We start from the raw sequence: 72,089 nt of genomic DNA on the forward strand, positions 1-72,089 counted from the left end.
GTGCCTCCCGAGGAGGGATTTATGATTCCGGCCATGCAGACTTTGAGGGCTTTGCAAGATGGGCGGCCTCTTTCCTTATGGGCGTTTATGTCGCGAGGACGAAGCAGACAATTAGGTAAATCCTAATTTTTAATAAATAATTTTAATCTATTTGTGTGTATGCGTTTCGCTCTTCTTCCTTTTTTTACTGTGTAATTTACGCTTGAATTTTTTTCTATTATTGTATACGGTCCTGCCCATAATGCGTCTAATTTCTTGGATCGTCCGCGTCGGAGTGTCTCGTCGTATACGAGTACTTTGTCGCCTATTTTAAATTCGGTTTCTTTCGCGGATTTATCTAAGTATTCTTTCGATTTTATTTTTTCCTCTTTAATATTTTCTTTTGCAAGTTGATTTGAGGCACGTATTCTTTCCCTTAGTTCCTGTAGATAGTCATCGTAATTATACGTCAGTTTAGGCGGTTTTGTTAGTGCCGTCGGTAGTTCGACTTGTCGTCCATATATTAGTTCAAAGGGGGTATATCCCGTAGCTGAATGAGGAGTGGTATTATATGTAAACATTGCGTATGGCACCCATTCATCCCAGTCGGTTTGGTCAGCATTTATATATTGTCGCAAATATTCGGCTAATGTGCGATGCGATCTTTCTAATGCTCCATTACTCTCGGGGTGATACGCGGTTGTTTGTATCTTTTTTATTCTTAATAATTTGCATATATTTTTAAATACTTCGCTCATAAAATTTGTGCCTTGGTCTGTTAAAATTTTTTCGGGAATGCCGTGTTCGAAAATTATTTTCGTAACGAACTCTTTCGCGACGGTATTTGCTTCCTGATTCGCGATCGGTATCGCTTTACTGAGTTTCGTCAGGCTATCCTGAAATGTTAGTAAATATTTGTTTCCGTTAGTGGTAACTGTTAACGGTCCGACGATATCTAATGCACATTTTTCAAATGGTTTATTCGGAGTATCTGTGATTACGAGGGGTGCTTTTATTCGGCGCGATAATTTATTTTTTTGGCAGGATTTGCATTTTGCGATATATTGTTCGACATCTTTTGTCAATCCTGGCCAGTTATAGTTTAATCGAATTCTTTTGATTGTTCGTTCGATTCCTTGATGCCCTCCTGTGGGTGCATCGTGATATTCATAGAGTATTTGTTTCTTTTCCTCTTCAGAATATTTCCTTGTATTATCTGCGAATTCTTCCTCTTCTTTTTCTTCTTCGTCTTCTTCTAACGTGAAGATTCTATTTTTTGTCTCCTCGTTGATATCTCGGTTTACTTGTCGGCTTAGCGCGTCGGCATTCGCGTTTGCTCGTCCGACCTTGTGTATGATTTCATAATCATATTCCTCGAGTTTCAGTCTCCAACGGATTAATCTAGACCCGGGGTCAGTTACATTGAATAGCTATATCAAGGGTTTATGATCGGTAATTATTTTAAACTTTGTGCCATAAATGTATGGTCGAAAATGTTTAACAGCCCATACAATTGCCAATAGTTCCTTCTCCGTAGTATTATAATTTTGTTCCGCGCGAGATAATACTCGGCTGGCGTATGCGATAGGTCTATCCTTGCCTACCGTTCCTTGTGATAGTACGGCTCCGATTGCATAGTCCGAGGCATCGGTAGTCACGTTGAATTCTTCATTGAAATCCGGATACTTTAGCACTGGCGCTGTCGTTAATTTTTCCTTCAATTTTTCAAACGCGATTTGTTGTTCGTTTTTCCATTCGAACGTTTCCGTTTTCTTCGTTAATTTTGTTAACGGTTTTGCGATTCGCGAAAAATTTTCTATAAATTTCCGGTAATAACCCGCTAGTCCGATAAACGATTGTACGTCTTTTACTTTCCGTGGTGTCGGAAAATTTTTTACCGCCTCTAATTTCGACGGATCTGGCAGTATACCGTTTTCGGAAATAATATGTCCAAGGTATATTACCTCTTTTCGTAAAAATTCGCATTTGTCAGACTGTAGTTTGAGACTATGTTTCCGTAGGCGTTGTAATACTTCCGCGAGTCTTCTGTTGTGATCCTCTAAACTGGATCCGTATATAACGATGTCGTCGAGATAAACGAGACATCGGAGTCCTTGTATCCCGGTTAGCACTGAGTTCATAAGTCGTTGGAAAGTCGCAGGCGCGTTTTTAAGTCCAAACGGCATTCTATTAAACTCGTAGTGTCCGTAGGGAGTCGAGAAGGCTGTTTTATTTTTGTCGCGCTCGGCCATCGGTATCTGGTGATATCCAGATGCAAGGTCGAGCGTCGTAAAATACTTCGCGTTTCCCAGCTGATCCAAAATATCGGTAATATTCGGCAGTGGGAATAAATCGCCTATAGTCAATTCATTTAACTTCCGGAAATCGACTACTACTCTTAATCGCGGTTTGCCTGTTGCGTCAGTCTTTTTTGGCACTACTAATAACGGTGCATTCCACTGGCTAATGCTTGTACTAATAATTCCGTCTTTTAGCATTTCCTGTACTTGCTTGTTCACTTCTGATTTGTGTTTTTCGGGAAGGCGATACGGTCTCACATTGACGGGTGAGGTATCGGCGCGCGTGCTTATCTCGTGTTTTAACGTTGCTGTGCATGACAGTGGTTCTCCGCTTAAATAAAACACGTCGCTATATTCTTCGCATATTTTTTGTATCGCTTTCCTTTCTTCCTCGTTTAAATGCTTTGTGTGTAACAATTGTCAAATTCGTTCGCCACGCGTTAATTGATTCGGAGTCTCGTCTATATGTATCGTGTACAATTCGTGCGCGTTATCTTCGCAAGCGTCTTCTACGGTTACGAGGGGTGTGTGTATCTCGACCGGCTCATCAGTTGTATTAATTACACTGATGGGACATTGGTAATTCTTCGGTTCTACCAAACATCGTCCGATATAGATTCCTGGGGCGGTTTCTTTGGCTCGAATGATCCCTGTCTTATTATCATTTGTTATCGCGTGTATAATTGTTTCACTACGCGGCTTTAAGATAATTTTGTTGTACGGTTGCAATTTTAGGACGGCGTTTCCGATTTGTAATTCGCGTTTTTTGTAATCGCACGTGACTTGCTGCTTCTGAAGGAAGTCGATTCCTATGATCCCGTCATATTCCATTGGGAAATCATCTTTCACGACGTAAATCGCGTGTTTTATCTTGTTTCCGTTTAGCTCAATTGTCGCGTATATTTTTCCGATCGTCTTTGCTTTATGACCGGTTATTCCAACGAGGGTTATTTTATTATTGTAAATTTCGGTCTCGCCCTTCAAGTGTTTCACTTTTATCAATGAAATCGTAGCTCCCGAATCGTAAAGCATATTTACTCTTCCGCGTTTTGCTTCTCGCATAGGCAGAGTAATTATATTTAAACTCGCTCTTTCTCTCGGCGTTCGGCGCACGTGTGTCACCTGATATTCGAGCGCGCGAGTCTTCTTAATCTTATCTCCGCGCTCTCCGTCTTCATCGCTGCTACGTTCGGACTCGGAATTTCTCTCCTGCCGGATTCTTTGATTATCTATTTTATTAATACTTCGCGGTTTTTTTCGATCCTCTGGCTTGTTCCGTGGGGGCGTATTATTTTTTGGTCGTCCGTTTAATTCCCAACATTCTTCGCGGTTATGTCCACGCTTTTTGCAATGATTGCAAAATTTTTCGATGGCGGATACGCGCGAGGATTTTTCCGGTTTCGGTAGAACGTTGACTTTGCTACGACAGTCTCGTCCGTAATGTCCGGGTTTTCCGCATCTATAACATTGTCCCGTCGTTCGCTGTCCTGACCGCGTTGATTCAGGCTTATTTAGCGAGGAATTTGTTGCCCGTGACGTGCTAGGTCCGATAAATCTCTCTTCCGCGCTCGCGCCGGCTATCGCTTTTTGAAGCGTCGTATATCGTTGTGAGCGTACGAGTACCTTTAAGTCGCTTCGTAGCCCTAATTGAAAATTTAATAATGCTTGGGTTTGGATCGTTTGTAAGATAGTGCGTTTCTCTGAGCTCGTTTGGTTTTCTCCCTCTATCATTGAATCGTATAAATTCATAGCGAGCTGGTCGACGCGTTGCCCGAAATTTTGTGCTGTCTCATTATATTTCTGCTTTAGCGAATTAAATTCTAATTGCAAGTGGGCAGTACTTTGCTTGCATTGGTATGCGGTCTCTAGTTGTTGCTTTAATTCTTCAAACGTTTGTATGTCTCGCGTTTCGAAGACTTGCATGGCTTTACCTTTTAATTTAGTAAATAGTATGCCCTGTATCAGAGACTCTTCGTCTCCGGGATGTATGTTTTGCATTGTATATGTGCATGCGTTTAGAAATTCCTGAAGGCGGTTGTCGCGATGTACCGTCGAATTCGGGTATCATCATTCGCGCTTCTTTTAGAGACATATATTGTCGTGCAGTACTCCGTCGATTTCGTACGTCGCGCTCAGTCCGTCCGTAAGTCATACGAGGCTCGTAATCGGACTCTCGCTGTTCGTCTGTGTGTGTGTATGCCTGTGCGGCTTCTATCCTATTCATACGTGTGTTTAGTGTATGTAGCTCTGCATGTATAGCTTGTATTATATTAAGCATTTGTGAAGTTTCTCCGGGCGCTACGACGGAGGGTTGTTGTGACGTGACGTCTAAATTCTGTCCCATTTGTGCAAGGGTTTGTCGGAGTATGCTTATTTCGGCATCTATCGCGGTTGGCGGAATAGTTGCGTTCGCGTTTGTATTTTCTGCCATATTTATTTCGCTATAAATTTCTTCGGGATCGAATATTTCGCTGTCGTATGACGTTAATGAAAATTCTCTTCGCGAAGATACTCTACTCGGAGTTCGGCTGATATACGGTCGCAATCGACGCGGTTCGTTTTGAGTTACTTGAACGGAGTCGCTTGGATTATTTGCGAATATACTCGCGTCAAAACTAGTAAACGGAAATTCTCGTTCGTTTATTACGTTCGGAGGTAACTCGGTATTATTTTCGTTTGTCAAGTCGCTGTCTAAATTTCTACGAACGCTTTCAAAATTTGGCGCAGTTAAAGGCAATACTCGCGTCGTTAACCGTACAGGTGTACTATGCAACCACGATTGGTTTTTAATCGCTTGTCGGGGTGTTTCGTCACCTTCCGACATTCACGCAATCAAATAAATTCGGACTTACAGTATTACGGCTCGCATCGTTACGCTCTATACGGGTCGGCTGCTGCTGCTGCAACTCGATCGCTCGTGGGCTGATAACGGCGGCTCCGTGTTGGTGATAGATACGGCGGGTCGTCGCTCGTGTTGATGCGCTGCCCGTGAGGTTGTCGTAGGTCGGCGTTGTCCTTGGACGTCGGCGATCCTTTTCGATTCTCTGCTGCTTATCACTCGTTGCACTGTTTATGTTGTCCGCTCTCTCGTTCTCTCCTAGTCGTGGCTTCTGCTTGTTTCCGTCAGAGTTACTGACGTGCCCGTCTAACACTTGTTATAATTGTATGTGTTTCTACAGGTCTTCGCCGCTGTGAAAATTTTAGAGACGACGTCGGCCCTGCGGCTGAGATCCCACCGCTGCCACCAAATTGTTGTGCCTCCGGGAAGGCACGGAAAATTTTGGGGTCTCAGTCGACTGAAGGATGAGGATCCTAGGATCGGCGGGCGTCTCCACTTTCACTAACTTTGCTTGTTTATATGAATAAATCTTTTATTTCGCTTATTTCTTGAGTTGGATTAATTATGTATAATCCCACCTGGGTGATTAGTTAGGTGTGCTCGCTCTCGATAATCAGATTACAGGCGATAGTTATATTCTGCGGCTTGTCTTCGACTCCTAGTTAGGTTCTAATTAGCGACTCGACCTTTTGGATTTTCGTTAGCGACTGCCTTCGTTGCCTCGCTTTCCGTTCGCGGTGGTCTCCTGCCCTTTTCTACATCTTTCGGGGGAAGATGTAGAGAAGCTCTTTCATTGGCTAATTTTTATTCACACGCTTTTTATCTAGGTGCAAGCGAAGCAGGTTGATTCTTCGCTTGCGGTCCGCGGGTTTCGGCGTAACGCTTATGTTTCATCGCGTTTGCGTCTTTTCGCGATAAGCGCTTCGCGAGAGCGTGAGAACGTTTCTCAAATGATTATATAATAGCTGACTTACTAATTTATTATTAAAACTATGTTAATATAATATAATATAATATAGTTATAGTCATTCGGACTATAACACCCCCCTGAGATGTCAAAACGCGATCACGCCGATTATATCTATTTTAGTGTTTAAAAAATGAAAAGGTGGAAGGGAAAGTTACAAACAGAGAAGCAATATAATCGACGTCTAAAACAAGTAGAAAATGGAAAAAAGCGGTTAAAAAAAGCGAGAGATGAAACAGAAACAGAATGCGTGATCGATGGGCGACGTATAATAGATCTAAAAGTTATGTCGCAACATATGTGCTGTAATTTTTGTCACGACAATTTATTGTTGAAAAATATTAAAAAAGAAGAAAAACACGGTTTAGCCTCAATATTTTCTGTACTCTGCCAAAAGTGCCTACTAATGAATAAGGTACCGACTGGAACTAAGCATCTTGGACCAACAAATAAGTCGCTATTCGCTTTGTGCATGAATGTGGAGGGGATTCGCGAAACGATTTAAGCGTTCATAGTGGCTATTTTGGAAAGTTAGCCTGAATAAGCTGTCAAAACACACTAATCTTTTAATAAATTAGAAAAATGGAAAATAAACAATGAAAAAAAAAGCAAAATTATATTGTTGTGTATTAAATTGCAAAAATAATTCTTGTGATACTCCAGATAAATCATTTTATTGTTTTCCAACATCTAATGTACATTATCCACATAAAGTACAAAGACGTGAAATATGGTTAAGAGCTATAAAAATTAAGGTAAATATAATTAATTAGTAGTAGGAATACTAGGGGGGTTCTAACCCGGGTCCTCTGAGGAGGGTGCGGGGCGGGGGGGTTTTCGGGGGCGAGGGGGTATAACGTCACGCGGGCGGGGGGGTCTTATCAGCAGATAAGCTTATCTATGTTTATAAACAAAAGATAAACAATATCTATTACAAAGAGCTGCCGACAATCGGGGGAGGGGGGGTTGCGTTTCTTCTCTTCATACGTTTATGTTTATAAACAAAAGATAAACAATATCTATTACAAAAGGGCTGCCGACAATCGGGGGAAAGGGGGGGGGTTGCGTTTCTTCTCCTCATACGTTATCTGTATATTTCTAAGAAATATAATCAAATTCTAAGAAGGGCCACCGCTTGGCATGCGCCGACAATCAAGGGGGTTGCGTTTCTTCCCCCATACGTTATCTGTATATTTCTAAGAAATATAATTAAATTCTAAGAAGGGCCGCTTGGATCCGAGTGCCGACAATCAGTTCTCTGAAAATCTAAGATAATCAAATTTTAAGAAGGGCCACCGCTTGGCATACGCCGACAATCAAGGGAGTTGATACATGATCTATACGTATATTCCTAAGAAATACCAGCGCCGATAACCAGCGGCTGCAGGAATTTATAAACAAAACAAGCGCCGAAAATTTACGTCATCTAAATTTTTCTCGTTCGTACGTTGACGAACAAAGGGTTGATTGGGATATATAACAAAGACCGATGCCGCTGCCGGGCTATAGTACCACTGGCGAGCGCACGCTTTCCTCAAGGAAAAATAGCTGTGAGAAAAAAAGTTTAGTGTGCAATTAAAGTAGTTTTTTCTGTGCAGTACAAGTGAATTTTTACAAAAATGGAGAACGCGGTAAAAAAGATCATTCGAGGTGTTTTGAGAATGTTGAGAGATGGTATAGACATCTCGATGAATGCTATTATGATGAAAAAAAAGATGACCCGTTTCATTTTAAACGTGAAGCGGTGACTTCGGTTGTGCAATTCGTAAGAAATCGCGAACTTGGTGTGCAAAAACCGCATACAAGAGATGTTGCCGATTTCCTAGAAATTCACGAAGACATTTTAAGAGTGACTGGTGGGTTATCCAAATGCACCAGATCGTCTAAACGACACAAGCGAGTCGCATGCTATCAGCGTCGCTACAAAAATTGCGCAGAATATTTTACTGTGGACAACCTTTATTTTGCCGACATGGATATGCCTTCACCATCGGTATCATGCAAAACACAATCATCTGATTATGATTCGGACCAAGAAATAGAGGAGTCAGATAGGAGAGAACCGTCATCATCATCATCATCGCCAGATTTCTTGTCGGCAGCCTATTTATCTTTTCTGTGATTAAATAGGTGTACAATATATGCGAAGAGTATAGCAGTGTTTATGAGATAAGTTTTATCACGCGTGAAAGAGAGGATTGTAGTAAATGTGTCAAGACATATTTTCACGAGGTGTAAACAAAACAATAATCAACTGCTGCAGCGGCTGCTCTTTTATGACCGATCATCTTTCTTTCTGAGATAAGTTCGATCGCATGTGAAGCACAAAGGGCTGAACGAAATTTATATTGAGGACCTATGCGCTCTCAAAAATCATTCAGTCCAGGATTTGACAGCACCCTGACCAGTCCGTGAAAAAAAGTCTAGTGGCTATACTTATTTACGGAAATGCGGAAAAAATTCATTGACTTATATCATAATTGTGCAAACGCGTGTTGAAAAAAAAATGGAAAAAGATATTGTGATCAACGTTTCTGATGACGAGATGGAGGTCATCACGATCTCCGACAGCGACAGCGAGAGCGACGCCGAGATGTACGACCCTGTGTACGACAGGGAGGTGAATATCATCTTAGATGATATAGAAGAAATGGAGGGTGATGTCATACCCATTGTTGAGCAAGAAGAAGCAGAAGAAGAAGAGAAGGAAGAAGATTTGCATGACGATGGGTACGAAAGCGAAAACGCTGTTCGGGAGTCGTGCCACTCGCGTACGTTAGATGTACGAGCAGTTGCATCCCTCGACGAAGATACATGGGTATGCGTTATAACAGCATACGTCTCACCAGGAGGGTCAGTGAAAATCTGCATTCCCTGTTTCATGAGAAACAGGGAAAGATTCGCAGCAACTACACTAACGCACAGGCACGTGACGATGCGGTACAGGGATGTACCGCATCTTTATTGCATCGATTGTTTAGAAAGAGTGTTCGTACTCTTCCTGGCCAACTTGTGCCCAATCTGTCAAGGCTGTAAGTATATATATATTAAAATACCAAAAAAATCTATAAAATAGTATAATAATTTATTATATTTCTATGTGCAGATGCCGAGACACAGTCTGACAGCGATGGTTAACGCGACCCCTCTCTCGCAGTCGCAGCAGGCCCGCTGGCTCTCTCTCGCCGCTACCTCGAGCCGCCGGCTCTCTCTCGCCGCAGGCCCGAGCCGAATTTCTCTCGCCTCCGACGGCCCTTTTTTTTATATATATATTTTATATAATTTATATAATTTTATATATTATTTATATGTTTATTTTATATAATTTTGATTTCATATATCTTTTTTATATTTGTATCTTTTTATAATTTTATAAATTTTATATTATAAATAATTACACACACACACACACACACAAATTTTGTAAATTTACACATATTTTATAGATTAAAAAAAATATTATTATCAAATAAGTGTATTTATTTTAGATTAAAATGTCCTTACCTCTTGTTCCCTTTTAAATATTAGGAAAATATAAAGAAATTATTAAAAATTATCTTTAAAAGCTCTCTCTCCTTCGCGTCTCTCTCGCATCTTATTTCGCCGTCTCTCTCAAAACTCGTATGTCTCTTTTTCTCTCTCTCGCGTCTTATTTGCGTCTCTCTCTCGCGCTGTCGCCACTGCGGTTCGTTTTCTCTCTCGCATATGCATGGAAGAGCGCGCGCCTCTCCACGTGTCCCTCGCATGGATGCGACCCCGCCGGCTCTCTCGAACGTGAGATGTAAACATTCGACACTTGGAATGTTTTTTGAAATAGATATAGTTCTTTGTGAAGATTTTTTAAGTGGGGTACAGCCTGTGGAGAGCAGGGCTGTCTCTGCAATCATAAAGTTTCGAACGGTCCTCAACGAAGTGTCGGGACATTGCAACGAAAATGGTAGTGCTTTTTAAGTGCAAAAATATTAATTAATAGTGGAGGAAAAAATATATTAATATTAATATTTTTTTTTGTAGTTTGCCCTCTGTATTATTTGTTGTTGTTGGGTGATCAAGGACCTCGTTTATGATATATTAAGGGATGCAGAATGGGAAAATTATTCAGATGACGACTTTGAAGAATGGATAGGGGATGACGAATGGGACGGTAAGAATAAAATTTATAATATTGTATTATATTTTTAAATGAATAATGTTATGTTTACATTTCAATAATGGTTCCAGATATGTGTGATTGGGATTGGGATCCCATATATAAGAGACGATGACGGCGATTTCTATGATTGGGATCTGGTGTGGCTGTTCGAGCCGGAACCTGTACCTGTGTATGAAAATTGGGACGGTAAGAATAAAATTTATAATATTGTATTATATATTTAAATTAATAATTGTTATATTTTTAAATTAATAATTGTTATGTTTACAGATGAACCATACGTTCCAATAATGGTTCCAGAGATGTCTGGATTGGGACGCATATTTAAGAGGCGACGACGAAAGCTGATTGGGGTCTGGTGCAGCTTTTCACTCTACCAGACCCGTAACGATGTTAGGCCTCAGCCTACACCACCGTCACGCCGTCGCCGTCACCGCCGCCGTCACCGCCGCAATCACCGCCAGCCGTCACCGGCGGCCACCACTAATCGTCCATAATGTAACTATTTTATTTTTTATTTTTCATTTAATACCTTATTTTATATATTTTATATTTTATAATTTTTCTATTTTCTTTTGTCTATTGTTTAATTTTTAATTTTTTTATATTTGTTCATTTTAAATTTTAACACACACACACCACACACACACAATTTTGTAAATTTACACATATTTTTATAGATTACAAAAAAATATTATTATCAAATGAGTGTATTTATTTTATGATTAAAATGTCTCTCCTGACCTCTTGTTCCCTTTTAAATATAGGAAATATAAGAAATTATTAACATTATCTTTACAGCCTCTCCTCCTTCGCGCCTCTCTCGCATCTTAATTTCGCCGTCTCTCTCAAAACTCGTATGTCTCTTTTTTCCTCCTCTCGCGTTCTACGTTCTCGCTGCAGCCCGTCTTCTTTTCTCTTCTCTCTCAAGTACGTCTCTCCTCTCGCTGCCAAGCCCGTCTTCTTTTCTCTTCTCTCGACGTCACTTATTTTGCCCTCCGTCTCTCTCCAAATCTCGTTATGTACTCTTTTCTCTCTTCTCGGGTCTCTCGCTGCGCAAGTCTCTTTTCTCTCTCTCGCGTCTGATTTTGCCGTCTCTCTCAAAACTCGTATGTCTCTTTTTCTCTCTCGCGTACGTCTCTCGCGGCAGCCCGTCTTCTTTCTCTCTCTCGCGTCTTAATTCGCCGTCTCTTCTCTCCGCCGCGAGCCGCCGAATCTCTCTCTCTCGCCGCCACATCCGATTTCTCTCTCGCGCGCTGTCTCTTTCTTTTCTAGTGGTTGCTCTCTCGCAATAGTATGTAAACGGGTGGCGCGCAACATAAAGTACACCATGATATACATATAAGTATTTATTTGTCTTATATTTAATACATAATTATATAAAGTTTTATTACATATTAAAAACTAAAGCCACCAGCTCGCAATCGACAAGTTGGTGCATGTCGAAGGCGTTGCTAGCGCGTATCGCATTCGGCCAATTCTCTCTCGCATTCGTTACAGTGAATGCAATATTGGAGAATTGCGTATGTTTGATATCGACCGTTGCGATGAGCCTCGTCAATCGATCGAACATTATTTCGATGCATGAATCGAGCTCGAACATACGACGTAACGTCGATTCGACCATCATCATGCGCACGTCCGCCGATTCGAGACTTATGAGCTTGGTGTCGTTTATCTTGTGAAAACGTACTGTTAGCGGCCCCGACACTTATGAAGTTATACACATCGTTGTTGGGAGAGTCATTGTTCAAATAATTTTGAATAGCTGTGACGTTGGCTCGTAGAGTCCTTTCCACGTTTTCGAGAGATAGTATTAGCTGTTTTCCCCGATGATCTCCTATGGCGATCTCCACGTAACTCGGCGGATCCACTCTGATGCCGATTTTCGAGGAATTTGAATTCCGTGGTCGTCAATGCGTATCGTCTTCCAAGTATACGAACCGCACGAAACTCCAGCGAAACGCTGTAAAAAAATTAGGAAAAAAAATTAAAACTAAATAAAAAAAAAGAAATTATAACTCATAAAAAAATATAAAAATAGAAAAAATATAAAATATATAAAATAGAAAAAGTTATACTTACTCGTCGCATTTCTTCTCGCACGTTTCATCGCGTCTCGGCATGTAGTAATTCATGCTGCTGCTTTTTGGTGCAGAATATTTTTCTCGAGGGTCTTAAAAAGTGAACCATCAGTCAGAACAGTCGACGAGAGACTGATCGTATAAAATACTAATAATCGAGTAACACTCATTTTTAAAATATTAGGAGAAGGGGATTCCTAGAAATATATATCTGGAGGGGGAATAAAGAGAAATTATTTAAAAGTAGTGGGGATAAAAAAATTAAATATTAGGAGAAAGGAATTCTTAGAATTATATATCTGGAGGGGAACAAAGAGAAATATTTAAAAATATTAGGAGAAGGGTAAAACAAATTCTTAGAAAATAGTATGTAAACAATATGTTTATTCAAAAAAACGGATGATCGTCGGATCCAAGCCTGGATTTTGCGGCCGACCACCAATTGAATAATTTAAATACATTTTTGTAACGCGCAATTTTTTTACATGTTTATTACATCGTAGAGTATATGTGGGATCTAACTTATTTAATGCAGGTACATCTTCATATATGGCATCCAAGGTCTCAATGGTGAAACCGCTGCTCGCATCGTCCATTATTTCGGCCAACCATTCTCGCTTTTCGAGTCCTTTTACATACACGAGAGAGGACTCTTCATCGTCTTCTTGCTCATTTATGCCAACGATAGCTGCCGTAATCAAGCGCTGAGCCATGCCGTATGGAACATTTCCATCCTCCCATTGTAAGCTGTGATGATGTTGATTAGCCACGAGGCCTGACGCCTTTTCCGACTTTATAAGCACGCTCCATGGCACAGGGCATGCGAAGAAATAGTGCGACAGGATATATCCTCTTCTCAGGATTGCCGCTTCCTTTACGATAAATCGTTTGTTTAGTATAAATCCTTGCAGGTTTGACAAACGTTAGTGCGGACATGACCTCTTCGATGCGAGTCAGTCGAGAGGTATTACTTCACTAACATCAAATCTCACATCATCTTATGTATCCTCCTCCTCCCCCTCTTTTCACACGCGTATTTGTGTAAACATTTTTTAGGTGATTTTGCGCACAACGTTGGTTAACGGGTTGTACTGGATCACACGATCGTGTATAATGAGGCAGTACGCAGTGGTATTATTAGGCACGTTTTCTTACACTCAAATTCCAATCTCACATCCACCGTTGCGCTCTTGATCGATTCGTTTTTTTTCGAGAACAATCGATAATCACAAACGGACCGTTTTGTAAAAACCGTGTGATGGTGAGATTGGGCTCGAGGTATTGTATCCGTAATAGTTCTGCAGAAAAAGTGTGTAGGTGTCGTACAGAATTGACCATCTTTTTTTACAAAAATCCAGATTCATGTCGTCGTAAAGGATAACTTTCCAAGTTCAGAAAGAGTTTCACGTTGGTTAATTACAGTCGTCGAATCGACTGATATCCTCGGACATGACATTTTACGCCCCTGTCTGCAGAGCAAAAATTACATATCGCGGCTTCTCCAGTTGAGTTACGGTCTTAAGGCCACGAATGTTTGGTGTACGCGGGAAATAGGGGGGAAATTTCGTTAGACCCACGAGCGGAAACCCATGCTGAGGAAACTTTCCGTTTTCCCAGAGCGCCCCGCATCGACCCCCTTTTTTAATTCGCTCAAAAACCCTGGGGCTTTCGCCTTTGGTATTTTAAATTTTGACCCAAGGGGCCCCGTGAGAATCTCCTACAGGCAATTATTGTCGTGCGCGATGTTTTAAAGATCAACTCAGCCGCCGCATTAATCACTATCGTTTTTTAGTCACCCAAAAAAACCCCAGAAACATGTAGAGCGGTACGCAAAAATTGAAGGGGCCCACTCCCCGGAAAATCGGTTTCACTCCACCCCAGCTTTACTCAAAAAACATGCTTCTATGAATGATATCGTTACAATTTTTTGACCCAAACTTGTTTTTCCTACTTTTCTGTGCGATCAATTCCACACCATCAAAGCTCATAGCAAATTTTCGTAAAAAATAAATGCGACACAATTTTTTCCCCAGTGTACAGGGGCCCTAAATTTGGAGGGGTTTATTTTTAGTTTTCCTCGAATAAAAAAAAAATATCATACGGCAATGAAATTTTAAACCCTGTTGTTTATGGGTATTTTTTATCTCGTCGCGAATAAAAATTTTGTTTTGGGGCAAACGGGTTGTATGTGTGAGTTAATTTCTTGCCGAGGGCCGATTTTTTCAAAAAAGGGGTTTTCCTCGATGTTGAGAATCTCAGTCTTTGGGTTCAGGGGGCGCCCCAAAAAACCCCAAAGATTTTTAAAAACGCAAAGTTTAAAGAGGGAGTCTTTTCTTGGATTTGATTTTATTAGGAATGGGTTGCTGCTGGTCTGATTGTTTCTTCGTGTCTTATTCAACACGGCACCCCGTCGCACGAGGGGGGCCCCGGGCCGTCGTACGTGCAATCTAATTGTTATCTCTTCACCGCGAAAATGAGAAATTTGGCCCCCTGGTAAATTTAACCCGCGTAAATTTAAATCTAAGACCCGTACAAAGGGTGGGGAAGGTAAATGATCTGGGGCCGGGGGTTTCCGATACTTTACCGGGTGGTCCCTGGGTTTAAAAATTCGGTATTTGTGAACGAGTTTGGGGGTTGCTGTATGCACCCCGGTCCGTTAAAACCTATGCGGATAATGTTCACTTTGAAATTTTAATCGCCATGTTCGATTTGTGCCTTTTTCGGGGTTTTGCAGTATACGATTCGAGAATCCCAGCAGCGACCAATTTTGGTTGGGGGGCATGCTAAAGTTTATTCGGTGGGCCCCCATTTGTTTCTGTTTCATTTTTTAATTTAGCGCGGAGCACGTTTGGGAAATCTTCTGTCGACCTTTATCGTAAAAGCATTATGTTTTGGGAAATTTGCACTTTTTCAAAAATTTGGTACCCGCTTGCAGTCTTTACAAACCCCTGGGGGGAAATCTTTAATTTCCGGTCGTCTGTGCCGTAAGAAAAAATTTTTTATTCGGGGAATTCACATTCAAATATAGGTGAAAATTTTTCCCAAAACCCGTAAAAACCGAGCTCGTATTTCCGGTCGCTCAAATTTATGGGGGAAAGTAGGTCCCCCCGCGGGGCCCGTTACTTTTCTATTTCAAGTTAGGGGTTAGGGGGACATTTTGAAAAAAAATGATTTAAAATAAGGGCAATGTCAGTTTTTAAATTTGCGGCGAGAAATCTCGGAGAAACTGCAAGCACAACTGTCCCCAGTTTCCCTCTGATCATACGTTGATAAGGGGTGAAATTTGGTTTTCCCAATTTGGCATTTTTAAAATATCGCCCCAATTCCTGGGGTTTGGTCAAAGTTTCCCAAAACTGTCGAAAAAATTGCGCGTTTTCCTTTCTTTTTGCATACGCCACCCAAGGGGGCCCCGTCTGTCTGCCCGGGTTTTTACTACCACTCTCTTTTTTCTGGGCGCCCCTTTATGGGGTAAATTATTGCGCATAAAAAAACCCCTTTAAAAGTATGGAAGGGTGGCATAAGTTTTGAAAAGGTGAAATTGCCCCATTTGTAGTTACCCCTTGGGTTTTTTAATTTTTTTTGGACTTTTTTTTTTCTTCGCTCCTGGGCCCAATTTGAAAGGGGGCGGATACATCCGCAAACCTTTTTTTTTCCAGGGCCCGGGATTGTGGGGGTAGTTTTTCTCCCAACTAAAGTTGCGCGGTTTTCTTTTGTTTACCGTTTTGCTACGCCAGCTGCTCCGCCAACAGGGTCCGAGCGCCCCCAAGCATTGGTAAAACCCGGCAAAAATCCGCCTCTTTCGCTCCCGAAAGTTTCCTCTTTTCCCGTCCTTTTTTTCCTTTTTCAAGCCCAGCCGAGCGTCTTGGGGTTAATGGTGCCCCAGACAACTGGGGCCCGCGGTCTCTCACCGAGCCCGAGGTTTTCCCCGAGATGCGATTTTTCCTTCCCGGCGAGTACCTTTCCGCCGCGTGTCTTCTTTGGTTTGGGCCCCTCCGAGATTACGCATATCTTTGTTCACGGCAGCCGCCCCAAGGGGTTTGGACACCTTGATCACCTCTAGCCAATCGTTTTTCCCAAACGATTTCCCCGGGCCCCCCAAAAATTAAAAGGGGGGGGGGATATAAAGCTCGCCCGGAAAAGTGCTTTTATCGCCCGTTTTAAATAGACCTGTGCCTTTTTTCTTGCATCCGTTGAAATTTCTCAGACTTTACTGAGAAAAGGGCGCGAGGTCCGCGCGGGTTTTAAATAGGGATTGGGAGGTCAAATCGGGGGGAGTGGGGAAAAAAAATTTTGTGCAAAAACCCTCTGAGTTTTCCGGCGGAAAATTTAGAGGGGAAAGGGGAGCTGCAGCGGGAACAAAGGTGTGCGAAAAACACGGACGATGCTCCCGACAACTATACGGCGTCTTTTCGGCCCTCAAAACTGGGGGTTTTAAAAACCAAAGTGTTTTTAACCCGGGAAGGGAAAAAGTCCGCCGGTGTGCGTTTCGAAAAACGTGAAGTGTACCAAAAATCGTTTGAAACAGCCGAAATATGTTTTTGGAAGATTTTTTACCCCGATTGACGAAATCGGCTACTTTACATTCTCCTTTTAACAGGCCCGCTTTTCCCCCGACGAGGTTTACCCAAAATTTAAATTTTGTTTTTGAAAAGGTGGCATGCGCCAAGAAGATTTACGATAAGAGAGATTTTCCCCCAATGGGGCCCCACTGGGAACATCGACGGCTTCTACCTCTGTCGGGACATACGCGGGGAATACACAATTTATACGCGACAACGCGAACCTGCAAAACTTTTTTTAAAACAGGGCCCCCAAATTTAAAAGACGTGAAAAAAGTTTCCGTGAATCCCGGACTGTGTATGGGGGTTTTCGGGATTTTAGGTGTACTTTGGGAAACAAAAAGTAGGATTTCTAGTGTTTGAAAAGGACAGTTCGCTTTCGAAGGGGCGATACAGAAAAGGTTTTTAAGATTTCGCGTTTCGCAGAGCCATTAGTGGGGCCCCAAAAATCCCCCCCGGGAAAAAAACTTAGAGAGAGTGTCCCGGGGACATGGTTGATAATTTGCAAAGGTTTAAAAAAGGTTGCCAAGGGTTTGGAAAGGGAGGGGCCGAACCAAATTTCCCCGCAAGAAACACCGCGCCAAAAGACCAGAAAGACGATGGGGGGGAATATCGCGTAAGACTCATTTTAAAACCTATTATGGGAGCCGCTAAAAAAGTTGTGGGACAACGCGCGATTTCTTTTAAAAAACGAAGCCAACACCAACGACGGAGGGTTTTTGTGAAGATCGAGACAGGGATGAGGGGGAAACACCGAAAAAGAGAAAAAAAAAACCCCCATAAAGCGATAAAAAAAGAGGGGAGGAGGAGACATTGAAAAAAAAAAAAATGATTTTTCGAAGCCTTTGGGCGCTTCTTTGCCGACAAATTTTACCCCAAAAAACGAAAAACCTGTGATCCCAAAAAAACACCGTAGACGAAAATTTTTTCAAAAAACCAGGAGAAAACCCCCCCAAAATTTACCCCTTCGACACGGGTTAAGACTTTGGGAAAGGGTCGAAAAAATGTTTGCAAAAAGGTTGGGGGCCATTAGGACAAAAAATTATATGGAGGGCTCCCCTCGATGCTGATGAAAAGGGAAAAGAAATTGTTTAAGGTATCGGATTTCTTTCGACGGGGAATAAAATTTGGCATCGGAAACAGCGATTCGCGTTTGACAAAGATGAAATATAATCATGGGGCAAAACCGGGGGTACTTTGGGAAACCCCGGTTTGGTACGAGTTGATTTTTAAAGAAAAGCCCTGATTACCAGGAGGAGTTTGAAAAAAATAAAAAACATAATTTTTGGCGACAAATGCGCAAAAACCGAAATTTTGATGTGAAAAGGGCCGGGGAAGATTTAAAAGGGGGGGACAAGTAAAAATATATAATCCCCAACCTTTGGACGGGGGGGGTTTTGGGGTTTAGGTTAGGTGGACGCCCCCCAAAATTTCTGGCAGGGGAATCCCTCGCGCTAGGGACGTTTAACCCAAAAAATAAGATTGTTTTACGTGCCCTGGGACGACCCCAACGAGCTAGTGTCCCCTACGATTGCTCGATGCCCCCAAAAGCTGGCAACAACGGCATGACAACGGGGATCTTGTCGATTATCGAAAAATGGGGAAAAGGGGGGCTTTATTATAAATTAAAAAAAGGTTTCCCGGGAAAAATCATTCATTTATGGGTGACATTTTAAAAAACTTTAAAAAAAAAATTTTTAATCAAAAAATTTGGGGTTATCGAGGGGGGAAAGATGGAACCCCTGGCCCAAAACCGATAAAGGGTATGATTGATTAGAAAAGGGGTGCAAAAAAAAAAGTCGGCTTTGCGTCTAAGTTAGGGAACGCGGGGATGCGCAAGTTTTCGCCTTTGTAGCGAAAACCTGAGGGGGAAACCGATGTGTCAAAAAATTTACCTGGGAAGGTGTTTTAAAAATTGATGTTTCCAAAAAAAGGAGTCGGGATGAAAAGGGCCGGCGGGAGAAAAGGGTTTGTACAGCGGGAAACTGTTTTTAAAAAAAAGCTTCTGCGGGCGCCAAACACCCCTTCAGACCCCGGGCAATGAGGGGTTTGGGCCTCAGAAAGGTTTCTTTTCTAAAAGTTGTGAAACGTCTGGGAAAGGATTTCGAGTGGTTGCAAAAAAGGGTTAAACAGTAAAAGGAAAATTTCAGCGTGCTACCAAAAAACAATGAGTGGCATCAGTGACCGACCTGGAAAAACAGCAGTGAACACCCCGGGAAGCAGCAGTGAACGACCTGGAAAAAAGGTGGGGGAACGTGAACCCCTAAGATCGAGGGGGACGAACCTGTCAAGGGAGGGCTGCGGGGAAAGAGGCTAAGAAAAAAGTCCTTAAAAGGGGAAAAACAAAAGGTATCAACAACCCGTAAGGGTTTCGAACAGGTCAGGGACGGTGCGAACGGGCCAAGGGGGGGGTACGAACGGGGTCAGGAAACGGGTTTGGGGCGAGGGTCTGTGATCGAGTCAGGAAAAGATTTTTTGAAGGGCCAAGGACGTGAAATGAAAAGAAAGCGAAAGAACCCGAAAGAAAAACCCCAAACAACGAGGAAATTTTAAACCCCAAAGAAAAATGAAAAAACAAGGCAAAAAACCAACAACAAGGGGACGAAACCCGGAAAAAAACGAGAATTTAATCCCAAAGAACCCCAAAAAACGGGCACAAACCCCAAACAAAAAAGGGACGAACGTAAAAAGAACCCCGAAACAACGAGGAAATTTTAAACCCCAAAAAACCCCAAAGAACCCAAAGGAAACGAGAATTTTAAACCCAAAAAAAACCCGGGACCCAAAACCCGAAACAACCCAGAATTTTAAAACCCCAAAGAAACCCCAAAAAACGGGCACGAACCCGAAAAAACCCCAAAAACGAGGGGGCGGGAAAGCAAAAAAACCCGAAAAAAACGGGACGAAACCCAAAAAAATGAAAAAAAAACGAGGGGGACGAACCCCAAAGAAAAACCCCAAGAACCCAGAATGAAAGTGGGGAAAAAAAAACGAGGGAACATAGTTTGGAGAGGGCGGCAGTTTGGGGAAAAGGTTGCCCCGGTCAGCGAGAAAAAATTTCCCCCCGAAGGACATTTCCTAGTGCGAGGATACGATGATGTGTGGCCCGCGACATTGTGAGGCGTCCAAAACTCCCCTTTCAACAGAGGTTTCCACACCCTACTCACATAAACGATTTTTGGGTTTAGCAAGTTTTTGGTGGGGGTGTACCATTTAAAGTAAAAGGGGAAGCGAGGGCAGGGGACGCAATCGCCAAAATTTATTTAAACGGATAGAAGAGAGGGCCCCAAAAAAACAAACAAACCCTAAAGGAAAAGGGAAATTTTTCAACGCCCATGTTTCAAAGGGCCTTTTGGAAGACAGACATTAAACACTATTCTAATATTCGGGTATTTAAGGCGTCGGGGGTTTGAGCGATTCCCAAGCACATAAAGAAGATATGTGGAAAATTTTTTTACCCCTGACGGTACTTAAGTGGTTCGCATGTGCCCCGTCTCGTATCAATTACAAAAGGAAGCCAAAACATCGAAGATTTGGATGCGACCCCCCGAAAGTTACCCCCCCGACGCCGAAAGGAAATCTTTGGGAACCCGGACAATCCTTGTAAAAAACGCGGGTCCGGGGGAAAAATTTCAAAGTAAAGGGGAAACCGGGTTTCGCCCTCAGCAAGTTTCAAAAAAATTTTCGAGAAGGGATTCAGCCAAATTGGACAACCGAGGTTTTTTAGATGGTTTAAATGCAGCATTCCCAATTCCGGAAAAATATCCCTCGGGATTAACGCCCAAAACTATGTGGAGGGTTTTACGAGCATGAGCTGCATCGTGCAAAATTACCGGATGTGACCCCGGGAGAAAAAACTGCGCAGGAGGGGGGTGCCCCAGGGGATGTGAAAAAGGTGGGGGTTTGGGCAGTTCGGGGGCAACCCTTTGGGTACATTAAAAAAAAATGTTAATTTTAAAGTTTTTTTATTTAATTTAAATTTTATAAAAATATATAAAATTGGTTTTTAACATTTTGAAAATATGAAATATAACAAAAAAAAATAATTTCAATACTCATTTAATATAATTATTTACAACGGTATTCGATAATGTCCCCCGGAAAAGGGGTCGGTCGAAAGGGACGACAACCGCTTTTTCGTCGTAGGGGAATTAGAGGGAATTTTTGTCTGCTGATGGTAACACTTTTTGCAATTTTGATTTTTATACGGGTGTTTACGCGTCATTTCAATTTTCGTCATTTAAAACAGCGTGTAAATGTCGAATGTTAAAACCGGGGCTACGACGTTTACTTTTGAACCCCCTTTCCCCTTTTTAGTTTTCTTTTTTACCCCCACCCGCCCAAAAAAACATTTTTTTAAGCCGCGAAAATTTGGTATTTTTTCGCGCCGGTTTTTTCTCATCTTTTATCAGGGCCCGGCACTTTTTATCGCGACGGTATACCGAGCATTATTCGCGGCCGTAATGCTTTTGGGATCGAATCGAGCGATGTCGCGTTTCAAATTTATAGACATCCCGAATTTTAATTTTTTATAAAAAACTATCGTGTCGGGGTACATTACTTACCCAATTTTCACCGATTTTGGGGAGGGGGGTGACAGTATTGTGGTGAAATTAAAAAAGACATACTTTTATACGTCGAGTTTTCACATCTGCGGTAGATTGGTTTTGTAGAATTTAACTTTTGAGTTTGCGTTTAATTTATGGCAAAAATTTTTTCCCAAAAATTTCTTTTATATGAAAATTTTTAGCGATCATTGGGCCCCCGGCCCCCGTACCGTTTCCCTCCCCCTTTGTTTAAAAATTTTACTCCCAAAGATTGCGCCCCATTTTCCAGTCTTGCCGAATACCGCGTTATTCACAATTTATATAAATTTTTTTAAAAATTTTTCGCTCGTGTTTTTTAAACTGTGTTTGAGTTCGATGATTTTTTAAGCCACGGCCCCGGAATTTTAGTATGCGATTATTTTGGGTTTTGGTTAAACCCCTGTCGCGTGCACTGCTGCGATTAAAGATAGTGTTTACGTAGCGCTTCTTATCGTAAAGCGTTGCTAGGAGTTTTTTCTTCCCCCTTGGCCCGGGGGGCTTTTCGCGCGTCGGGCAAACGGGGGGTCCCTGTGGCGTCATGAAAAATTTCTGCGGATTTTCTTTTAAATCGTTTCGAGGGCCTTTGCCTATAAGTGAAACGAACCGATAGAGATACGTCAAAATTCCCATATATGTGACCCACCCAAAAACGGCATCGGCAATGGTTACACATTTTGGGCCCCCCCGTACAAAAATTTTAATCGAAAAAATGAGGTACGATGAGGGTTTCGATGGGTGTACGATTGCAATTTTTACTGGGTTTTTTGGGCCGTGCGTATCGGCCGGGAAAATTGACTAAGGCCGCCGCGTTTTACCCCGTTTGACAAAAATAACCTGTCAATGTTGTTTTAAAAATTCAAATTTTTTTTTGTATGTTTTAACATGGGCCCCTTTATCCGGGGGGAGTATAGTAAACGCGGGGGGAGGGGGGAAAATTTTTTTTACAAAAATATCCGAAAAAAACTCAAAAAAATTTTTCGGCCCCAAAAAACAAAACATTCCCAATTTTTTAAAAATAAAAAGCCAATTTGCCTAGCTTCGAAGGGGGAATCGGGCCCGACGGGCTCGGCGTGCGCGTAATCACCTTGGATAATTGTCGCTTTGGTTTTTAAAGGAATGTAAAATGAGTCGCGCGGGGTTTAAAAGTGTGTCTTGTTAAAACTGTCCACGGTCATGTATTTGGTTTGGGAAAACACCCTTTCGGGGTCAAAAAATGAATTTTTCACTGTTAAAAATTTTTATTTTTCCCAAAGGAAAATTTTGTTTTTCTTTTATCAAAAATGGACGCTAATTTTTCGAGGGCAGCACTGAGAAACTTTTACGAATCGAAAAGCGAATTTGATAAATTTTTTTATTTTTTTTTTTGTGTCCAAAACTAACAGTTTTCGAGAATGATATATATTTTTTCCTTTTTTATCGGCGTAATCGATTTTTCCCCCTTGAAAGGGGGCTATGTCCTCGAAAACAAAAGGCGGGCGTTGCCGGAAAGATTGTTTAAAGTATAGGGTACCCAAAAGATTCTTGAATTAAGTTTAAAAGTAATGCGCGGGCCCCCCGTTTCCCCCCGGTTTAGGTGGCAAAGTGCGGACCCGGGTAGTCTTCGTTAAACGGGGTTTTTAAAAAAGTGACAATGCGTCGCGGGGTTTCGAAAAATTTTTAAACCCCTCGTTTGGGGTTTTTAAATTTTCCAGGGGGGCTTGGTCGTTAAAAATTTTTTACGAGGTTGTAAATTTTTTAAGGGGTGGCGAACCATGCGGGCGGAATCGGGCCCCTACGGCGGGGGGAAAGGGACGCGGGGCAACGAAAAGTCATACGAACGTCATTGTAAGGATGGGTGAAAAACTTTATGGGGTTGGAATTTTTTGGGATCTTGGGGCTTTGCCAAAACCCCATCGAGATCGGCCCTTTCACTAAAAGGCCCGCCGCTCCTTTCCGTGTAGTTGTCGAAACGGCACTTGTCCTTGTGTCGGCAACCGGGAAAAGCACCCGGTTAATTCCGCAATCTTCCGTTATCTTTCAATTTTTCCACCGCCCCCGAAATAATGTAGGCATCTGGAAAAAATAAAAAATTTTTTTGAAAAATTTAATAAATTAATTACGGGAATAGAAATTTTAATACTTACCCCATCGCATAAATTTTTTTTCCCTTTTTTTTTTATCAGTTTTGAGCCCACGATACGAGGGGCAGATTTTATCAAAACAAAATGTCGACGCTGTTTTGTCTTCCCCCGTACAGGATTGACAGTCTGTCCTTTTTTTTTTCCGAAAGAACCCTAGGGGACGATGTTTCGTTTGTCGATTTAGGACACGGGTTTCGGAGATTCGTTTGAAAGTTTGAATTTTTTAATTTTTTTTCCAGTACTGGGGAAAATCAAAAGTTTGGAAAATTTTTAGCAATGTGGTTTTTAATGCGGGTAGGAGGGGTTCTGTTCCATATGTTTTAAGCGGGGTACGAGGGCTACCACCCGGCCATTTCAAAAAACGCATTGGGGGCCCCTGATAGCACCAGAAACAACCGCTTCTTTTTCCAAATTTTTTTCCGGGGGTTTAAATTTTTCATGGGCCCTCCCGCGCGCCCTAGGATTTTAATTTTTGATATTTCGTAAAAACTAATCCGCGGGCAAAAGCCAAACCCCTATCCGTTCCCGGAAAATCTTCTAGCGGTAAAGGGGGTTTGATTACGGGCCGGGGGACCACTCGCGTAATCGGCCCGGGGGAAAGAGTTTTAAAGTTTTTTCGGATTTAAAACTTTTTTTGGCAGTTTGTCCCCGGGCACAAATTCGCCTTTTTTAAAACAGGGGTTAAATTTAACCCGTGTGTCTCTGCAGCACATTTCCCTGTTTTTCGACTAAAATTGGGTTTCTGCATTTTTTAAAAATGGGAAGGGGTTTGATTTAGTCGGGCGTTAATACCGCACCGGTAAGGGATACGGTTCGAACCCCCCGTATCGAATTTTCGCGCCAAACGAGTCTTTGGGCGTTATTGCCGCCCCCCGCTGCCATAGGTATGGGTCCCCATAAACATGGATTCACCGGGCTACGTCTTGCAAGGCACCTTGCACCCTCGAGTCGCGCTATTTCGCCCGAGAGATTGCCCATGTCCAAAACGAGAGGGACGCGGAGCTTGGACGGGTTTCGTTCTTCCAGCTCTTTGATTAAAATTCTTTCGCAATTTGGGGCCATCCGAAAAATTGCCCCCAAAGGGGCGACTTGGCGGGAACGTCCAACAGGTTTGGGGTCCAAAGTTTTCCATTTTTTTATGTCTGGCACTTTTTTAATTTTAACCCCGCCTACTTTCGCGACTTCGCTGCCCAAACCCCGATAAACGGGCTGACCGAAATTGGGGGTTTGGGATCCCCGGGCCGATTTTTTTAAAGTTTGAGGGGAGCGGGGATATGTCTGAACCCCCCGGACCGTCTTGATATTTTCGGAAGCTTGGCCCCCAAAAAACCCCTACGAAATATCCGCACTTTTGGTAAAACAATTTCGGAATATATTGAATTTTTCGGCAATTAAACTGGGAAGTCGGAAACACTTGTAAACTGACAAAACATCTGAAGAAGAGAGCGTGCGCTCGCCCCTGGGGGCTATGGGGCCCCGGAGCGGCATCGGTTCTCGTTTAATAATCCCCAATCAAAAACCCCCCGTTCGTCAACCCCTACGAAACGGAAAAATTTTTGATGACGTTTAAAATTTTTGGCGCTTTTTTTTGGTTTTAAAATTCCCGCAAACCGTTGGGGGTTTTCGGCGCGGTATTTTTTTAGGGAAAAATTTCGTATAAAAAGGGATCCCAAACCCCCCTTTATTGTCGGGGGTATCCAAGCGGTGGCCCCTTTTTAAAATTTGATTTTCTTTGATTTTCAGGAACGATTGTCGGCCCCTGGATCCCAAAGGGGGCCCTTTTTAGAAATTTAATTATTTCTTAGAAAAATTAAAAGATAAAAAGATGGGGGGAAGGAAAACGGGAACCCCTTTATTGCGGCGCATGCCCAAGGGGTGGCCCTTTTAGAATTTTATTATATTTTTAGGGAAAAAACAGAAAAAGTATGAGGAGAAGAAAAGAAAAAAACCCCCCCTTCCCCCCCATTGGGGGCCCGCCCTTTTGGGAATAGATATTGTTTATCTTTTGTTTAAAACTAAACTATGAAAGAAAAAACGCACTCCCCCCCCCCGATTTTGGCCCGCCCTTTTTTAAAAGATATTGTTATCTTTTTTTTATAAACATAGTAAACTTATCTGCTGATAAGACCCCCCCCCCGGTGACGGGGCATACCCCACTCGCCCCGAAAAAAAAACCCCCCCCCCCCGCACCCCCCCCAGAGGACCCGGGTTTGAACCCCCCCAAATATTTCCATATTTGGGATAAAAAAATTTAAAAACATTTCCCCAAAAAAAGCTTTTTTATTTTTTTTATAATTCCTTTTTAGGGCCCCAAAGGATAAAAATTGGAAGCCAAAAGAATAGGTTTGGCATATGCAGTGACCATTTTTTGGAAATTTAAAAAATCCCGAAAACCCCGTTTGTTTCCCCGTCAATCCACATTTTCCCCAAAGGGATTTATAAAAAAAAAATATTTTAGACAAGGTTTTCCCTTGGGGGATAAAAAAGTTTTTTTTAAAAATTCTAAAGGTTGGGTAAAGAAGATTGGGTTTAAAAAAAGAAGAAAAAATTTAATTTAAAAAAGAGAAAATTGTAAATTTTTTAAATTTAGCAAGATTTTTTAGAAAAAAATTTAAAAAAATATTTGGATCCGGAAATTGATCAAAAAGGCAAAATACAAATTATGTTGAAAAAATTTGACTCTGAAAGGGAAAACAGGGCGTTGGATTTTTTATGCCAAACGATATTTTATTAATGTTTGTACAAAGGGTTTTGTAGAAACACAAAAATGTCCCCAAAAAAGAGCCAAAATAATAACAATAGAAAAAAAATGGGGTAAAAAAAGGGGGTTTTGGAAAACAAGTTTTTAGTGATAAATGTGTTTTTGGGAAAATTTTGGTTTATTAAAAGGGGAAAATGGGTTTTTAAAGGTTAAAAAGATAAAAACTGATAGAGAAAACTTTATTTTGGGGAGGTTTTACGTTAGCAAATTTCATTTGTTTTAAAAAATTAAATTTTTGCAAAAGGGGAAAATTAATTTTTTAAAAAAATTAAGGGAAAAAAATAGTTGCTTTTAATTTTGTTTTTTTAAAAAAAAAGGGATTAAGTTTTTTTAGCCCCTTTTTTTGGGGTTCTTTTAAGGGGGTAAAAATAGAAAAACAGTAAAAAGAATATTTTTTTTCTGGGCTTCGCATTTGAGCAGGGCTTTTTCAAAAAAATTTTTACATGGCCTAGCGAACATCGTTTTATGAAAAAATATGCCCAAATGTTTCAAAAGGAAAAAAAAATTTTAAAGGGAGGGGTTTTATTTACGGCCGAGTTTTGGGGGAGCCCCCTTTTCTATGAAAAATCGAGTTTCTTTTACTCTAAAATAAAAAAAGGTACCCGATTAAAAATTTTTGTTGGTTTTTACCCCTCCCGGGTTTATTTTTTTTAGATCAAAAAAGTTTTGGTTGGGAAGGGGCCAAAAGATTTCCCAAAAAACAATGAAACTGGAAATTTTAAAATTTTCTTGAAGGAAAAAAGATCAAAATTTTTGTGACAAAGGATTTTCCTCAAGTTAAAAACAAATTTGGTGCCCAAGGAAAAAATTTTACAGTTTTATGCCTCCTTTTTTGAAGAATGGAAATTTCTCAGAAAAGGGAAAGAAGAAACCCCCCAAAAAGTACTAGTATAAGTTTTTTACCTAGAGCGGATAAAGCAAAATTTCGGGAAACCATCAATTTTAAAAAAATTCCCCCCTAAATATGCTACCAATTGTTACGGGGATTTATTACCATTGGGTTTTGGGTGTTTGGGGAAAACCCGCAACCGCCCCTCAAGGACAGGGTAGGAAACATTAAATCTCATTTAAAAAATAAAAATAGTAAATTTATTAAAATTTTTTTATATTAATTTTTTTTTGTGTTGATTATCTTTTTGCATTATATTTTAAAAATTTTTAAAAAATGAACAAAATTTTAAATTTTTAAAAATTTTTCTCTTACCAAAATTAAAAAAATTTTTAAAAATTTAAAAAATTTTTTATTTTTTTAAAAAATTTTTTTTAGTTTAAAAAAAAAAAATTTAACCCCTTTTAAAATTTTTTAAAAATTTTTAAAAAAATTTTTTAAAAAAATTTAAAAAAAAAAAATTTTTATAAAATTGGGATGAAAAATTTTATAAAATTTTAAAAAATTTAAAAAAAAAAAAATTTTTGGGGGGTTTTGGAAACCCCTTGTTCCAAAAAAATTTTTCTCTTAAAAAATTTCCCCCAAAAAGCTTCCTTTCTAGGGGGATTTTAAAAAATACCCATTGCAGTCCTGTTTCCTACATTTTAAAATTTTATTGGGTATAATCGGGGAAAAAAAAAGCTTTTAGTTTTATCTCATTTTTTCATTTAAAAAAAAAAATAAAAACCTTAAAGGGGGTTTTTTTGGGTTCAAAAAATTTGGGGTTTTTAAAAACAAGAGGAAAAACATTTTTTTTTTAAAAATTTTTTTTAACATTTTGGCCAAAAAAAAAAGGCCACCCCAAAACGGGGGAAACCAAAAATTTTAAAATGGATTTTTTCCCAAAAAACCTAATATTTGAAAATTTTTTTTTTTTTTTATTAAAATAATCAACCCCCAAAAGCCTTTTTTTTTTATTTTTTTTTTTTCCCTTTTTAAAGACGGGGGTTTTTTAAATTTTTTGGGTTTTTAAAAGCTAATTTCTAGTTCCCTTTTTTTTTTTTTTTATTACTTTTTTTTACTATGGGCTTTAGGCGCCCCCTTTTTTTTTTCCCCCTCTTTGGGTAAACCATTCTTTTCATTTACTTTTTTATCTTTTGGGTTTTTTTGCCCAAATGTAAAAAAATTTATAATTTTTTTAAAAACCCCTTTAAAATTATAAAGTTCTTTTTAAAAAATCCCTCACCCCAAGGGGTTTTTTTAAACCCAAAAATTATATTATTTTTTTAAAATAAATTTAAATTTTTAAAAATTTTTTTTTTATTTTTAAAATTTAAAATTTTTTTAACATTGTCTAAAAACTATTATAAAATTTTTTTTTTCAAAATTTTTTCATTTTTGTTTTTTTTCTTTCCTGTAAAAAAATTTTAATAACGCCCAAACCCCTTTTTACATCGTATCTAAAGAAAAAAGGAAAATTTTTCTTTTTTTGTAAAATAGCTTTTTCCTTTTTTTTTCTCTGGAAAAATATTAGTGGGTTTGGGGGAAAATTTCTTTTCCAAATTTATTTAAAAATTTTTGGCTTTTCCCCCCCCTTTTTTGTTAAGTTTTTGGGGTTTCCCCTCCATCCAAAATTTTTACCTTTTTTAAAAATAAAAAAATTTTTTTTTTTCTTTCCCCGCAATTTTACACAAAAAAAAAAAACAAGAAGAAAATTTTTGATTTTTACCAACAAAAAAAAATTTAAAAAATTTTTAAAAAAAAAAATTTTAAAAATTAAAAATCAATCCCCCTTTTTTAAAATTTCCTCCCAAAAAACTTTGGGGGGGTTTTTTAAAATGGGGGGAAGTTTGGGGGGGGGGGCACACCTGTTATCCCCAAAAAACCATCCCCCATTTGTTTTTTTCTTTTTTCCTTTGAACCAAAATTTAAAAATTTTTTTCCCCCTTTTCGTGTTTGGGATGAAAAATTTTTTTGAAGAGTAAATTTTCCTTTTAAAAAGTTCTCAAAATTAAAATTTTTTTTTAAACCCCAAATTTTTATTTTAAAAGAAAAATAAAAAAATTTTTTGGTTTTAAAATTTTAAAATTTTTTTTCAGGGGTTTCCGAGGTTAAATTTAAATTTTTTTTTGAAAAAAAAAATCCTTTTTGGATTAAAAATTTGAATTTTTTTGTAGTTTAAAAAAATTTAAAGTAAATTTGTAAAATTTTAAAAAACCCCAATTTTTGGGGGGGTTTTTTGTAATTATTTTGGGATATTGAAAAATTTTATTTTTAAAATTTCCCTTTTTTTTCATAAAATTTTTTTTAGTCTAAAAATTATATTTTTTCCGGGTTTGCGGCGCCCCCAAAAAAATTTTTCACAAACGAAAAAAGACCCTCAAAACCCCAAAACCGGGGGTTTGGTAAGTTTTTTATATTAAATTTTTTAAAAATAAAAGCCCTATTTGTGGTTAAATTTAAAAAAAAAAAATTAAAAAAAAGCACCTTTTTAACCCCCGCCTTTCTTTTGGAATTTCCCGGATTTGGGTATCATCTTTAAAGGGGGCCGTTTAATTAAAACATTTTCAAACCTTAAAATTTAAAGGGGGCGCCCTTTAAAAAATTTTGCAAAAAAAAGCGCGGGCCCTTAAAATTGGGAAATTTTTAACAATAAAATTTGGGGGAATTTTTTTTAAAAATTTGGGGGGTTTGGGTGGGGGTTTAATTTTGGGGGTTGGGGGTTTCAAGGGTTTTAAAATTCCCCAAAATTTTTGGGGTATGGAAAGTGTTCCGACTTGGGGCAAATGCTCTTTGGGGGTTTTTTGGGGGGGGGGCAATTTTAATGTTATTTTTCTTTTAAAAATTTTTAAGTTTTAAAATTTTTAAAACTCTTGGGAAAAATTTAGAATTTTTTTAAAGGGGATGGGGGGGGTTTTATGTAATAATGTAAAAAGGGGACCAGGGGGGGGGCACCCTTAAAAAAACCCCTTTGGAAACCCCTGTACCTGTTTATGAAAAAGGTTTGGGTTTTAAACCCTGTCAAACGCGTTTAAAAAAGGGGGGAAAAAAAAGGCCCAAATGGTAAAATTGGCCCCCAAAAATTAAAATTTAGACATTTTATAGGCCTTTAAAACCCCAAAAAAAAAGCAAATGTAAATGTTTTAAAAAAACAAAAAAAAAAATAAAAAAGATGAACCATGCCCATGTAAAAAATTTTTAAAAAAAAAAATTTTTTGTAAAAAAATTTTCAATTGCAAAAAATTTAAAAGTTCTAAAATTTAAAATCCCACCCAAAAAAATTCCCAATTTTTGGGGCCCCCAAAAAACCTTTTTAAAAAAAATTTAAAAATTTTTAAAATTTCAAATTTTAAAAATTAAAATTTTTAAAAAAAAGAAAAAAAAATTTTTGTTAAAAAAAAAGGGGGTTAATGGTTTTTAAAAAAAAAAATTTAATTTTAATATCATTAGAATATTTTTAGGCCCGCGCCCAGTTTTTTTACTAAATTTTTTTATTTCTTTTTATTTTTATATTAATTTAAATGTGCCATAAGTTGTTAAATTTTAATTTTTTATAAAAATGTTTATTTATTCCGCGCAATAATTGGACATTACTTTTTGTAGAGATATTAATGTAGAACCATACAAGTTTTTGTCAATTGATAGATTTTTGTTTACTAAAAATACTTTTTTGTTTAACACTTTTTCACATGGCGCCTGACGTGGCCTCTTGTTTATCTTTTTTTAAAGGTGATTTTTAGAATTTATCATTCTTTTTGTATTGATAAGCTTTTTTTAAAAATTAAATAAGCCATTAAATTGGCATTTCTTATTACGCATATATATCCAATTAAAAATATACAAAATTAAATATTATTTACACTAATTTTTCAAATAACTTTTTTTTTAAAAAAATTTTTTAAATTTATTTAATCATTTTTATCATTGTGTTGTTTTGGGCAGGATGTATTCTCGTTCTTTCTCTCCTGTATATCCCATATTATTGTTAATAAAATGGCTAAAATGAAAAAAAATGGATTTTGATAGATTTCCCATTGAATTTGGAATTTTGCGGACTTGCAGTCTCCACCATTTGCAGCCTACAATTAAAGAACGCATTTTTTTTCCATATATTTCTCCGTTTTTGGCATAGTGCCCCTTTTTTATTTTCTAAATGCTGTAGAGAAAAACATTTGAAACTCTATTTTCTATGTATTCCTTTTTTTGAAAATTTTGGGCAAAAATTTTTTTTTGGCCCATATGCCTTGTCCTCCTCAGTTAAAGAGGCTTGGGTACTTTATATAATCTTTTTCTTTTGTAACATTTCCTTTTTCTCTGAGATTACAGCAAAAGCTTTGTCATATTGTCTTGATCCCCCCCAAAAGACAAATTACTTTCAAACGCACCATTCAGCATGAACCTGATATTTATTTTTCTTTAAAAAATGAGAGATAAACTATACAATATGCAATTAACCTTATCTTATACTTTTATAAATCTTATGATAAAATCTAACTCTCTCTTAATCTTTATTATGAAAAGAAAATCTCGGTATTATATGAATAATTTCATTGTATAGTTTAACTTGTCCAAAAATTTTGCAAAATAAATAACTCATACATTGTATTTCTACTACCATATATATAAAAAAAGATAGGTAAATATAAATAAATAAATATATATTATGATATAAATAAATATATAATTTATCTCTATCTATATATATATATCTATCTAAAATGTTGGATTTTCTTATATATATATAAGTTTAAAAAAATCTTTTTATATGCTATTGAATTTTAATACATACAATTTTGATTATATGTATTTTAATTGATTATACTTATAAGTATTTTATATTATCTTAAAAAGACTGCATAGAATTATTTGTGCGACACTCTTATATGTAATGTATAATTAATAGGGACCAACTACACATTTTTTTTTCCACTGATAAAAACATCTCAATATTAAAAATTAAATGATAAAAAAGATACTGTGATATTATATTGATTGAGAAATGTACAGTTATAATTGTATTAAATATAAAAATAAACATGCTAACAATTACTATATAGAACATATTTTCATAATTATCAAACTTAAAAATATATATTGTTACCAAGAAGAAAGCACTATTTAAAAAACTCTTAAAATTCATAATTGTGTTAAATTAGGTAATTAAATACTGCATCTTGTATAATTTTTAAGCTTTATTCTTTTATTTTTCTTTATTTGAGTAATTGAATAGATATTACAATCCAATGTAGCATACAGATTAAATTAACAACCAAAGAAATAAATCGTAACTTGAATAATTGATTTTTGTTTCTTTTAATATCAATCAACTGGATTTTGTACTACTATTAATATGAATTCTTTATCTGGTGCCATCATAATTTATGTTTTTTGCTACGTATGCGCAAGAAAGTTAAATCATTTGTTGGATTCAAGTCACGTACGACAGAACGAGCTTTATCTGACAATTGGCTTATCAAACTGCGTATTGAACTGTTGTCGTATTATCTAATGTTGACTTTATAGGAATACCTAAAACAGATATAATTTTATAAATTTTTGTTTACAACTACAAGTAAATCATGAAATTATTTCATCGAAATTTATTAATAAATTTTTATTTTAAATATTCCAATAACGGAAGCAATCATATGGAATAAATGCGTTCTTTAATTGTAGGCTGCATATGTGGTGGATGACTGTAAGTCCGACCAAAATTCCAATATTCCATGGGAATCTATCAAAATCTATATTGTCATACTTAGCCAATGTATTACGCAATATATTATGGTATATACAGGCCAGATGCTTGCAATGACACTGAGCAATAAGATCCTTGCCACTACAATCACAATGATAAAAATGATTAAATAAATTTAAAATAAATTTTAAAAAATATATTATTTTGATACAAAGTGTGTGCATGAATAATATTTAATTTTGTATATTAATTATTGGATATATATGTACCTGCAATAAGAAAATGCCAGAAAAATTGTAAAATAGTTCCTATAGCACTGATATTAGATTTATCTTGTTAAGCTAATCGAATGCTGCGATGATAACTAGCCATTGCCCAACCCATGCTCACAAGTGAGCTGATAATGCTACCTGCTTGATGTACAACTGAAAAAAATATAGAAGCTAATTAAGAAAATTATTAAAAATATATGCATACTCATACATAGGCATTTATATAAGATTTATATAATTGAAATATTATTGAAATAATAGCAAAATATCTGATTTTGTATCACAGACTGTAAACTTGCACATAAATTATTATGACAATAAATTTGCAAATAATAACATTAAAATTGAATGTAACATTGAAATTGAAAATATCTAACCCCGCACGCTGTCAATATAGCGGAGGGCAACTATCGCCGTCTGTTGTAAAACGTGCGAGATGGACATTTCCAATACATGCATCTATTCATGTGTTGTGTACGTGTGATATATGTGTGCGCATGTGTTGTATACGTGTGAATACGTGTGAATACGTGTAGCACGATACTACTATGTTTGCGTGGTCGATGATGATAATAATGATGACGGGGACGTTTCTTAAAAGAAATTTTTCATATTTCGACTTTGCAATTATATATCTCTGCTTACAAATCACGTAGAGCAGAAATAAAGACACTTTTATTATATAATTCAAACTCAATATATCGATTAAGTCTAGTATAAACTCGATTGCTTCAGCCGTTATTGAGAATTCGAAATATTATAAAGACTCAAATGTCCGACTCGCGTTAAGATACACGGTGTCTCGGCTACGCCCTTAACTGGTCGCGAGACACTACCGTGTCTCTTGATATATAAATATAAATAATAAGTACAATAAAAATATAAAATATAAAAAAATATAAATACAAATTTCAAATAATTGTATATGGTTATTATAAAATGACAAATAAATGTGAGAAATTATATGTATATATGTAGAAATTATGTATGTAAAATTCTTATCCTTTTATTCATTATTAAATGTACAATTATATATCTATAGGCCTAAGATCTTCAAAGTGGATTTTTAGTAAGAAGTATAGAAAAATCCGAAGATTCAGTTCTATCAACGAAAGAAACCAATAATTCGAGTGAACTTCCGGAAAACTATAACACATCAGACGAATCGACCGATGAAATAATGAACGATTTAGTACGAATCTTCGTTTCTTATGACATGGGTTGGAGCAAACGAGGCTCAGGGCGTCAGTATGACAGTTTGAATGGTTACGCTGCTATGATTGGTACGCAGTCTGGTAAAGTCTTAGATTTGCAACGAAAAACAGGCAGTGCCGTTTATGCTATTTAGGGCAAGCGAAGGAAATGCATGACTATCGTTTAAATTTCTACGGCAGTGCCAAGGCAATGGAGCCTGATACTGCAGCTCAACTAGTGGTTAATAGCACAATTTTGAACTCGAAAAATGTTTTAAGTTGGAGTTTTTATAGGTGATGATGATAGTTCAAGTATCTGCGCTGTGAGAAACGCATGCAATCACTCCGTTGTGAAGCACTCAGATAAAAACCACACTTCGAGAGGTGTGACAAATATGTTGTACAAAATTGACAAGAGAAGTGATCCTAATAAAGAGCTGACGTCAGAAGCTATCAAATATCTACACAGATGTTTTACATATGCTGTATCCCAGAATAAAGGAAATCCGGATAATTTGGCTGCCGCAATTAGATACATCCCATTCTATGCTTTTAACATACATGATAATTGTGAAGATTGGTGCAATTATTCAAAGGATCTGGAAAATTACACACATACAACCGTTCTTGGTGGTTTTCAAAACGAACGTTTATTTGAAGAATTAAAAGAACTGTTTAATAAATTGGCAAATAATGCAGATAAATTCTCGACTGGCGCTTCGAGCCAGGCTAATGAAAGCCTAAATAGCATTATGTCAAGGAAAGCGCCAAAAGCCATTTGCTATAGTTTTTCCGAATCCGCTGATTTTAGATATACATCCGCGGTTGCCCAGAAAAATTACGGTGAAAAGTATGTACAAGAGGTATATAAAAAGTACGAATTAAGTCCAGGATCACATCTATCTAAACACGTAGAAAGATGTGCGAAATCAGCTCGGATAAAAGCGATGAAAGCGAAGACACCGGTTTTCAAAGCGCGAAGACGACTTCTCAGTAAACAAAGATCTCAATTACGAAACAGACGGGATCATCTCGAAGGTGAAACTTACAGCAGTCACATCGGTCTATTGAGCATGCCTGCAGTAGAAACTGACCGTGATATATCGTCTACTGAGTTGCCAAGCTTAGTAAATAATTTCGAGCACGACAATATTTTCACAGCTTTGGTTTTTTTCGATCTGGAAACTGCGGGTTTAAAACTGACTTGCGAAGTCTTACAGATTGCTATGAAATGTGGAAGCAAAACGAATGAATATATAAGGCCGAACGAAAATATATCTTTAGCTGCTTCGAAAGTCAATGGATTAACCAACGAAGGACACGATCTGTTTTTACAACGGAAGAAGCGTACCTGCAAAGCAATTGCACGTAGTCGCAAACGAATTGCTCCAATTTTTAAAGGATTTAGAGAAGCCTTGCGTGTTAATTGTACATAACTGTGCCTTTGATGCTCCACGACTTATACGTCTTATCAATTATGTAGGTCTCGTTACAGAATTTACCCACGTTATTGATGGATTCGTAGACACTCTGCCACTTTTTAGGAATAAGTTTCTCGGTGAAGATTGCAGTTTAGTAAAGCTGGCAGCTCGAAATTTTGCCCTACATCCACAAAAAGCTCACGATGCAATGTATGATGTAATAATGCTACAGAACGTGACCTTTCATAACTTCACAGTCGACGAATTACTTATTAATAATAAAAAATACGTAGAAATGTTGCAATACGATGAAAATTTAAAATCACTCGCACCTTTGGCAGGTTTTGTTTCTGACAAAATAAGAAAAAAAAATGGCTAATGCAGATATTAGCTACGTACTATTACAACATACCTACAGTCAAGGAAAGAAAAAGATTATATCACTGCTTGAAAAGAAAGAGAATGAAAAAAAGCAAGTAATTAAAACAAAAAAAATGCTGAATATTATTATAAGTCATTTCGAATAATTGTTTGTGATATGTATGCTGTAAGCTATATTTAAGCTATTTAAGCGTTATGTTTTCACATATTATGTTGCTGCGTTATAAAGTTTAATAGCATATCTATTTAATAAAATATATTAATTTCTTATATATTTTTATTTAACAAGTTTAATTTACTTATCACTTATTTAAAAATTTTAAATTTGTTCAATTTACAATAAACAAATTTTAATTCGTATATATATTACGTGTCCTTATTTGATTTTACATTATTCCTATATGTAATGATAAAAAATATTATTAATAAAATAATAAAATAATGCGTCGATTATTTCACTATTCTGATTGAATTAGGGCCCCATTCACATCAGGGCCGACTCACTGCGACGTTGCCATTTGTCGAAGCGTCCACGATAGTTTTATGCAAAACAGTTACAATATGCTGTTTTATTTATACAATTTTCTTGATAACTATGTAGACAAATGATTTCAATTTTCGTCAAAGTTCTTCATAAATGTATCCTAAAAAAATCATAAAAATGAAAAGGTCAGGCCATGTTCAAAAGAAGGTACTCAAAAATTTAAACCTTTCAAAATTTAAACGATCTACTAATAAATTATCACGAAAAGTAACTGATATGTTATTCAAGGTGCCAGTTTAAAGTGAACATACGTAAAGTGTATATTATCTAAATTTAGTAATAATATATTACCATGAAAAGTAACTGTGATATTTTATTCAAGGTGCAAGTTCACATTGAACATACATACATATAAGTAAAACTGATTACAATTTGATTCTAGAAAATAAGTGCGATATGTTATTCTTAGTGCACAAAATATAATTGTCGTTTATAGAGATTTGATTTGAAATTCGTACTAGCCCGTACAATGAAAAATAATTGCTCGTAATTCCAGAGTACCAATTTGTTAATGACTCAGAAAAATAACATGGCGGCCTGCTCTCAAAAAACTATGATGTTTTTTGATGTCCATTTAGAAATAATGTCGAAGCTCTTACAGAATAATTACTACAACATTTGAAGTACGAAAAGTATTACATTAGAAGAAGATTAGATTAGAATAAGGATTCAACGTATTTTTAAAAGCTCTACACACAACGAAGTGAATATACAAAACTATATACAAATACCTTTTTCTTCTGTGTTTCTGAAGAAAATTGTAAGTCAAATGAAACCTTGCTATTCAAAACCTATTCTTCATGATCGCAAGACACTATTTTCTATTTAAAAGACGTCTGCTAAAATTTTAATAAATAGATATTATTTATGATAGAAATGAAGAATTTGTGCTTTACAGTATATGGATAGTACATGGTTATTTCAAACACTGAACCGATGCATACAACAAAACTTTTCTCTGTCTATTCAAAAAATCACTGATAATGTTAAATCCCAATCACATATGCCACCTTGCCTAGGTTAATGATGGTCATTAACGGGAAATTTTACTAAAGAAAGATTGGAGATTTTTAATTTATACAATTTTCACAACTCTTATTTCAATTATTTATTCTATCCATCGAAAGTTTTTTGAGAGCAGGCCGCCATGTTATTTTTCTGAGTCATTAACAAATTGGTACTGTGGAATTACGAGCAATTATTTTTCATTGTACGGGCTAGTATGAATTTCAAATCAAATCTCTATAAACGACAATTATATTTTGTGCACTAAGAATAACATATCGCACTTATTTTCTAGAATCAAATTGTAATCAGTTTTACTTATATGTATGTATGTTCAATGTGAACTTGCACCTTGAATAAAATATCACAGTTACTTTTCATGGTAATATATTATTACTAAATTTAGATAATATACACTTTACGTATGTATTCACTTTGAACTGGCACCTTGAATAACATATCAGTTACTTTTCGTGATAATTTATTAGTAGATCGTTTAAATTTTGAAAGGTTTAAATTTTTGAGTACCTTCTTTTGAACATGGCCTGACCTTTTCATTTTTATGATTTTTTTAGGATATCAGTTACTTTTTAAAGTACAAATATATAGAGCAGTTTTCTAGTAATTCAAGTATCACAAATATATGTATTTTCGATTCTTATCACATAACTTTGTATAAGTAACAATTTATGCAATACAGTTCAAAATAATTGAAATATATATGGTATATATGTACATATATAAAATATATATATATATTATAGTATACATATATATTTTATTTAATCATATATGTAAATGTTTGTATAATTATAATAACTTTTAACGATACATTGCACATTTATTTCAATTGCAACAGAATGAATTTATATTCTTGTATGAATATTGAAAATAAAGAATGGGCCCCTCCATCGCCCATTCTCGTGAGAACGCAACCATATATAATATTTTTCTTCGTCTCTCCGATTTTAACACGACATATGGTACATATTTCTGTCTGATAATTTTTTTCTGGATGATACTTTTTGAAATGTCATGAAGCCTAGGTCAAATAAGAAACTTATTGCACTCGTTTTAATGCAGCGCTTACAGCAGCTTTTATAAAGCGCCAGAGCAGCCGATATTTTAGTTTGGCGCTTACGGCAACTTTTATACAGCACTAGAACAATTGATGTGTTAATGTAGCGTTTACGGCAGCCTTTATACAGCGCCAGAACAGCCGATGTTTTATTTCGGCGCTTACGGCAGGCTTTATACAGCGCCATTATTTAATCTGTTCTAAGAACAATATGTATGCCCCTTGTGCTCCTTTGGGCCATTTTTTCTTGAACACTTCCATATCATTAGAGTAATACCATTCCGATTTTGTGTCAGCTCTCAACATACACGTGTAGTGACCACGATTCATTTCTTCACCTTCGTGAAATATAGCGCTTATTACCTTGTACTTTTTTTTATTAATCGTGATATTACTCGTCGGCACGGCGGTAATCCGATTGTTGATAATTTTTTTAGAAGCACCGTTTACAAAAGTATATATATTGAGCTGTATTACTACGACGGATAAAGTTGATTCGATTACGGTTTTATTTTTCAACACGGTACCCTTACATTCGTTACAATTGCCGTTTCCCATTTAGAAAATTCTACATTAATTAAACTTTGTAGAGTGACACCTTTTTTCCTTTTTAATGTCGAATGTATAGGTAATATTAACAAACTACTGCTTTCCAGCTTACATTCCAGCTTTCGTTCCAGTTACATTCTAATTACATTTGACATTCAAGCAACATGTTACGTGCTTTAATTCGAGTTCTAATACATCATTGATGTCGGAATACGTCGACATTTTAGAACCGTAAAAAATTCTGAAACATCTTGTTGTGTTCGTTCTTCGAAGCGTTTTCCGACAGATCTTCTAACCGCTTGAATGTTGCAATATTTACGTTCACCATACGCGCAGATGGCATCAGTCAATGCATTCGATGCTTTATTTTTCAGTATTTGTTGCCTAATACGTACGCAATGAAACGCACATTGTAATATTACATTAGCGTAACACGAAACAGCATCGTTATTGCAAAGGCCATATATTTTCCACGTAACTATACTTTCTGGTTCTTCACAATCATAATTTTGCACATCATCAATGATATTAGGGATAGCCCATCGACGGTCGTACATTTTTACAACCTTTTTCTCGGACGGATTGATTTGTGGCAGTTCAGATTTGAATATAGATCTCAGTCGATTATATTCTACAATGGCTCTCGAGTTTGCTTTAACTGATGCTGGATTGAAATTTATCAAATGTAGACCTTCCAATTTACTTACTCGTGACAAACCTACATAGGCTTGACCATCACTGAATACAGTCGTTCCTAAATCCATCATTGCATTGTTACATGTAATTCTTTGACTTTTGTGAATAGTTATTCCATAACTGAGAGACAATGGAAATTGTTTCCGATGTACCACTAATTTGTGGAATACTTCAAATTTAATATCTACTTTCGTTATTGCGATTTCTTTGTTATCCGAAATAACTATTTTGATGGAATCAATACAATTGCCGTCAGCAGAGCGATTAACTGCAATTACATTGCCTATCGTTCCATTGACAAGTCCCAAAGTTACGTCAATGTTTCGTCGAATCATCACTTTAGCGCCAATTTTAATCGCTATTACTCTTTCAATGCCAGCTGTTTCAGACACTTTATCATCTTTGTCTTCCAAAATTTTATGCACCTTCTTTTTCATTGCTGGAGCACAGTCGACATCATCTTCTGCTATCAGTAGAATTTCATCGCTGTCGATTTTATCGAGCATTGCTGTGTTCAAAACCTTGCACAAATAACACGTGGGCAATAAACAAATTGTATCAATCGGTAATTGATTCATATAAGTGCAAAGTTCATTTAATCTTTTGTCGCAACTACTTTCTTTAAAATTGATTTTTCTAGACTGAAGAACATTGATGTCAGAATCCGTTACTAAATTTATTCGTATTCTAGAAAGTATATCACGATATGTATTGTCGCATCTTTGTCGCATATTAATCAAAAGTTCGTCGTACTCGAACAATCTCCACAAATCACATCCATCCATGGTACCTAAATACTTCTAAATCTCTGATCGAGACATTTTAACAAACGAAAATTGTCCTTTTACAGGAGGAAGCTGCAACAAGTCCCCAAACAGGAGAATGTGTTTTCTGCCAAAGAAACCATCATCTGTATCTGTCGTATCAAAGATTTCACATAATCGTAGATTGATAAACATAAGTGTCACATTTGAAATCATGGATACTTCATCGATTATAAATAATTCGACATTCTTTAATTTGTCTCTCAAAGTTTTCAAGACCATGTCTGACAATTGCGTATATTTTGGTGTAGATTCATGACTAACGGGTAGTTGAAACATTCTATGGATTGTCAAGCCATCGATATTGAATGCTGCGATACCCGTGGGAGCAGATATGGCAGTCGTTTTTTCCAAATTTATTCTGATCCAATGTTTAATCGTTTCAATTAGAAAACTTTTCCCTGTACCACCCTCGCCACTTACGTACAGTCGTAGAATCTGATTCTTATCTTGTAAAACTTGGCATACTCCATCAAAGACTCTTTTCTGGTCTTCGTTCAATTGCGACATCATTTGCGATAAATCAATCGGGTCGTCAATCTTACCAAAATCTTCCAGATCTTTCATCGCGTCGTCAGCTTCTATCGGATTACAATCCAGTTCATCGTCATCGGATTTGTCTCTGTCTGCTGTTTTCAGATAATTTTCGCGCTTCTCGATTAATTCAGCAACGATCTCAAAAGCTTTCTGTATTTCTTCGAGCCTTTCGTGATATTTCATTACCTTCGTTAAAACAGACTCTGAATTCTTAAAGGCCGTCCCACATAACGTACATTATTCAATATTAACAAATTGGAACTCTGGAATTACGAGTAATTATTTTTTATTGTACAAACTAGGTTTAAATTTTTGAGGACCTTCTTTTGAACATGGCTTGACATTTTCATTTTTATGATTTTTTGGAGATAGGGTGAGAGAGGACGAATGAGGGTAAGAGAAGACGAGATAGGCGAAAGAGGGTGAAAGAGGACGAAATTGGGTGAAAGAAGGCGAAAGAGGACGAAAGAGGACGAAAGAGGGTGAAAGAGGACGAAAGAGGGTGAAAGAGGGTGAGAGAGAATGAAAGAGAGTGAGAGGACAAAGGAGAGTGAAAGAGGACGAAAGAGGGTGAGAGGTTGAAAGAAGGTGAGAGAGAATGAAAGAGAGTGAGAGAGGACAAAGGAGAATGAAAGAGGATGAAAGAGGGTGAGAGAGGGCTAAAGAGGGTGAGAAAGAATGAAAGAGGGTTAGAGAGGACGAAAGAGAGTGAAAGAGGACGAAAGAGGGTGAGAGGGAATGAAAGAGGATGAAAGAAGACGAAACAGGGTGAAAGGGAATGAAAGAGGGTGAGAGAGAATGAAAGAGGGTGAAAGAGGACGAAACAGGGTGAAAGAGGACAAAAGAGGGTGAAAGAGGACGAAAGAGGGTGAAAGAGGGTGAGAGAGGACGAAGAAGGGTGAGGTAGGACGAAAGAGGGTGAAAGAGGACGAAAGAGGGTGAGAGGACGAAAGAGGGTGAAAGAGGGCGAAAGAGGGTGAAAGAGGACGAAAGAGGGTGAAAGAGGGCGAAAGAGGGTGAAAGAGGACGAAAGAGAGTGAAAGAGGACGAAAGGGGGTGAGAGGGAATGAAAGAGGGTGAAAGAGGACGAAAGAGGGTGAAAGAGGGTGAAAGAGGACAACAGAGGGTGAGAGAGAACGAAAAAAACTGAAAAAATAGGACAAAAGAGGGTGAGTTAGGGCGAAAGAGGGGTGGGAGTGGGGGTGGGGGTGGGGTGACGGGATGTGGTAGAGAAAGGGGTGGGTGGAAGTTGACGGAGGTGTGAGTGAAAGGTGAGAAGAGATTTATATATATATAATCCTGATGACGTCAGCGGACGTGGACAGAGAAGAAGAAGAAGAAGACGACGTTACTTTATTTTTCATGAAAAACGTCACTTTTTGACCGCTTGTATCTCTAGAACGGCTTGACCGATTTTATTTCTTCTTGGCTCAAATTACTCGTGGCGATGCCGCCTTTTAGGTTATATTACGTGCAATTCAAAATTTTTTATATTTTAGTAGTTCTACACTCCCAAAAAATGGACTTTGATGGTGCAGGATAAGAGACTTGTAGTGTCTTTTTTAAGGTCTTTTAGGGTTTGAACACATGGCCGGAGACACTACCGCGTCTCCTGATCAAACATAGGGTAATATGCTAAGATATAGTGACAATAAAGACAATTAAATTCAAACAATTTTTTCACGTTTATTATATAATCTCTAAAAACTCACCTTTAAAAAAAGGTAAAAAAAGGCGACCAGTTAAGGGGCACGCCATTAACAAAAATTATCCATTGCAAACCCATGTACAATAGAATTGTATGAAAAATTATCGATTATAAACCCATGTACAATCGTAACAAAAGTAATGAAATAAAAAAAAAATTGCGCCAAGTGAAAGTAGAAACTTCCCACAAAACAATTTGATATACAATGTATATACATTTCATATACATTTATTTATATTGTATATACATAATATATACACATGTATTACAGCGTACATCCAATGTATATGAAATGTATATGCAAATGTTCCCCCAGCGCATGTACATGGAATATCGTAAAAATATACATATGTACATGAAAAAACACATTCTATGTATATACTTCATGCATGTACATTTAATTTTTATGCACGTACATAGGATATACATAATACGTGCATAGGATGTAGATAGGATATACATAATACGTACATAGCATATACATAATATGTATATAAGATGTACATGCATAGGATGGCACATGCATAGGATGTACACAGGATATACATAATATGTACATATCATGTACATAATATGTATATAAGATGGACATGACACATGTACAAAATGTACATAGGCTGTACATAATACGTGCATAGCATATATACATAATATGTACAGAAGATGTACATGACACATGCATAGGATGATCATAATACGTGCATATTATGTATATAGGATGTATACATAATATATACATAGAATGTGCGTAACACATGCATAGGATGTATATAATACGTGCGTGGCATATACATATTATGTACATGCCACGCACGTATTATATGTGCATATAGCACGTACGTAGCATATCCAAGATGTTCCATTTTAAATGATTTACTTGAATATTTCTTAGAGACAACATTTTAGGGGAAAATATTTCAAGCAAAAGTTGTAGAGTTTAGAAGGAAATACTTAATGGTGACCTAAATTTTGAATTACGTTCATTTACCAAGATCATATATATAGAGATCAATTTCTTTGTAGGAAACTACTACAATTTTTTATATAAATCGATTCTTTGTTACATTTTATGTAAGAAATTATTACAAAATCGACCAAATGTCAAACTATAAAACAAAATATCTTATAAACTATGTATACGCTTGTAATTTTTTACACAGAATATAACGAAGAATCGGTTTATATAAAATACAATTGACAGTTTCTTTTAAAAAACAAAATTGACCTGTAAATGACTTTAATAAATGACCGTAATTAAAAATTTAGATTACTATTAAGCACTTCCCTCTAAACTCTATAACTTTTGTCTGAAATATTTTCCCCTAAAATAATCCCTAAGAAATATATTCAAGTGGATAATTTAAATTGATGACATTCTGGACATGTCACATACGTGCTACGCACATATTATGTACACACGTCATACAAGTATTATATACATTCTATGCATGTATTATGCACATCTTCTATACATATTATATGTACACGCCATGCACGTACGTATTATGTGCAAACTAAATGCTTATTTCAACAAAGTTATATAAAAGATTATTGCAAGAGAATAAATAACACAAAAGTTAATCTTAGAAGTAATAACAAAATTTTATTTATTGCACGTATATGAAATGTGCATAAGATGCATATTAGTTAGTCATAAGGTACATATGTATTTTTATAACAAAACTGTAATTTTAAAACTAAAGTGCAAGATATGGCAACTTCTATTTCTTAAATAATATTAACACATATGTATGAAAATAAAATACTTGAATAACGCAAAAGTGTAATTAAGATTACTACAATATATGAATATATTACTACAACATATGTATGTTAGAAATTATTAATAAAAAATCTAATAATACAGGAATAATATAGTAATATATTAATATTTTTTATCAGAACCCTAAATATTAGTAAATTAAAACAAAATTCATTGTGTGTAAATATAATACGTACAGTGAACGTACGCGAAGAAACAAAGAGTTATTAAAAATAATAGAAACTATTTTGTACTATTTTTACTTTCTATTCTATACCATAGCTGCCATCATATGAGTAGTGTGTTTTAAATATTTTAAGACTACTCTCCGTTACTGATCTGCGGGTTCTCATTAACGTCTTGAGTAGTTGCAGGTTTATTTTTGTTATTATTATTAAACCGATCTTTGCTTCTTACAAGCCATGCTTTTATAAAACTTATAATTTCTGCATTTGTGCAATCATTAGTATTCTTATTGAGTCGTACGGCAGCTGCAAAAGATTATCACAAATTATATTAAAGTAAAAAGTTTTGCAAAATTTTAATTGTATGATTATTATTATAATTGTATTATTATAACTTAATGGTTTTTAATTTACAGAAAATAGTAGATGCTACAGCTAAATCCTTGAAGATTTTCTTTTTCTTTGCTCCTTCCCAAGAGTAAATCATACCAACTTCGTTAGTAAATACATGATACATAATGCGCCGTACAATCTCTTTAACGTTACTACCTCCAATACGACTTAAATGCTGCGACTGCCATTATAAAAAGATTATTTAATTTCTTTAATTGAAAAATTGTAAAATAAAGACTTAAATATTGAATAATTTTTTATATTAGTTTAATTGTTCAAATTGAAACATTTTTATAATCAAATATATCGTACTTAAAAATTCTTACCAATAGTTTCTTATGTTCAGAGTCTATCAACCAGTTTTCTAACAGAGCTAAAGAATTTTCATTTACCGGAAATGATCGTGTGATATCTAGAATTTCCTCATGCGAAGTTAAGTCTTGCGATTCATTTCTTTTACTTTTGAATAAAAGACTCATATTTTCAACAATATCGTCCATTTTTAAACTAAGAATGTGTAATTCTTTTAGAACTCGTTTTTGATATTCTGAAATAAAAACATCGATTATAAATTATATAGCAACACTTCCTTCAAAAATATAATTTATTTAAGCATAGTATAGAAAAAATAACGCATATTACAAAATACTCAATATACAAATATTGCAGAAAATGATTGTTTTGGTAAACTATTAATGGAACATTTTGACAGACCACTGATAAATAATTGTACATCTCCGGCCATGTCGGAATTGTGACGTCAGAGGCGAGAAAACAAAACTTCTTAGATGCCATTTTTAAATGAAAAGATATATTTTATAAAACAACATTTCACACCTGACTTTCGCATACTCTTAAGATACCTCGAAAATTATCTTTTTCCCTTTATAATCAGTAAACAGCTGTAAAAAATAGCTGATATAAAGTCCTAGTCAGTTCAGTCTTGCACATGCACAGCTATTCCATATTACAAAGTCTGATATTACGATCATTTTACAGTTGTTGATTGACTATCAAGAGAAAAGCATAGTTTTCGAGGTATTTTAAAAGTACCTTAAAGCCATCTGAAGTGGTATTGTATCGAAATATTTATTTATCTAAAAATGACATCTATGAATTCTCAACGTGACACTTCTTGCTTCTGACGTTACGATTCAACATGGTCACAGAGAGTACTCAAAAGCCTTAATAGGATATCGATACAACAAGATCATTTTTAAACCATATTTATCATCTTTACTTAATATTTAATATATAAAAAAAGAGAAAAACTTGCTTAAAATATGGAATATCAAATTTATCAAAAGAAAATTAGTGGTACTACAAAAAAAATTAATCTTATTTTCATTATTACATGTACAAATTTAATCTTACCATTATTCTGTTGAAGAGTCGAAGTAGGCTGCTGTGATGTTGCAAATAGATTTTCAGACTTATTAGACGTAGTAACAGAGGTAGAAGCTTTCAACTGATCATTTTTATCAGTGACATTAATCCCTTCAAAAAATAATGATTGAACGTTACTCTTTTTACATATCATTGGATATGTCTTTAAGACTTTTTAACTTTTGAGACAGAAAAACAAAGTATACTAATAAAATGTATGAAAAAATATTGTATATTTTTAAAGAAATCATCTTTGTACATCTTTATTTCATTATTTTTGATTAATAGATTAAATATTTTTTTCCTGTACTATATGCACAAACAGAATATTAAAAAGCATTGATATAAAAAATAATTACAAATATAAAAATAGAACAAGAGCCACAGCAAAGTGTTCGCGCAAAATGTTACTTCATTACTTGATTAAACGCGTTTCTGTTTGATAGTAGACCTTCTTCAGCAACATACTAATTATAACAAAATTCTGCCGTAATTATATAAATAATATCGATTGAGTCTATCGTTTTGACAAAAACATTTAATTTGACATACATTATGGCGACAATTATGTTTATAATTACGGCGTAGAATTTATTATAATTTTTATGTCACTGAAGGTCTGATATCGGACAGAAACGTTTACCAAAAAGTTTTATATAATTTAAATAATTCAAATTAAAACGTTTTTATAATAAATTTATAATCAAATATACTTTACCAATCATTACTTATGTTCAGAATCTATCAAGTCTTCTAGAGTTAAAGAATTTTTATTTACTGGAAATGTGATATCTAAAACATCTTCATGCAATGATAAGTTCTGCCACTCATTACTTTTACTTCTTAATAAAAGATTCATAGTTTTACTGATATCATCAATTTGTAGATTGTGTAATTCTTAAAGTAACAAAGTAAGAAAGTATAATACAATTTTGCACGAACACCTTGCTGAAGCTCTTGCACTATTTTTGTATTTTTCATTATTTAATTTTTGAGTTTTTTTATTTTTATTATACAAAAAATTATTAATAAAATATTAAAATAGAATTCTTGTCTTACAAATATATGTATAATATCGTATGATTGTTGCTTATATTACTTACCACTTAATTGAGTTTTTTCTATTGGAGTTGGAACAGGATATATAACATCATCCGAGGATACTTCGGTTTCAGAGGATAATTCATATTCATTTTCAGATTCTTTATGATGGCTTTTTTTCGTGCTCCTACGTCTATATTTCCTTTTCAATTCTTCGTTATTAGAGGAGAGATTATTTGTGTTTTTAGCTTTATTGGCTTTTTTTTGTGCTATTTTATAATTGTCTATAAAAAAACAAAATTAAAAACAATAAAAAATCGAAAAATTTCGTAAAATGTTAATAAATTTAGTGTATTATACTAAATGTATTAACATTTTACGTATAAATATTTTAGGAGTATTTTATTATATAAAGTATTCTGTGAGAATGTATCAAAATATATTTTACCATAGCTGCCTAAAAGGTTTGCTTCATAGAGTGCCCAGTCGGCTCCAGGAGATTGCTTTTTTTTTATAAAGTCTACTATAATATGTTTTGCAGTGCCTCCAGGAGGCCAATAGCATTGTGAATTTTTTTTCATGTACCATATGTCAGGTACAGCTTCAACTGTGTCCTCATCATCAAATTTTACAACGTACCAGGTCATCTTGGATATTTTATAACAAATTACAATCATTCTATAAACGTTTCGACCGCACGCGGTCTTCTTCAGTATAATTATTGAAATATAAATTCTTACAATTCACATAATATCGAAATTTAATTATAGTTATTCAGAATCAAGAGTTTTTGAGCAATTAACGCGTGTTTCAATCCGTCCTGTCCAACAATGTTCGCCTCGATATGATCCCTGATTTTGTTCAGATCTCGGATAGTTTCATCGTTAATATGCGAGAAATTAACCCGTTCCGTAGGCGCTGCGATTAATAAAAAATTACCGATCAACGTATGTCCAAATTATAATATGTATCCCCTACAATTGGTAGTATGCTTACCTATCATCGTTCTTCTTGACAATTTTGCTACTTATTAACAGTTATTAAGGATGACACATAACAAACCAACAATACAGAAAGACAGCTCATTTTAAACTCTACTTGATCGGAGAGCGTGCGTGTTTATATATAAACTAATTATTTTATATTATGTACATTCAAATATGTTTATAAATCTAGCAATCTAATATTAATTTTTGCAATTTTTTATAATTAAACATTACAACTCTAATAAATTTTAATTATTAATATCAATAATAATAGCAATGTACTTATATTTATGGTTAAAAAAGTAATAATAAATTATAAAATTATAAAATTATGCATGTAATAAAGGAAATGAGATTAATTTTTTTTCGTATGGTAGTACTACTAATTTTCTTTTGATAAATTCGATATTCCACATTTCAAGTACGTTTTTATCTTTTTTTATATATTGAATATTAAGCAAAGATGATGTATATGGTTTAGAATAAAAATGTTCTTGCTTGCTATATCGATAACCTATTAAGCATACAGAATTTTTATACGAAGCAAAGTTTTTAATTTCGACAATAACGTTGGTTTTTAACTCTACGAATCTATCGGCTATTTTTAAAATATTTAAACAATAATTATCTATCTGTGCTTTTCTGTATTGCGGAGATGTACAATTATTTATCAGTGGTCCGTCAAAATGTTCCATTAATAGTTTCGCAGAAGAATCATTTTCTGTGATATTTGTACATTGAGTAATATTATATTCTTCAGTTGTACGATGAATAATTTGTTGCACAGGTTGAGCAGATTTGCGAATTTTTTTTTTTAATTGCTGCATATAATTCTCGAAAGGAAACGCGCTGAAGTTGTCAAGTGCACCATACAGTTTTACACAATCACTTAAATGTAAAAGATTATGTATGTTATGCGATACAAAATCTGGACCATTAATTTTTATGGATTGACAAATAAAATGTTCCATCAAATTATGAGCATATATTACATAGTTTTCAAGTTTTGAATAATATTCACTTATCATTAAAGAACTTGCAAGACTTAATGTAATGAAGTGATTATAAATTTTGGATGATAATATCTCTTTCAAAACTATAGGACCAGCGTATAATAAAAAAAACCTAAATTCTGTAGCCTTATATCTTTTACACTCATTTACAGAACGCGTCTTTCTAGAAAATTCATGAGGAATATATCGTTTTAATTTTAAAAGGTTTTCACTAATTTTATTAACATCACGAGCTCGTAATTTATAAGGTGGTTTACCATGAATCCACCCATACCGTTTGTGACAAAGAAGTCTTTTCATAGCTCCTAACAAAAGACAATGCATATAGTCAATTGGTACGTTATCTATCATATTAAAGTTTGGTATATTTAACAGCAAGCTTCTACCAGTATGATGCTCTGATTGAGCAGCAGTTCTAAAAGAAGTATCGGTTCTTTTGGAAAAATTTCTAGTCTCAATAAAGCATAATACATTATGATACATTTCTCCTTCTTGGTCACATTTCGTACATGAGAAATGACCTGTGTGATGCTTAATAGATAAGGCAAATGATTTTGCGGGTGAATCGCAAATTAACATTAAAACTCGAAAATTATATTTACAAGAATTGATTGATATACCGTTAGCTGATAGATAAATACATTCATTAACAAAGTCTCTAAAATAATCATCAACAGATTTTGGCTTTTCTGTGCCATGATATAAGGCGACCAAAAACACTTGTTTCATAAGAACTTTTATTGATTTGATAGAACATAAAATAGGCCAAAACGAGCTATTAGTACTTTTGCTCAAAGGCAAACCGTCAATGTTGACAGCTAATAATAACTCTTTATTTGCTGATATGCTGATCTTGTGATTTTTACAAAATAAGTTTAAAGTTTTCTCAATACCAAAATAATAATATGTTCCATTACCTAGAGATGTTATAGCTACGTTTCTAGGTGTTTTTAAAAGTGTTCTTGGATCTTTTGGTAGATCATCACAACCAGGTATTTCCCGTATAATAGGAAGTAGATTTCTCAACGCAGACAATGTTATATTTTCCTCTATAGCCCATTTGGCTAGTTTCTCAGATAGCGGTATATCAATTCTTTCCTGTCTAACATCATGTAATAATTTTTCAGTATTATCCACGTTATGAAATAACTCATTGCTCATTGTTGAATTGATGTTTGTGCAATTATCATTAATGTGACATGAATTCTTGTACAACATTATATTATCGTTAACATCATTATCAGTGTTGCAATCATCATTGGTATTAATGCCATGAGAATCATAAAATAAGTTTGAATTATTATTGATTATAGCTAGAGATCGATTTATTTTATTTGTAAGTTTTCTTTTAAACTTTATCTTCTTTCTTATTTCAAGCTCGTACATAGCCATGGTCGAAACAAGGTTAGAATATAACTACAAATTGTATAAATAAATGAAATTAAGCAATTATGTGTATACCATGTATATAATAAACTTACTTTAGAAAAGAATAGCTGATAAATTACTGTATACTTTGATACAACACATAAAATTTTGTCGAAACAACGTATTAATATCGGAACACAATGCACGATAGAATTTGATGCACGAAGATACAGACGTGATGCCGTTCTCAGGTCTCGCCTCGCACGATGGCCTGGCGCGCATGCGCTTGACGGTCTTAGAGCTTATACTAATGAAGAGGCCATAGCGCGCAAGCGCGCGCGAAGAAGATCGACAGAGAGAGATATATTTTCTGTCTCAACTATGGCCGTACAGATCAAAAAGGTTATTTTACTAACGCGATTATTGTATAAATTAACAACAAAATTGCAAAAAAAGCCAATAAAACACAAACAATCTTTCGTTTATGGAATAAAAATATTGAAGAAACTCAATTAAGAGTTCGATGGTTTCTTTCAAAAAATCTATATTTTTTTAAAAGATAAATTTTATTTGTTTCTCTGCAAAGGTTAAAAAGAACTCAAAAGTTAAAAAAACTTTCAAAAAAACATAAAAATGAAAAAATATATTTTTTTCTTTCAAATAAAGAAATCATAGATTTTCTAGTCACATAGAAATATCCAATGAAAATGTAAAAAAAGAATATATCGTTCAACTTACCTTTTTCGAATAGATACAGCATATCATTGATAAAAAAGATCGCCTGAAAGTTGCTTTTACTTCTGTTGCTACGTCTGTCAATCTCAACGTCACTAGTCTGTAACTAGTATTTTTTACAACTTTCGATCTATAAATAATATACATACATTATTTGTGCTCACAAAGCACAAATAATGTATGTATATTATTGTGTAGAAGAACGCATTGGTACATAAATTATAATCAATATTTTTATTTCAGAAATTGAAAAACCCATTTAGAAATAAAAAAGTGAAAAGAATGAACCTATCACAGGACCTCTATGTGTGAGATACGCTTGAGTGTTCTAGATTAGAATTATTTTTAGTGAATGATATGATAATAAATTAGAGAACTGATTGATAGATCTTTAGCATATGAAACTATATTGGTAAGAATTAAAACTTATGATTCATGACGCAAGCGGAATCACTGCCCAGACAGCACAGGTAGATTCTGAGTATATACGCAGTATATCGCAAATGTAGATTGTGTATATCCCATTAATATTCGAAATACGTACCAGATATTTTGAGAATGTACGGAGGATGTTCTAATGTCTGCCCTAGAAGCCTACTCAGTATATCCTGAGAATATTTCTTGGTATATACTGAGAATATTTCTTGGTATATACTGAGAATATTTCTTGGTATATCGTAAGTATATTAATAAAATATTTTGATCACATTACCGGATAACGATTTTGCAAGATATTAATATAATTAAAGTATTTCAACTTGCACTTTTATTTTTTTGACAATGTTCCAATATTGTAAAAATTTTTTAAGAATAAATATTTAAAAATAAATATTTTTTATAAATTCACGCCATAAAATAGACAAGTTCCAAAAATATGCGATTTTGAGGTTAATTTGTAATAATATTTTATTGTAATCAAGTATATTAACAAAAAATGATAAATATATTTTGAAAATATCTTTTATAGAGTTTGAAAATTTCATGCATTTTAAATTAAATAAAAAGCGAATTACCTGCGATTAATATCGATCCAAATTTGGATGAAGAACCACACACGTGTTGCTCACTCGTCACGAGCACAAAAGAAGAGGAAGAAACCGGCGATACTGGCAATACCGGCAATTACGTATCGAACATGGCGTTGCATACACATATCCGCCAATAAATAAATTCGCGTATTCTAAAGTATTTTCTTGACATATACAAGAAAATACGAGAAATAATATATTGTAAAAGATGTCAACAGTATATTCCAAGAATATGTATAAAAGTATATTTTGAGAATATACGTAAAAGTATATTCTGAAAATATACGATATATATACGAGAAATAATATACTATAAAAGATGTTTACAGTATATTCTAAGAATATATATAAACCCAGTGAACCAAGTAATATAGCAGCAATTTAATGTGATGTGACGACCCGATTAGCCGTCACTAGTCGCCCGCGCTCGTGTAAACGGCCCCTTTCGGGGCCACCACACGAATACGTTGGGAATCCGCCTTTTCGCCCCCACCCGTCCCTCGACCCCCTCCAAGCTAGTCTTAGAGTGGGGTGGCCGACGGGTATAAAGAGCGGCGCAGCCGAGACTTCGACACCAGTCCCGTCCTGGTCCCTCGAGCGTACTCAGGGATCACTCCTCAACTCCCACACTCCAAATCACCCCGGCCGACGAGCGTTCTCGTCGTGCAGGCCGAGCGTTCTCGGTCACCGGGTCCTGTCCGTAACTCACCCCGGCCGACGAGCGTTCTCGTCGTGCAGGCCGAGCGTCCTCGGTCACCGGGTCCTGTCCGTAAATCACCCCGGCCGACGAGCGTTCTCGTTGTGCAGGCCGAGCGTTCTCGGTCACCGGGTCCTGTCCGTAACTCACCCCGGCCGACGAGCGTTCTCGTCGTGCAGGCCGAGCGTTCTCGGTCACCGGGTCCTGTCCGTAACTCACCCCGGCCGACGAGCGTTCTCGTCGTGCAGGCCGAGCGTCCTCGGTCACCGGGTCCTGTCCGTAAATCACCCCGGCCGACGAGCGTTCTCGTCGTGCAGGCCGAGCGTTCTCGGTCACCGGGTCCTGTCCGTAAATCACCCCGGCCGACGAGCGTTCTCGTCGTGCAGGCCGAGCGTCCTCGGTCACCGGGTCCTGTCCGTAAATCACCCCGGCCGACGAGCGTTCTCGTCGTGCAGGCCGAGCGTCCTCGGTCACCGGGTCCTGTCCGTAAATCACCCCGGCCGACGAGCGTTCTCGTCGTGCAGGCCGAGCGTCCTCGGTCACCGGGTCCTACCTGAAAGTCACCGGCGCCCGACGGAGCTCGCCCTTCTCAGGGCGCCCGTACGCGTGTCCGCGTTGGAAACTCTAGCAATAAGTCGTGTCCGCGTCCGTATAATCTGGTCGCGTCTCGTCCGTAATATTTCTATCCGTCAATCCTAGCAATAAGTCGTGTCCGCGTCCGTATAATCTGGTCGCGTCTCGTCCGTAATATTTCTATCTGTCAATCCTAGCAATAAGTCGTGTACGCGTCTGTATCATCTGGTCGCGTTTCGTCCGATTATACTGTGCTGTGTATAATGGTTTGAATCACGGGAGAACCACAGGAAGGTGGCCCCGAATAAACTCTACTTTTACCAGAGCAACCGTGTGTCATTGTAAATCTGAGTCTCCCCTCTTCCCGAATCCTGGCACCGACGAGCCGATCCGTGGCGTCGGGAAAGGTGCTTCGTTACATGGCGCCCGAACAGGGACCTGACTCGACCGTCTGAGACTCCGGTTTGCAATCCACATGCTTGGGTGGATCTACCGCCTAGATAAAGAGGAAGCCGTCCGATACCTCGCCACCCGCGATCTAGACCCAGAAGGGAGATTAATCGACCTCCGCCGCCGCATAAGAGACCACGTAATGGCCAATCAGCCAAACACCGGAGCGGCCGAAACGCTCCACGCACCGCTTAGCCGCGAAGAACGTTACCGGAGTGCACGCGGAACCCCCGAACCACCAGAAGCCGACCCGGCTAAGGCCCTCAACCAGATACGCAAATGGGGATGCCATTTTGATGGTAAGGACCCCCTCGCTTTCCTCGAGCATCTGGAGGAACTCAGTGTGGCCTATGGTCTGGAAGACCACAATCTTCTCACCGGTCTGTCCGAGCTGTTAAAGGGCGACGCCCTTCTGTGGTGGCGAAACACCAGAGAACAGTGGTCCACATGGGCCGGGTTCCGAAAGGATTTCTTGGCCCAGTATCTATCACCCGGGTACAAACGACAATTACGACGGGAAATACAAGGCCGGCGACAGAAGCCAGGAGAGGCGTTTACGCGATACGCTACCGCCGTACAGACAATGATGCGTCGGGCTGGCGGCTACACTAGCCAGGAACGGCTCGAGCAATTATACGAAAACGCCGACCCGGAACTCCAGCTATACGTTCGATTGGACGAACTGCACTCCGTTTCCGCGCTATGCAGTCGTGCCGCCGAGTGGGAGGAAATCCACCGGCGTCGCCAAGAACAACGCCGCGAAACATTACGGTCCACCGAGGCGAATCTTGCCGCCACTACCTATGACCGTGCGAGTTGCTGTTGGCGATGCAAACAGCGAGGGCACACACGACTCGACTGTCGCCGCCCAGCACGGAAGTTCTGCTCGCAGTGCGGGAAGGATGGCGTCCTAACGCGAGACTGCCACCCTCCGACGGAAAACGACCGGCGGGTCGGAAACGAGGCGGCCATCGTCCGACCCGCGTCCAGATAGAGTACACACCGCGGCCGCATTTACCAGTCCAGATTCACCGATTCAACACCTGGGCACTTCTCGATTCCGGATCCGAAGTGTCGTTTGTGAACGCCGCCATGGCCAAACGCTTGTCTGATCGCGGCCTCCAGATCCAGCCGTCCGAAGAACCGGTCAACTTAGCCGACGGCTCCAAGGCACCCACCTCCGGTTCGATCCGCTTCGCCATCCGAGTCGGCCCTCGCTCTGTCCGCCACCGCTTCCAGGTCCTGGATAACCTCAGCAGCGAGGTACTAATCGGAGTCGACCTATGGGCTCGGTTACGCATTACGCTGCCGCCTCCCCCATCCAACCGACCAGGGAGGACGGCTCCGGCCCAGGTGGCGTCTGTCTACGGCAAACTGTCCGCCGGAATCTCCCCACGCTCACCAGAGGAAGACCAGCGTTTCCGGCAGTTCTTGGATACCGAACTCCGGTTATTTGAGTCCGTGCAGGGGCCCACCGATCGCACCAAACACCAGATCAGATTGCGGCCTGGAGCCCCAATAAAGCAGAGATACCGACCCCGTAATCCGGCCATGCAGGCCGTCATTGATAGCGAGGTGAATAAAATGTTGGAAGCCGGAGTGATCGAACCGTCCAACAGCGCCTGGAGTTCCCCCGTAGTCCTCGTCAAGAAGAAGGATGGAGGACACCGATTTTGTATCGATTTCCGCAAGTTGAATCAAGCCTCCGACAAAGATGCCTACCCACTGCCGCACATCCTCGCTACCCTCGATAAGCTCCGAGGGGCCCAGTACCTTTCAACACTAGACTTAAAGGACGGATATTGGCAGGTGCCACTAGATCCGGTCAGCCGTCCAGCCACCGCCTTTACAATTCCTGGGCGAGGACTCTACCAATTTAAAGTCATGCCTTTTGGGTTACATTCGGCACCGGCCACGTTCCAGCGGTTGCTGGATAGTGTCCTCGGCCCGGAACTCGAGCCACACGTATTGGTCTACCTCGACGACATCATCGTAGTCAGCTCGTCACTGGAGACCCATATGGAACATTTGGCCGAGGTCTTCAGACGGTTGAGACAAGCGCGCCTCCGCCTTAACCCACAGAAGTGCCACTTCTGTTGCAGCCGTCTCAAATATTTGGGGCATATAGTGGACAAAGACGGCATTCGAACTGACCCAGACAAGGTCAGCGCGGTAGCCGCGTGGACGACCCCGACAACCGTACGTCAAGTGCGCCAATTCCTCGGCGTCGCCTCCTGGTACCGCCGTTTTGTACCAGACTTCTCCACCACCGCCGCACCGTTGACACGCTTGACCCAAAAAAGAGCACGTTTTGCGTGGGGACCAGAAGAAGAAAAGGCTTTCGACGAGCTGAAGCGGGCGCTCACCACCGCACCAGTTCTTGCTTGTCCCGATTTCAGCCGACCATTCACCCTCCAGACCGACGCCAGCACGTGTGGGCTAGGTGCCGTGCTCACCCAAGAACTATCCGAAGGCGAACGCGTCATTGCCTACGCCAGCCGTACACTAAATAGCGCAGAAAGGAACTACAGCGCTACAGAGCTAGAATGTCTGGCGGTAGTGTGGGGAATCCGTCGAATGCGCGACTATCTGGAGGGTTATCACTTCACGGTTGTCACCGATCACCAGTCGCTTCGATGGCTGCAGAGACTGGAAGCTCCCACCGGTCGCCTAGGGAGATGGGTATTCGAGCTTCAGCAGTACGACTATGACATCCGGTATCGTAAAGGAAAACTGAACATCGTGGCCGACGCTCTCTCTCGTCAACCCGAGGCCTGTGTCATACAAGCCGCTCCAGACTGTCAATGGTACCGCCGCCTTTATCACCAGGTACAACAACACCCGGCCGAACATGCGGACTACCGCATCCAGAACCGACAGTTGCATCGACACATCCTGCATGATCTCAACTTCCACGACTCGCCAAGCGAGGAGCAATGGAAACAGTGCGTCCCGAAACCCCAGCGCGCGGAAATACTGCACCGACTGCATGACGACCCGACCGCCGGACACTTTGGCATTGCGAAGACCATCGCACGAGTAGCGCGCTTATATTATTGGCCAGGAATGTTCCGCGACGTCACTCGATACGTCCGTGACTGCCGAAACTGCGCCACCCACAAGGCCGCACAAACCTTGCCGGCCGGGAAACTTCGAGCCACCAACGTCACGCACCCGTGGCAACAGGTCTCCATTGATCTGGTCGGACCATTGCCACGATCGACCAGTGGCCATACCTGGCTGCTGACCATGCAGGATCGATTCTCCAAATGGATAGAGATGACGCCGCTCCGCCAAGCCACCGCCGCCAACGTCACACGAGAAGTAGCTGGACGTATTATATATCGTCACGGCTGCCCGGACACCATCGTCTCTGATAACGGGACTCAGTTGAGATCGCACCAGCTCGAGGGATTACTACGATCCTTCGGGATCAAGCATAGAACCGCCCCCGCCTACGCACCGCAGTGCAACCCGGTCGAGCGAGCCAACCGCACCATAAAGACCATGGTGGCGCAATATGTGGAAGGCCGACATCGCCGTTGGGATGAACACATTCCCCAGCTCCAGTTCGCTTTCAATACCGCACGACAAGAATCCACGGGATACACCCCGGCCTTTCTGATGTACGGCCGGGAGTTACAATCACCGCATCCCGACGACCGCCGCCCGGCAACGACCAGCAACGCTCCTGAAACAGTTCGACGTCGACTCGAAGACGCCTACGAAATTGTCAGAATCAACCTGGCCCGCGCCTTCCAACATCAACAGCGAAACTACGATTTACGTCGACGCGACTGGCGTCCACAAGTTGGAGACCGAGTATGGAAAAAGGAGCACCCGTTATCGAACAAAGAGCGCGGCTTTAATGCCAAACTAGCACCAAGATTTGGTGGCCCGTTGACGATCAGACGCATCATCTCCCCCGTCATCGTGGACCTGAAGGACGACCGAGGTCGATGGCATCGGCACGTCCACGTGAGGGACTTGAAATCCGCCTCCGAACCGCGTCCTGCGACCGAACCCTAGTCCGATACCCGAGCAACGCGCGCCGATTAACGCCGCCGGTCAACCGTTAGGCATGTTCGCGGTTTCGAATCAAAATACGTGGAGCGGCACTCTTCATGGTCCGCGTCTTGTCGAAAATCTTTGGCCGAATACCGGGAACGACATTCTTCATGGTCCGCGCTTTGCCACCCGGTCCCGAACCGAGAGCGGCACTCTTCATGGTCCGCGCTTTGCCACCCGGTCCCGCACCGGGAGCGGCACTCTTCATGGTCCGCGTCCAGATCACCGAGGGGTATAAAGAACGGGCACCCTTGGGTCGGAACTCATCCCGTCACGATGGAAACACCAAACGAAGAAGCAAACCAGCGCTCAAAAAAAAAATCCGTCCGTTTCCGGACGAAATCTGCCCGTTTCCGGGCGAACCACCCGGCCAGTACCGGGAATAGGGACCCGCATCCAGCGGTCCGACGCCGAGCAGCGACGTCGGAACTTGGTGCTCTTGGAGGCACCTCCGCCTCCCCCGGGCAGACGCCGACCTATCCCGGTGAACACCCGGCATCGACGACCACCGGTCCTCTCCGACTCCCCGGCCTCCACCGTCGCCGGCGTCACCAGGCCCACGACGACACCGGCCAGCGCACGCCAGCCCGCTCGACCATCCGCGAACCGATCGGTTCCCTCAACCGGCACCCGCCGACACACGCCATCCGCTGTCGCACCGCCAGCCACCACGCGCCAGTCAGCGACGCCTGACGAAGCGGACCAGCCAGCGCATCGCGCCAACACAGGCCAACAGGTGCGATCCCTTGTCGCGCCACCAGCCAGGGAGCCACCCCAACCGGCACCACGCCGACCTCCAACCGGCCAGGCCCCACCAGTGCCAGCACCACGCCCGGGACCGCCACGACCCATCCAGGTCACTCTGGGGGATGGCCAAACCGTCGACATACCGTACCACGCCGCCACCATCTCACGGCGGTATAAGGTACGCACCCCGACGGGCCGGTGGATCATCAGATTCGACCGACGAGGAAGACCGCGAACGATCCGTCGAATAGCCACCCCCCCCCTAGAAAAGGAGGGTGATGTGACGACCCGATTAGCCGTCACTAGTCGCCCGCGCTCGTGTAAACGGCCCCTTTCGGGGCCACCACACGAATACGTTGGGAATCCGCCTTTTCGCCCCCACCCGTCCCTCGACCCCCTCCAAGCTAGTCTTAGAGTGGGGTGGCCGACGGGTATAAAGAGCGGCGCAGCCGAGACTTCGACACCAGTCCCGTCCTGGTCCCTCGAGCGTACTCAGGGATCACTCCTCAACTCCCACACTCCAAATCACCCCGGCCGACGAGCGTTCTCGTCGTGCAGGCCGAGCGTTCTCGGTCACCGGGTCCTGTCCGTAACTCACCCCGGCCGACGAGCGTTCTCGTCGTGCAGGCCGAGCGTCCTCGGTCACCGGGTCCTGTCCGTAAATCACCCCGGCCGACGAGCGTTCTCGTTGTGCAGGCCGAGCGTTCTCGGTCACCGGGTCCTGTCCGTAACTCACCCCGGCCGACGAGCGTTCTCGTCGTGCAGGCCGAGCGTTCTCGGTCACCGGGTCCTGTCCGTAACTCACCCCGGCCGACGAGCGTTCTCGTCGTGCAGGCCGAGCGTCCTCGGTCACCGGGTCCTGTCCGTAAATCACCCCGGCCGACGAGCGTTCTCGTCGTGCAGGCCGAGCGTTCTCGGTCACCGGGTCCTGTCCGTAAATCACCCCGGCCGACGAGCGTTCTCGTCGTGCAGGCCGAGCGTCCTCGGTCACCGGGTCCTGTCCGTAAATCACCCCGGCCGACGAGCGTTCTCGTCGTGCAGGCCGAGCGTCCTCGGTCACCGGGTCCTGTCCGTAAATCACCCCGGCCGACGAGCGTTCTCGTCGTGCAGGCCGAGCGTCCTCGGTCACCGGGTCCTACCTGAAAGTCACCGGCGCCCGACGGAGCTCGCCCTTCTCAGGGCGCCCGTACGCGTGTCCGCGTTGGAAACTCTAGCAATAAGTCGTGTCCGCGTCCGTATAATCTGGTCGCGTCTCGTCCGTAATATTTCTATCCGTCAATCCTAGCAATAAGTCGTGTCCGCGTCCGTATAATCTGGTCGCGTCTCGTCCGTAATATTTCTATCTGTCAATCCTAGCAATAAGTCGTGTACGCGTCTGTATCATCTGGTCGCGTTTCGTCCGATTATACTGTGCTGTGTATAATGGTTTGAATCACGGGAGAACCACAGGAAGGTGGCCCCGAATAAACTCTACTTTTACCAGAGCAACCGTGTGTCATTGTAAATCTGAGTCTCCCCTCTTCCCGAATCCTGGCACCGACGAGCCGATCCGTGGCGTCGGGAAAGGTGCTTCGTTACAATGGCAATGTAACCAAATATAACAGGTTATATTACCAAAATGTTACATGTAATTTACATGTAAGTTACTTTTTCCGACTCAGCAATATAACATGTTATATAACGTGTTATCTAACCATTACATAACAATTAATGTAACTGTAATATAACAAATATGATAGCTGTTATATTAATGCAATATAATAGTAGCTATATTTGTAATGTTACAGTTATATTGAGGTAATGAGCCTGTTACGAAAGTTGAATAAAAATAGATGGATTCAAAATTCTTATTTATTCATAAAATGTTTGTATTACACCAAACAAAATAATTATGTGTATCAAATTAAAATGTAACAAACTTAAAACATTAGAAATATATCTTTTATATTAGGAACACATATATATCTTATATATCTTATCAATCTATTTAATATATGTCTTTTACATTTTCTGCGAATTGTCTATCGACTAGATGCTAATAGATACTAAAATCGACTAGATACCGAGTGATGATGGCTGTGATAAAATAATACGTGGGTTCTTGCAATGTCGCTATCACAGTTTTACATATATATAATTAATACATCCCACCTCATCTTTATTACGCTACATTATATGTATGTTTCTATATTATTATTATTTGTATATAGTGTCACGCATCATTCGTTAAAGATGGCAATTGCAGACTTTTTTATTCCGTTGTATAGTGAATTTCTTTATATAATAACCTAGATATACTATATATAATAATAAACGTTCATATGAATAAAAAAAAGAAAAATATGAAAAAGAGTTTTTGACAAAAGACACAAAGGCATTTTTTCACGGTATATGACAGTAGCAAGTGTCTTTATATTATCTTTAACCTTGTTAAGAGTTTGCTTCATTCTCTCTTGTCTCATCCGTTGTCTTTCTTCTTTCTGCTCTTTTCTTCTCTTTTTCTATTGTTCGATTTCGTCGTTGTTTAGCAAACCGGAACCATTCTGCGACGATCTCTTCGAATTCAATTTCTTTTGTTGCCGGATATGTATGTAAAATAGCATCTGTGAACAAATTAATATAATTAATGATGTAAAAATGTAAACACAATGTGAAACAAAAACTAGATAATAAATTAAAGTAAATTTAGATTTATTAGGGTTGATGGGGTTAACTTCTAACAGTAGAGTTTTTATGATAAACAATTGAATAAAGTGAAAAGTAATCAATTATTTTGCATTTTGTTTCATTCTATTTTATTTACGTTTAGATAATAAGATTAGCATAAATTAGCATAAATTTTTGGGTTTTTTATAAAAACCGATCATATTTGCAAGTCTAAATACCATACAGCTCTTATATTTTGCTCTTATACCGAGTAAAAAATGTTAAAAATTAGATTTAAAATATAACTTTTGTGAAGGTATATTTATACACTTTCTGTAACAAAAATTTGAAGAAATTCAACAACAATTTGACATTTTTGGCAAAAATTAAAATTCTTCACAATATTACCACGGAACGAATAATTGCTATAAAATATGTAATCTTTTCAAATAGTATTGCAAGAAATCATGAAGACAATTATATATAAAAAAGTTATTTTTTCGATTCGATATCGACAACGATGATTGAGAACACTTATTCCTAACCGACCAGTTAAGGGGCACGCCATTAACAAAAATTATCCATTGCAAACCCATGTACAATAGAATTGTATGAAAAATTATCGATTATAAACCCATGTACAATCGTAACAAAAGTAATGAAATAAAAAAAAAATTGCGCCAAGTGAAAGTAGAAACTTGTACCAGTGGAAAATTAAAGTTGCAGACATATATAGAGTCGTATAATGAATCAATAAAAATTTAAATTTGCAAATGTAGAATTGTTCCATAAAAAAACTTATCTTTTAAAAAAAAAGATAAACAAGATGCCAAGTCCATGCGCCATGTGAAAAAGTGTTAAACAAAAAAGTATTTTTAAGTAAAAAAATCTATCAATTGACAAAAATTTATGTTCTAAAATTAATATCTCTACAAAAAGTAATGTCCAATTATTGCGCGAATAAATAAACATTTTTATAAAAAATTAAAATTTAAAAACTTATGCAAATTTAAAATTAATATAAAATAAAAAGAAATAAAAAAATTTTAGTTAAAAAAACTGGGCGCGCTGCTAAATAATATTCTAATGATATTAAAATTAAATTGTTACTTTTAAACTCATTGCAGCGCGCCCAGTTTTTTTAACTAAAATTTTTTTTATTTCTTTTTATTTTATATTAATTTTAAATTTGCATAAGTTTTTAAATTTTAATTTTTTATAAAAATGTTTATTTATTCGCGCAATAATTGGACATTACTTTTTGTAGAGATATTAATTTTAGAACATAAATTTTTGTCAATTGATAGATTTTTTTACTTAAAAATACTTTTTTGTTTAACACTTTTTCACATGGCGCATGGACTTGGCATCTTGTTTATCTTTTTTTTTAAAAGATAAGTTTTTTTATGGTACAATTCTACATTTGCAAATTTAAATTTTTATTGATTCATTATACGACTCTATATATGTCTGCAACTTTAATTTTCCACTGGTACAAGTTTCTACTTTCACTTGGCGCAATTTTTTTTTTATTTCATTACTTTTGTTACGATTGTACATGGGTTTATAATCGATAATTTTTCATACAATTCTATTGTACATGGGTTTGCAATGGATAATTTTTGTTAATGGCGTGCCCCTTAACTAGTCGCCTTTTTTTACCTTTTTTTAAAGGTGAGTTTTTAGAGTCAGATTCTACTACAGGCTGTCTGTAAATATTTTTATGTATATCCTTATGGTGACCCATAAAATCAGCAATGAGAGAAATTTCACTATCTGGTAAGTGTGAACATTTTGTTGCCATGTCTTTCCGTAAAATAGTCCCACGTAAGCTTTCTTTGTTCTCTGCTCCACATAGATTAGCAAATTCACGCATCAATTTACTCGCTCTTAAATATCTAAATCGTTTTTTATCTGCACCTGGCAATCCAAATATATATAGATTTTTTGAACTTACTCCTGCCAATTTCCGATATCTTAAAATTATGTCTAAAGCCTCTGTCATTTTAGCATTCAAAAGGACTGGAACGTTCCGATTTAGCTTGCCACGAATTGTGAAACGAATGTACTTTAAAGCAGATATTTTTTCTTTTTGTGGTAACCTTTCATATAATTCATCCTTTTTTGTAATTTTTATGAAATTTTTGTAATCAACAATGTAAGCTCTTTCTATCTCTCCTGCACGTCGCCGATTAAAAATTTAAATTATTATTAATATTGCTTCAGCAAGTGATTTCCAAGCACAAAACGTGAATTCATTTTTTATTTCTCGCATGCTAGATACTCTTATTTCTTCTAAATAATTGGTTAACTTTTTGATATCTGATGTTTTCGGAAGATTAACTTTTTTCTTTCGACTGTTTCTAGTCTGTATTTCTGTAACTGTTTTATTAACGGTACTACCATATTCGACTTCTAAAATCTTTAGAAAATTTTTTGCTGATTTTTGTTTTTCGCATGTTGTTTAATAAATTCGTTGATTAAGATCTTACATAATTTTTTTAAACATGTGCCCATAGCTGTAGCATTATATGGTATATCATATGATTCTGTGTTTTCATTATATTTAGCAATTATATTTACTGCTTTTATAGCAATATCATAATATTTCGGGTCAAATAGTATTTGTAATTCTTGTATTGCCGATTCTATTGATTTTAATACTTCTAAATATCGTCCAAAAAGTCGTAATTGTTGTCGTATGTGGTCTCCTAAATGCTGCAATCTATGAATTTGACAGAGGTAATTTCCGTATAGTATAATTAATAAATCGTACTTTATTAATTTATAAATATTTCGCATGACAGGAAGAATGTCCTTTCTTAATTTATGGCTTGCACGATTATGAACAGATTGTGCAGTGCTTCGTGCTAATTTTAATACATTTCGAGTTGTATCTTTCTTCTTATTGTTAGCACAAATGCGATAATGATGCCTGAGATTATGTATTGCATAATGTCCTCTACACTTAGAACATGGTAAAAAATAAGAACCACATTGCTTCTCTTCTTTAGTAGGTCTTCTTACAACAATTATGGAACCGTCATTTAAATCTGCCTGTGTATTATATTTAAAATTGCCTCTTTTTCTTATTTGACTAATTACATCTCTTCGCTTTCTAGATTTTTTTGGAAGTAATAAAAACATTTTTACTTCTTCTTCATTTTTATGTTTTAATTCTAGGTGCCAAGCAATTTTACTTTGCATAGTATTGCAGTAAAAGCAAAAATTATATTTTTTATTTCCTTTGGGCCCTCGAGACAATTCTACAAATAATTCATCATCTTTGCATGTTTCTATTTTTTTTTTTTAACATATTTTTTTCGTTTGCATTTTCTGAAGAATTTGCTAATATGCTAGATTCATTATTTGCTATTTCTAAATCATCATTTATTTCAATATCAGTATGTTCAACATCAGTATCATTTGAACTCTGAATAGATGATTCATAATCCGAATCTTTATCGCTTACATTAGAAATTTGATTTTTCTCAAAATCTGAAATAATAAACATTTTAAAATATTTTATTTTAAAAATATATGAATATTACAAATATTATGCTTTATTTTTATCAAATTATAGAAATGCTAAGTAAAAAAAATAATTGAGTAAAATTAATAAATTTTATTTATTGACAATTTAATAAGTTAATACTTAATGAATTTAATTTTTAAAAATGACAAATTAAAGTTAAATTATATTTAAAAAGTATACCACATTATTTACATTAAGTTAGCTTAATTCAAAAGAATTTATAAACGATATGTAACGCGTCGTCTACAATGAGATTTTAAAACGTAAGACTTAAGAAATTGACCAATACAGTCAAAGAGAGATTATTCTTCTCTTATCTTGTCTGTGATTGTTCAATTTCTTACGTCTTACGTCTTAAAATCTCATTGTAAACGACGCTTAACTTCGTAAACTGTTACTTTTTTATTATTGTGAGCAAAAAAAAAAAATTAAAAATTAGTTTAAATTATATTTTTAGTTATTAAATTAGTATTAGTTTATATTACCCTACGTAATAATTTGATGGATAAAAATTATTAAATATTTTATTTAAGCTTAATAACAAATCTAAATTTAACTTTTATAATATTGTTATTTTTAAATATACTGTAAATATACTGTCTTTAGTGAAACCAATATCGCGAACATAATTAAATACTTTTTAAAGGAACAAATTAATAAAAATATACATATCTGTATTTTGCGAGATATTTTCAATTTGTGAGTTACTGCAATATAATTTATTGTTATTGTTATTTATATCGATGTTTATAGAAGAATTCTTAACTCCGTTTAAATCACAAAATGGTACTATAGTGCTGTCCAATTTAATATTTTCAGTGACAGATGTAAACGTGGATTTATTTTTAGCTAGTACTTCGTGAATCATTTCTTCTCCATTATTATTATTTAAATTTGTACCACAATTTTTAAAATTATTTATGTTTATTCCATTCATATCAGGAACATTTATATCAGAAAGATTTACATCAGAAAGTTCTAAATTCCCCAGAATAGATGTATTACGTAAACTATTTGCTGTTGTGTCACTACTTTTTAATAAAATAATCATATTTATTTTGCATTTCTTGTCTTCTATAATTCGAGGATAGTTTTTAGAAGATTTAGTTTTATCTAATGTATGACTTTGTAAATTTTCATTAGTTATAACATTGCTCTGTAATTTATCATTGTGAAAATCGGACTTCACATCCAAATCTAAATATGAGTTTACTATAATATTTGATTCCTCATATTGAATATAAAATTGATTTATTGTGTCTGCATTGAAAGCACATTTGTCATTATTTATTATATTAATTGGCTTATTACCTGCAAATAATTCAAAAACATCTTTGTAAATATTACTTTTAATAATATAACTTACACGTATGGCTTTTATTGTTGTTTGTGTCCATTAAAAATTGCTTTCGCGCGACAAAGATTTCATTACTGCGTAATGCTACCCAGATATCACAATAGTTTGCAGAGTTCAAAAGAGTTCGCAAAGAATTTATTGAAGCTTCAATAAATTCTTTCTCTATCTTTGTTATTTAAAATAAGAGCGATTTAGCCATATCATTCGTTTGTTACACACGCTGGCTGTAATACGTGTATTTTCATTAGTTTACATTGGGACGAGAGAGGTATAGTGGTTTGTTAAGGTGTCTGAATAGCTCAGCTGGAAGAACAGTCGCCCGGCAAGCGGAAGGTCTCGGGTTCGATTCTCGATTCAGCCGACTTTTTCGGGCCGATATATTTTTCTGGTCTATATTAATTTTAGGAAAATTTTAGGAGGTTTGTTAGAAAGGAAGAGGAACTTATAAATCTCGATTTGAGATAGTTTCTCATCTTGGCAAATTTGCTAAGCATTATATATTGGCTCTTACAGCAATAGATTCTCTATCTTTGTTATTTAAAATAAGAGCGATTTAGCCATATTATTCGTAAATTTATTTTATTTAAATTAAATTAAAATTCTATTAAATGCTTAAATTATTGTATCATTTATTTAATATTAGAATAGAGGTCTGATAAGATATATTTTAAGATATGTACTTTCGACAAAGATTCTCTTACAGCACAGTACTAGAATATTGAAACCTCAGTATTTAAATACTAAAAGTAACAATATTAAAGAATTTGATCTTTCACATATAATTTATGCAGTATAATAGGCAATAATTATAAATATAAAAAAAATCAGTATATAATTACCAGTAATTTCATTATTTTCACATTGGTCACTTGACCCTTTGTTAATATCCTTTATTAGAATTTTTGGTGAGTTGGTATCTATGTTCTTTTTTATTTCTATAAGAGTGTGTTTTTCATCTGAAAATAACTAAAATTAATTGCATTTTTTCCGTAACATTTTTTAAATATTTTTTTATTTGAACCAATTAAATATGATTGCACTTTCTTGTATTTTTTATTATTATTTATATTTATTATAATGTTCTAAACATCCAAAAATTTTAAATAATATTTTACTTACCCGATTTACAAAGAAATATTCCAACCCATCGTTTTCTATTGTCTAATTTTATCAAATAATCTTTTTTCTTTTTAATTAGACTAGTAGATTTCACAACTATTAATTTTTTAGTATGTTTCAATTTGAGTAAAGAAAACAGTTTGACTAAAGTAAAAAGTTAAAAACACCAAAAATGATGAAATATTTTTATCAAAACTAATATTAGTACCGCGCAATTCAAGGCTATATAATCTACATACAAAACCGGCACACAGCAGGTGTCGCATTCGGTAATACCAACGTTTTGCAATAAGGGTTAGATCACATGTATTTTAAGGATAATTCACATTGTACACATAGGGTGTGTTCGGGGAGAGCGCTACCAGCGTTTCTTTTTCTTCGTTTTTCCTTTTGTTTAGAAAGGAGAAACAGAAATGTTAGAAGAAGAAGAAATGTTAATAGCGTTAATCGCGTTTCCCCGAACGCATTCATAATATCATTGGCCAAGTTTATTTTGCTTGCTTTCGTTCTGAAAGCGAGCAAGACAAATGGGGTAATAATGTGAATTTATCTTAACATAGAAACATTTTTAGCATCGTACACTGTTATTTTCTTTGGAATACACCAATATACATAGAATTATTCCAGGGCAGTCCTCGAATAAGGGTGGAAAACACCCCCATAGAGGTGGGGACCCAAATAAAATATCTGGGTCTCCACCTGGATGGTAAATGGACATTCGGCGAGCACTTTCGCCGGATAACTCCGAGGATAGACAGGGCCGCGATGGCCCTATGTCGGCTTCTGCCGAATCTCGGGGGACCCGACGAAAGGGTTCGCCGATTATACGCCGGGACTGTCCACGCAATGATAATGTACGGAGCCCCTGTATGGGCAGAAAAACTGGAGGCGACCCGGAAGCTGCGAAATTCACTGCACCAACTGCAGAGACGGGTCGCCAACAGGGTGTGCAGAGGGTTCCGTACAGTTAGCTGGACGGCAATGGGAGTACTCTCCGGAGTGCCTCCCATTGAATTGCTAACCCGCATGTACACGGACGTGTATAAACGTACACGCGGGCTGCAAAAGGAGGGTGTCATTGTGACGGACAGTATCCGGCGTAATCTGAGGATCCACACCCGACGGCGACTCATCGAGGATTGGTCCAGGAGACTGGAAGATCCTAGTCTCCCTGGACAACGCACCGTCGGGGCCTCCAGCCCTGCCTGGAGCAATGGCTAGGCAGGGCGAATGGGGATGTAACATATCGCATGACTCAGGTGCTCACCAGGCATGGTTGCTTCGGTGAGTACCTGAGTCGAATAGGAAAGGAACGCACCACACGTTGCCACCATTGCGGCCACCATCGGGACACCGCCCAGCACACACTTGAGGACTGTGTTGCCTGGGAGGGAGAACGAATAGAGTTGGTGGCCGCAATAGGAAGGGACTTGAGACTTTCCGTGATTGTGCGAAAAATCACGGAAAGCGAAGATGCATGGAGGGCTTTCTCCTCCTTCTGCGAGAAAGTATTGCGGCAGAAAGAGGAAAGAGAGCGAGATAGAGAGAGGAAGGAAGAAAGGAGAAGGGAGTGGGAGGAGGGAGGGAGAGGCTGAGGACAGCAACGAAGAGGGGGAAAACCAACAAACAGATGGGGGCGTGCTCCCTCTTTCCTCGGCGCCCACCGCGGACGATTATTCGTCCGACGGGGGCGTCGGGGATCGGGGGGGGGAGGTGCGCACCCATCATACCTGCATCTAATTTAGATGCAGGATGAGATCTTCGGGGGGGGAGGGGGCTAGGGACATATAAATTCTGGGACCTTCCCCCCGGAGACCTCGGCAGGATTGGCGGGGGGGGGGGCCGGGCGACTCTGGTCGGCCGGCCCCCTTCTGCCAAAGGGAAATCCCCCTGGTTGTGGCCGAATCCTAACTCCCAAGGGAGCGGAGGAAGCCGCAGCCGGGGGGGTCGAGGGGGGGCCACGCGTCCCTGGCGGGTGGGCATCGCCCGCCCGCCCGGGGCGCCTGGGACCTTCTCAATGACGGAGACGTGACGTGCGGGGCCCTCTCACCGGGAGTCATAAGGCACCGATGGGAGGGCAACGTCGTCCACGGAGGGGGGTTTCTCTCCTTCAGAGAGGAACCCCCCGGTGAGGGCTTCCCCGGTGGAACGCCGAACCGGATCACCCTTTGGGAATCCGGGGGTTGCGATCACTGGGGGGGCAAAGGGCGATAGCTCGAGCGGGAGCTCCCGAGCCATGGCCCCGCCCCCAAACTCTTTGGGAGAGCGCGGCGTGGGGCCGGTGTTCACCTTGCGCCGCAACCGCGAGGGAACTGCACAGTCATTGACTGTGCGGTCGGGGAGGGGTCTCGGCCGCAAGGTCGAGGCGGCTCCCCGGGACTATTGGTGGGGGGGTGGTTTCCGAGACGGCTATGGGAAACCAGCATCCTCGGCACCCCCCATTCAACGCCACGAGTAGGACATCCGTTCGGGTTTTAGTGCGGTAGGTCTTGGGCTCCCTGGTCGAGCCATGAGTGGCTCGATCAAGGGAAACAAGAAATCCCACATAACCCGCACCTCTACCCGGAGGTGCGTGGTACCATGACGGTTTTCCCAGCGTCAAAAAAAAAAAAAAAAAGGCAGTCCTGGAAATCACTATTGCTCTGAAAGCTGCCATTATGCAAGTGTCTTGGAAGACTTTAAAACATAATATCTCGAGAACGGAAAGAAATATTTAATTTTTTTAGATCACAATCAGTTTGCTTTATTAAAATGTATTTAAAAACTGTAAGATTTTTAACTGTTTTGGAACAAACCCTTTGACATTTATATATATATATATATATATATAATATATATATGTGCATATATTATTCAAAATTATTTTACATTCCTATGATATATATTGAATGATGATATTAGAGTTCTAATAGCATCATCCAATATAACCATGCATAGAATACTATATCTAAAGTATCAAAAATACATCAATAAATACATTTTTGTGATTAAATATTTATATAGTTATGATACATTTAGTAATGCGAAGATCTTTAAAGGCATTTTTCAATTTTGCACCAGCCCAACTGTATTCCATTGCTAATTTATTTGTTAAAATATGTTTTATTATATACAAAATCACATCATGCTAATCTTTACCTCCTAAAAGGCTGAATTGTCTTGTCTAAAAATATGAAATAATTTATAATTAATATCAGTTTATGATCTAAAAAAATCAAAATAGTAAATATTTGTTTTTCTCTTATAAACAAAGTTAATATAAATATGTTCAAAATATTGCTTTTTTTATTATAACAAGACATTTCAATAAAAAGTTTCTAATCGTGAGTATAAAATGATAATATTTTGTACATACCATTTCTGCAGCAACACATTTGTTTTTTAATTGATTATCAATTCTCTGTAATTGTTCTATGGTATCTGCTGGCAAATCAAAATCATAATCATTATTTTCTTTTGAATCCGTATCCTCATTTCTTTTTATGTGATTATCCAACTTTATTAAACGTTCATCAATTGTTACAAGATTTAACAATACTGCATTTAGTTTTCTGATAACTAAATTATAAAAATCTGCAAAAATAATGGTGACATATTATTATATATCTACTCAGATTATATACTACGAATTATATAGCATTTTAAATGCATGTTTACAGTGATATAAATAAAAAAAATTAAAACTTTAGTAATATATATAAGTAAGTTTTTACAAAAATTTAAAATTAATAACAGATATTTTATATTTACCTAAATCAATCTCAGCATTACAAGTATCGGATGTAGATATTGTATCTGAATTTTGTGGAACAGGGTTTTTATTTGCTGTTCGATGTTCTTGTGAATTTATAGATTTACTACATGTAACTGTAGAAATT

At 37.8% G+C, this 72,089-nt stretch overlaps 3 protein-coding genes, 1 long non-coding RNA gene and 1 pseudogene across 4 annotated transcripts; 1 reads left to right on the plus strand and 4 right to left on the minus strand.

Moving 5' to 3' along the window:
* Window positions 1–2,660: 2,660 nt before the first annotated feature.
* LOC146719864 (uncharacterized) lies at window positions 2,661–5,103 on the minus strand. Its single transcript, XM_085489425.1, is given in 2 exon segments — window positions 2,661–4,316; window positions 4,318–5,103. Coding segments are annotated over 2 exon segments (2,403 nt in total). The 3' UTR covers window positions 2,661–2,699.
* A 27,759-nt stretch (window positions 5,104–32,862) lies between these two features.
* Window positions 32,863–33,677, minus strand: LOC146719865 (uncharacterized). The gene is made up of 3 exons (XR_014926326.1): window positions 33,564–33,677; window positions 33,184–33,339; window positions 32,863–33,055 (listed from the first exon to the last, which is right to left on the minus strand). It is a non-coding gene; the product is annotated as an uncharacterized LOC146719865 (long non-coding RNA).
* A 1,097-nt stretch (window positions 33,678–34,774) lies between these two features.
* Window positions 34,775–35,815, plus strand: LOC146719866 (uncharacterized). Its single transcript, XM_085489426.1, has one exon. It carries the CDS (start codon window positions 34,775–34,777, stop codon window positions 35,813–35,815), a length of 1,041 nt encoding a protein of 346 aa, XP_085345552.1.
* Window positions 35,816–45,205: 9,390 nt separating this feature from the next.
* On the minus strand, window positions 45,206–48,536 carry LOC114945746 (uncharacterized). The gene is made up of 6 exons (XM_085489427.1): window positions 48,338–48,536; window positions 47,952–48,173; window positions 46,837–46,959; window positions 45,789–46,009; window positions 45,484–45,643; window positions 45,206–45,375 (listed from the first exon to the last, which is right to left on the minus strand). The coding sequence occupies exons 1-6, from the start codon at window positions 48,534–48,536 to the stop codon at window positions 45,206–45,208; spliced, it is 1,095 nt and encodes a 364-aa protein (XP_085345553.1).
* A 13,448-nt stretch (window positions 48,537–61,984) lies between these two features.
* The window catches only part of LOC146719867 (uncharacterized), a 26,274-nt pseudogene continuing 16,169 nt past the window's right edge, over window positions 61,985–72,089 (minus strand).

This window comes from Nylanderia fulva, unplaced genomic scaffold (assembly GCF_048542155.1).
Source record: "Nylanderia fulva isolate GAGA-0341 unplaced genomic scaffold, ASM4854215v1 Scaffold83, whole genome shotgun sequence".
Classification (NCBI taxonomy): Eukaryota; Metazoa; Arthropoda; class Insecta; order Hymenoptera; family Formicidae; genus Nylanderia; species Nylanderia fulva.

Coding starts and splice junctions, on each gene's coding strand:
- LOC146719866 (XM_085489426.1), top strand. CDS start 34,775: ATGTTGTACAAAATTGACAAGAGAAGTGATCCTAATAAAGAGCTGACG.
- LOC114945746 (XM_085489427.1), bottom strand. CDS start 48,536: ATGACCTGGTACGTTGTAAAATTTGATGATGAGGACACAGTTGAAGCT. Junction 48,174..48,337: donor AAACCTTTTAGGCAGCTATG/GTAAAATATATT, acceptor GTTTTTTTATAG/ACAATTATAAAATAGCACAA. Junction 46,010..46,836: donor GACTCTTCAACAGAATAATG/GTAAGATTAAAT, acceptor TTTTTATTTCAG/AATATCAAAAACGAGTTCTA.